The 72,089-nt window shown below is 39.1% G+C and overlaps 3 protein-coding genes across 3 annotated transcripts in view; 2 read left to right on the top strand and 1 right to left on the bottom strand.

Annotated features, from left to right (window-relative positions):
- Nucleotides 1-7,479: 7,479 nt before the first annotated feature.
- Nucleotides 7,480-22,618, top strand: cthrc1a (collagen triple helix repeat containing 1a). The gene is made up of 4 exons (XM_036565916.1): nucleotides 7,480-7,587; nucleotides 16,107-16,325; nucleotides 17,115-17,331; nucleotides 20,263-22,618. Exons 1-4 carry the CDS (start codon nucleotides 7,480-7,482, stop codon nucleotides 20,403-20,405), a joined length of 687 nt encoding a protein of 228 aa, XP_036421809.1. The 3' UTR covers nucleotides 20,406-22,618.
- Nucleotides 22,619-25,933: 3,315 nt separating this feature from the next.
- slc25a32a (solute carrier family 25 member 32a) lies at nucleotides 25,934-56,355 on the bottom strand. Its single transcript, XM_036565917.1, has 7 exons — nucleotides 55,923-56,355; nucleotides 49,040-49,190; nucleotides 43,150-43,235; nucleotides 38,766-38,920; nucleotides 37,092-37,205; nucleotides 31,017-31,162; nucleotides 25,934-28,605 (listed from the first exon to the last, which is right to left on the bottom strand). Exons 1-7 carry the CDS (start codon nucleotides 56,131-56,133, stop codon nucleotides 28,479-28,481), a joined length of 990 nt encoding a protein of 329 aa, XP_036421810.1. The 5' UTR covers nucleotides 56,134-56,355; the 3' UTR covers nucleotides 25,934-28,478.
- Nucleotides 56,356-67,817: 11,462 nt separating this feature from the next.
- The window catches only part of LOC118804841 (regulating synaptic membrane exocytosis protein 2-like), a 94,716-nt gene continuing 90,444 nt past the window's right edge, over nucleotides 67,818-72,089 (top strand). The window contains exon 1 of the mRNA XM_036565464.1: nucleotides 67,818-67,966. Within this exon, the coding sequence (XP_036421357.1) occupies nucleotides 67,818-67,966 (149 nt within the window). The remainder of the gene's footprint in view (nucleotides 67,967-72,089) is intronic.

The raw sequence follows: 72,089 nt of genomic DNA on the forward strand, positions 1-72,089 counted from the left end.
GACCGCGAGAGACTCTGTTCAGACAGCCAGCGGGAGTTCGTTCCACCACCTGGACTCCAGGACAGAGAAAAGTCTTGATGCTTGTCTTCCACGCATCTTGAAGGATGGCAGGTCAAGCGGAGCTGTACTCGAAGCTCAAAAGGCTCATGATACAGTTCAAGTTTTGACCATTGCCATTAGATAATGAGGGGCTGGTCCGTTTTTGGCTTTGTAGGCATTAGGGTTTTAAATCCGACGCAGCTTCAGGAAGCCAGTGAAGGGAGCACAGCAGTGGAGTGACGTGACTGAACTCAACAAGATTGAAGACGAGCCGTGGTGCTGCATTCTGGATGAGTTGCAGAGGCTTGATGGCCTGCATAGGAAGACCAGCCAAGAGCGAGTTGCAGTAGTCAAGCCTTGAGATGACAAGAGACTGAATGAGCACCTGGATGGCCTCTTGAGTGAGAAAGAGTCGAGTCCTCTGGATTTTGTACAGGAGAAACCTTAATAACAGAGTCAGGTTCACAATATGAGCTGAGAACAGTAACCGGCCATCCAGAATCACACCAAGACCTGCCACACAAACAGATCCACCAAAAAAGAGATCTTCCACAATGCACACGCTTCTCTGTCTGTCAGTCTGATGGACGAGTCTGGGTTTGGCGAATGCCAGGAGAACGTTACCTGCCTGACTGCACTGTGCCAGCTGTAGAGTTTGGTGGAGGAGGGATGGTGCTATGGGGTTGTTCTTCAGGGATTGGTCTAGAACCCTTAGTTCCAGTGAAGGGAAACCTTAATGCTTCAGCACCAAGACATTTTGGACAATTGTGTTCTTCCAACTTTGTGTGAACAGTTTGGGGAAGAACCTTTCCTGTTCCAGCATGACTGAACCCCAGTGCACAAAGCAGCTCCATAAAGGTCTGACTGGGTGAGTTTGGTGTGGAAGAACTTGACTGGCCCTCACAGAGCCCTGACCTCAACCCCATCACACACCTTTGTGATGAACTAGAATGGAGATTGTGAGCCAGACCCTCTTGTCCAACATCATTGTCTGACCTCACAAATGCTCTTCTGGATAGATGAGCAGAAATTCCCACACACTCTCCAACATCCTGTAGGAAGCTTCCCAGAAGAGTGGAAGCTGTTAGAGCTGTAAAGGGAGACCAGCTCTATATTAATGCCTCTGGATTTAGAATGGGATTTTATTAAAGCTCCTGTAGATGTGATGTGTAGGTGTCCCAAAACTTTTGACCTTTTAAACTTATTTTGTGTATTAATATTATCTGTTGTCCCACTAGTACATGTGCACCCATGTCCTTGTCTTAATGTTAAGACAGTAAACCTGAGTTTAATTGAATTTCAATCAATCAACCTTTATTTAAACTCATACACTGAGTGAGACCCTCATTTATATATAGCTGAGCCAGTACAGAAATCAGGGATTGAAAAAATTGAATTGTAAAAACATATCAAATGCTAAAAAAAAAATAAAATAATCATAAAAGTAAATTTAATAGTAAAAAATCTGTCAGATCAGAATAAACTATTAAAATTGCCGCAATATTATAACTTAACAAATAACAGATTAAATAGGGATACAAGAAATAAAAACACAGTTAACAAACAAAGGAATAAACGATGCAAAACAATAACTTGCAGCTAAGAAGTAAAAGCTGATAAAAAATAAACAAAAATGATAATAAAAGTGACAGAAAAACATACCAAAATCATATTAAAAGTCAACTAAAATCAAATAAAACAGTTGCAACAATTCAGTTTTTTAAATAATTTACTCTCTCAGTACTTTTACTTTTCCCCTGTAACAGTATTTTTGTGAGTAGAGTACTAGTACATAGTACTTTTACTTTCAGATACTTACTTTAGATATAATCTTATAAATAAAATACTTTTTCTCTGCCACTTTGCTTTTAATAACCATTAAAAAATTAACATAAATGTGCATTTCATCTCATAAACCAATTCAAAGAAAGCCTGATTAAATTAAACTGAATACCAGTCCAAACAGAGCAGCTCCCAAAAACATTTCAGCCCTGATGAGTTCAGAGGAGAAAGACAGAGGTGGACTTTACCAGCACCCAGGAGGAACACGCTTTATCCAAACGGCCATCGTTATTCAAATGAGCTGAAGAAAACTGCGTTATTATCAGGAGCCAAACACGCTTCCCGAAACCTGCTGACGTCTCCGCTTTTCACAGCTCATCCTCCACCCTGAGGGAGCGTACAAGCAGTGAGCTGCCAGGGTGTTTAACCCATGTGTGGTGTTTCATCCTCAGATTCTGGTCCTTTGCTCATTTTCTGTGAAGAACATATAAAATAACCCATTTTCAGTGTCTTCACTCTGTTCACCCCCCACACATTTATACTACACACGTGGTGTTGGGTGAACCTGCGGGGAGTAAAAGTGTGGAGGTGCTGTGTCCTTCACTCTGTTCTCCTCCTACATGGCCTGCTGTTAGTGTGTGTGTGTGTGTGAGAGGGTGGACAACATGGACAGGCTGCTGACTGGCTACAGCTGCTAAAGGAGAACCCTACACTGGACACTTGTGGTATTTTAAACATCTGGTACTATTATATAAATTGTTATGACTGTATTGATTTAAACAAACAATAACGTGGTGGGTCCACCAGACCACTGAGTAACAAACACACCAACACCACACAAGGGTTAGGCCCTATTCTTCCACTGAATATACTTCCAAGAACCCTTGAAGAACCATCTTTGTTCAGTGTGTACAGGAACAGTCACTGTCACTCTCCGTTTCTGTGGCCTTCAGTGCCTTTGGAACAGTGACTCATATTACACTGAGTCGAGTCACAGCAGGTAATGAAGTAAAACAACGACCAGTGAAGATTTAATAGCCACTTCACTGAGTTCCATGATTACTAAACTTCAACAAAATAACCTGCATAAAGACGTTTAGATGAATGATGTATTGCAGTAGAGAACATGTGCCTGTTGAGTAAAGCCTGTTTTCTGACCTTGGGCAGCTCTCTACAAGAAAAGAATGCTAAGATGAACATAAGAGTATGATATGTGTACATCCATCCATCCATCATCTAAACCGCTTATCCTTCTGGGTCACAGTGGGGTGCTGGAGCCTATCCCAGCTGTCATTGGGCAGAAGGCAGGATACACCCTGGACTGGTCGCCAGTCCATCGCAGGGCAGACAGACAGACATACACAGTCACACACTCACACCTAGGGGCAATTTAGCATGTCCAATTGGCCTGACTGCATGTCTTTGGATTGTGGGAGGAAACCGGAGTACCCGGAGGAAACCCACGCAGACACGGGGAGAACAGGCAAACTCCACACAGAAATGACCCTGGCCGCCCGGCTGGGAATTGAACCCAGGCCATTCTTGCTGTGAGGCAACAGCGCTACCCACTGCGCCACAGTGCCACCCGATATGTGTGCATTTACATAATATAAAACAAAGAATATTCAGTTCACAGTTTGCACTGAATGGACTACAGTCTGTGTGTGGCAGCTGCTCGGTGTAGAGATTTGCATGGTGATCATGTTTGTCGTGGAGTTTTTCTGCCCTCTGCTGTCCTCTTCCAGTCCGGCAAACCACAATCACTGAGCTTTACAGGGGAATTCATTCCACCAATATTTCAAATTTCCTGCATAATTCAGTGTGTGAGATGTAAACAGTCATTCAGAGTGGTTTGGTGTGAAATGGTTCAGATGTCTTTACAGTGGTGGTGATAGGAACCAGGGGTCGCCATGACTACAACACAAATATAGACATTTTATTTACTATCCAGAACCACCAGTGAACCTACACGAGTCTTCTGAGTTTATATGGAATGTTGATGATGGAAAATAGTGGAAAAAATGAATGGAAATGAGTGGAAAATGAAAATATAAGTATTCTTTGGGGACTATTTTGCCTGAAAACTCCCTGCATGTTGAAGGATTTTAAACTACATCAAAACCTTCTTAAAACTACCATAACACAATGTTTCCTCACTTTTTTAAGATAAAAAGGTTTGATGAGTATAAAGCTTCAAAATGTTCCATTCACTACCCATATAGTCCATACAGTCCATACAATCCATATAGTCCATACAATCCATACAGTCCATACAATCCATACAGTCCATACATGGAAGCTAAGCTGCAAAAACAGCCTATTTTGAATTCACTGTTTTTTGTGAGGTCACAAAAACACCACCTATTCAACCTACAGCAATTTAGCTCCACCCACTCATGCTGAAGCTATAAGGAGTGTTTCAGGCTTCAACTTGACAAAATAGCCAAGCAAATTACAAGAGATTGAACAATTTTAAATGAAAATTATCAACTAAAATGAAAATCAGCAACACAAAAAGATTTACAAAAAATATGTATTTAATTTTAATTTAATTACAAATAAAAAAACAGCATAACATATCAATAAAACATATAATAAAAACACATTAAAATGAAACAAAACAAGCAACTTAGATAATAAGTAATAAGAAAAAAAATCTAATTATTTACTAGAATAGAGCAGTAAAAGAATTGACATCAAATAAAACAGCTGCAAAAAAATAAGAATATAAAATAAATAAAAAATAATAATAACAATGAAGAATTCAAGAAAAGGAGAAAAAAAAGTTAAACTCAACTAAAACAGTTACAGTCTGTCTGAAGGTGGTTAGAGACTAAACGTGACACCAGCGAGCTGAGGAAAATGAGGAACAACACAGGGCAGCCAATCAGAACTGAGCTCATTTATGTATATTCGCTTTAAAGACAGAGTAACAAAAGCTGATGTTTAATTAAATAAGTTAATGTTTAATTAACCTCATCGAAGAAAAATCATGAAATAGAAGAAAAACAGATAGGCGGACTAAACTGCAGTGAGAATGGCTAATCACCACTGGAAATTCATTTTAGTCTTATCTTACCCAGATAGCAGAACGTTTTTGGCCGATTCTGTCTGTCCTATGTGAGTGTTGGTTGACTACGGGGTAGATGTTAGGCATGCGGGCCAGACCAGGGCCAGATCCAGGACAGCTTCATACCTTGTTTCTACATTTGTGGGACAATTCTGGTGTGAATATTATGGACCAACAGTGTAGTTGGGCCAAATTTGGGCCATGTCCTTTAGTTCTGCTCACTTTACAGTGTGCGGGCCCATCTGGGCCAAGGACCCAGCCGTATACTGGGCCAGAACAAACCAAGGATGTGGCCCGCAAGTGAGCCAGACAAATTTTGCTAACTGGGTAGGCTTCCTCTGGGTCTGGGAAAGCAGCCCAAAACAATCAATATCCGCACTTTTGCTCTCTTTCTCGATCAGCATATTTATATTTAGTCTTGGGTGATGCTCACTGGGCATTAAACAGATGCACAGTCGCAAAATGAAAAGGCTGAGTCAACAATTTCAGCACAAATATCCTCACAGGAGGCACCAGTACTAGACCCGCGCTGTTAGAACTAAAGGTCTTCGGATCCATGGTTCTAGGAAAAACCTTTGATTGGTATGTATAACCTTTAGGTTATAAATAATATATAACATATAAATAATAGAGAACATTTAGACATTACTTTAAAAAGGTTCTCCACACTCACTCATCTCCACACTGAAAAGAACCATCCACGGAAAGGTTCTTTAGTGAAAAGTGGCTCTTCTATGGCACCACTGTAAAGAACCCTTTCTGACGCCTTAATTTTAAAAGGGTGTGATGGAAATCCATAGGAGGGAAGTTCATCCACACTAGGAATGTTGATCATCTCCATAACTGTGAATGCAGCCTTTCACCAGGTTTGTTTGGGTTTATGGTGGTGAGAAGGTGGCGGACGGTGATGTTGATGGTGAAGAGCTTAACTTTGAGTCCAAATACAGCTTCAAAAGTCTCTCTACATACATCCAGCCTCTTCCCCCACAGGTCAGAAAGGTCAGACAGACCGCCAGCTGAGTCTCAATAGACTCTCTGTTCAGAGCGGAAAGCTCTCTTTACTGAGATTTATGAAGCTTTGCAAAATTAGCTTTTGCAAAGAAACATTTCTTTATGTTTTTTATGACGAATGCTGGGACTCAATGAAAAGGAAAAAAATTCCAATTATAAAGTCTAATTCGTTACCAAATCACAGTAAGGTTTAAAGATAAGTAAATAATAATTTTTCCCAACTTTCTTTTTTATAGTGTTTATACTGTTGTCGTACTTTAAGTATTTTAAAGTTAATTATTGAATTTAGTCCTTGTATATTTTATATAATATATTAATTTGCAATTTTATCTCATTGTTTCAACACGTTTACAGCCATTGAGTCTTTTTTTATACTTGTGCCACAAAACATTTTGTTGTTGTGGTTCACTTCCTTAGCCTTTGCAGGAAAAAACTGCAGATGCAACAGCCAAAATGAATGCAGTATATTTGAGTTTGCGTACGTTTATTAGCAGTACATTATTGTTTTGTATATATTAGTTGTATATCATTGTTTCTCTTTCTAGCTAGTTGTATGTTTGTTTGTTGCTTTGGTCTAGTCGTCTCCTGAGGTTGGGGCTCACTGCCCAATAGACATACAAACGAGTCAAACAGTACAGTTGTCTCACTTTGATTTTGTTTTACAGTTGGACCCTAGACCTGGCTGTAACATGGGTATATAGGCTGTATAGGCTGTGTTGGGTGTATAGGAGGCTGTGTTGGGTGTATAGGAGGCTGTGTTGGATGTATAGGAGGCTGTGTTGACCGTACAGGAGGCTGTGTTGGATGTATAGGAGGCTGTGTTGACCGTACAGGAGGCTGTGTTGGCTGTACAGGAGGATTGTGCTGGCTGTTTAGGAGGCTGTGTTGGGAGTATGAGCTGTGTTGAGTGTATAGGAGGCTGTGTTGAGTGTACAGGAGGCTGTGTTGAGTGTACAGAAGGCTGTGTTGGATGCAGAGAAGGCTGTGTTGGCTGTATAGGAGGCTGTGTTGGGTGTGTAGGAGGCCATGTTGAGTGTACAGAAGGCTGTGTTGGATGCAGAGAAGGCTGTGTTGGCTGTATAGGAGGCTGTGTTGGGTGTGTAGGAGGCGGTGTTGGATGCACAGGAGGCTGTGTCGGCTGTACAGGAGGCTGTGTTGGCTGTATAGAAGGCTGTGTTGGGTATATTGGCTGTGTTGGGTGTATTGGCTGTGTTGGGTGTGCTACCCTTGTGGGCTGTGAAGTCATAATCAGTAGTTTTACATCGATTTTCAGACATTAAAACATCAAAGCAGAGACACTCAGTGTTCACTCAGATGATTTCATGTTGTGCAGCCACAGAAAACCACAGAGCCGCTACGATTTTCTTTCTGTCCTTTTTTGTGGAGCCTGTCAGCAAAAAGTCAGACATAAAAAGCGTGGTGTCAGTCTGAATGTGTGAGCAGGCAGAACACTTTCTGCACTTTCTGAAACTCCCTCCACAGAACCGCTCTCCCTGCACCCCCCCTCCCCCGTCTGTCGCTCACTCTCTCCCCCACCTTCTGACTCTCTCTCTCTCTGTCTCTCATTCACAGTAAAGATGGCAGCTCTCCTGCTGCTGTGTGTGTGGATCTCTGTGCCGTTCTGTCTTTGTGAGAAGGCTAAGGAGAGGAGCGCGCGGCAGAGAGACGCAGAGTTCACAGACAAGGTGAGAGACACACTTTATTTCTGTTCTTTAGTCAGAATGAAAACTCTCAGTCAGACTCATTCAGAGGCGCATTAGACAAAACTCACATCACACACTGCATGACTGACCCTTACTGACTCTCACTGACTCTTACTGACTCTCACTGACTCTCTTCCTGACTATCACTGACTCTTGCTGACTCTCACTGACTCTTACTGACTCTCACTGACTCTTCCTGACTATCAATGACTCTTACTGACTCTCACTGACTCTTACTGACTCTCACTGACACTGACTGACTCTCACTGTCTCTCTTACTGACTATCACTGACTCTTACTGACTATCACTGACTCTTACTGACTCTCACTGACTCTCTTACTGACTATCACTGACTATCACTGACTCTTACTGACTCTCACTGACTCTCAACAAACTCTCACTGACACTGACTGACTCTTACTGTCCTTTACTAAATCTCATTGACTCTTACCACTATTACTGATATATTACTGACATGCTTTCTTTCTTTCTTTCTTTTTTCTTTCTTTCAGTCATTTTTTGTTCCCTGTACTTTACTTTTAATCTTTTTCTTTTTTCTTCTAATCTTTCTTTCTTTCTTTCTTTCTTTCTAATCAAATTCCTTTTTTCTTTCTTTCCTTGTTCCATTTTTTCTTCCCTTTTTTTTCACTGTTTAAAATAGTGTAAAATGTTTCTCCTTTCTTTTCTTTTTATCTTTTGTGTGAATCCTGTAATTTGATCTCAGTAGTCTGAGTGTAAATGTGAACACTGACTCTGAACTCATTCTGATTACACAGTCTGATGTATTTTAGCTGTACCACTGTGAGTGGATGATCTGCTTCACTTCTTACGGTTAAAGTTTTAGTCCAAAATCCAGTCACGCTGCAAAATTCCACATCAGAGTTTTCATTCCTTCCTCCTGTGGAGGAAAGGAGAGCGCTCAGAGAAAGGGACTATTGTCCTTCATCTCCTCCAACCATTCCAGACCAGCAAAACCACACTGTCCTTAATGTCCTGCAGTGCCCAGGAGCACCCCTGCTGGTCAGAGGGAAATATTACATGTGTAGAGAATTACAGCAGCTGCTGGTTATGGTCTGTGGACACACTGTTCTCTACAGGTCCACTCACCGGCCACTTTATCAGAAACACCTACCTTGTACTTCCACTAACTGGCCACTTTATTAGAAACACCTACCTTGGACTTCCACCACACAGTAGCCACTTTATTAGAAACACCTACCTTGTACTTCCACCACACAGTGGCCACTTTATTAGAAACACATACCTTGTACTTCCACTAACTAGCCACTTTATTAGAAACACTTCCTTATATAGGTGTACAGTTACAGACTGTTGTCCATCTGGTACTGCACAGTTTACCAGCCCCCTCTGCCCCATCCATCACTGGTCAATAGAGTGGTTTCTGATAAAGTGGCCAGAATTGTTTAAGGTGGTAAAGGTCTTTTGTTGTCACTGGAGCCTCTAACACTGAAGTGGCAATGTTTGACCTTTGCTTATAGGGTCACTTACCATGCACTCTGAAAAAACTATCCACTGCTTTTGCTTGTTTTTGATTTGTTTGTCCTTCAGTGACCTCAGTCATGTACTTTTGTCTTTTCCAATTTAAATCTTGATCTGACCAGTCAAGAATTTGCTCCCTCAACCTTCATAAAACTGTACAAACAAACCGCAGTGCATAAAGGCTCATGGGATTCTTTATGTGTGCACAATGTGTTTTTTTTTCACGGTGCTGACCATCACCCATTTGGTTTTGATTACACAAACGCCTGTGGATCAGCTGGTGGGTTCACCACGGTGGGCCACAGGAATGTTTTCTAAGGCAGATAAAAGTGTTGAAAGAGAAATAGTGAAAGATAGATGAATAATGAGAGAGAGGAAGTGTTAAAGAAACTGCTGAGTTTAGGTGCCACAGGATTTGACATTGTAATTGCTTTTAATTCATACAAAGAAGTGAGATTTAGAGTCCGTTATTCATTCAGCCTAATGAGAAACTGCAGAACAGACTCGGTTTATATCACAATACCTACATTTAGAGTCAGTTATTCATTCAGCCTAATGAGAAACTGCAGAACAGACTCAGTTTATATCACAATACCTACATTTAGAGTCGGTTATTCATTCAGCCTAATGAGAAACTGCAGAACAGACTCAGTTTATATCACAATACCTACATTTAGAGTCAGTTATTCATTCAGCCTAATGAAAAACTGCAGAACAGACTCAGTTTATATCACAATACCTACATTTAGAGTCGGTTATTCATTCAGCCTAATGAGAAACTGCAGAACAGACTCAGTTTATATCACAATACCTACATTTAGAGTCAGTTGTTCATTCAACCTAATGAGAAACTGCAGAACAGACTCAGTTTATATCACAATACCTACATTTAGAGTCAGTTATTCATTCAACCTAATGAGAAACTGTAGAACAGACTCAGTTTATATCACAATACCTACATTTAGAGTCAGTTATTCATTCAGCCTAATGAGAAACTGCAGAACAGACTCAGTTTATATCACAATACCTACATTTAGAGTCAGTTATTCATTCAGCCTAATAAGAAACTGTAGAACAGACTCGGTTTATATCACAATACCTACATTTAGAGTCAGTTATTCATTCAGCCTAATGAGAAACTGTAGCAAACAACCTTTTATTGGTGAAAATACCTACATTTAGAGTGTTGTTAGGTGTAAATGATATCTAATGTGTATACGTGTGAAAGGTGACAGTGATAGGATGGATGAGATGTAGCTTTTTTGTTATGTAATTAAGCTAAAAGTAATAATAATATTCATTGTTGGCAAATGTATTGTTGTTTTCAGCCTGTCTAGTTTTAATTAGTAACAACACCATCCACATCAGTAATATACACTCTTAAATAGGATGGCTCCTCAAAAGTTCTTTAGTAAAGATAATGTATCTATATAGAACCATACACACTCAAAGAACCATTGCTCTTAAAATCAATGGAGAATGTGTTTGAATATGATTCAATACAGAACCATTTTTAAAAAATGGTTCTGTAAAGCACTTAAAAGGGTTCTGCTATTGTTACAATGTCAAGCTTGTAACAGTAGAACAGTACATTAGGTTGAATGCGAATTTTGTCAGTAAACATTGTCCAGCCTTGCAACAGCAGCTATACTCTTAAAAATCATGGTTCTTCAAGGGTTCTTTAGTAAAGAAAATAGGCCTATGTAGGACCATGAACACTCAAAGAACCCTTTGCATGACTGAAAGGTTCTTTGCATCATCAAATGGTTCTTCAGATTGATGGAGAATGTGATGTATATGGTTGAATATAGCGTCAAAAAGAGTTCTGCTATTGTTACGATGTCAAGCTTGTAATAATAGAAGAACCCTTTTCGGTGCTCTATAGAACACTTTTCAAAAAGTCTCAATATAGGACCATCTACAGCACATTCTCCATCAATCTGAAGAACATTTCACCATGCAAAGAACACTTTTAAGCATGCAAATGGTTCTTTGAGTGTTCATGGTTCTATATAGAACCAATTACTTTACTAAAGAACCGAGAGAAAATACTCTCAACTTTTTTCCCTTATATGTTATTTTCTCATGGTCTTAACCATGTTTATTGTAGAGTTTTAGCAAATGGCCTTTTGCTGCAGAGAAGTGATAAATGTCACACTCTCACCTTGTCATCTCACTCCTTTGTTTGTTTTGACCCCTTCTTCTCACGACCTTAAGGTGATGACAATCACCCCCTTATCTCTACCCCCCTTATCTGTTATCTTCCTCCCTCACAGTTCTCAATGTACATAAGGTTCTACATGGCTCTCTGTATGTGTAAATAAACTCTAGTCAGCGCTGAAGCTCCAGTCTCCTGACTCTTCCAGCCAAATTTCTAACTTGAACCCTTGAAGAACCATCAATTTAAAGCGTGCACCAAAGAACACATTTGTGGGTGAAGCATGAAAAGATCGATTCCTCATTCTCGTAACTATATAACTTACATATTAGTTTCAAAGTTAATACTGAATAATTGATAGAAGATACTGAATAATTCATAGGAGATACTGAATAATTCATAGTAGATACTGAATAAATTGTAGTAGATACTGAATAATTCATAGTAGATACTGAAGAAATCATAGTAGATACTGAATAATTTGTAGAAGATACTGAATAATTCATAGTAGATACTGAATAATTCATAGTAGATACTGAATAATTCATAGTAGATACTGAATAATTTGCAGTAGATACTGAATAATTCATAGTAGATACTGAATAATTCATAATAGATACTGAATAATTTGTAGTAGATACTGAATAATTCATAATAGATACTGAATAATTTGTAGAAGATACTGAATAATTCTTAATAGATACTGAATAATTCGCAGTAGCTACTGAATAATTCATAGTGGATACGGAATAATTCATAGTAGATACTGAATAATTTGTAGTAGATACTGAATGATTCGCAGTGAATACTAAATAATTCTTAATAGAAGCTACTGAATAATTCATAGTAAATACTGAATAATTCATAGTAGATACTGAATAATTCATAGTAGATACTGAATAATTTGTAGTAGATACTGAATAATTCATAGTGGATACTAAATAATTCATAGTAGATACTGAATAATTTGTAGTAGATACTGAATAATTGGTAGTAGATACTGAATAATTTGTAGTAGATACTGAATAATTCATTGCAGATACTGAATAATTCGTAGTAGATACTTAATAATTCATAGTAGATACTGAATAATTGGTAGTAGATACTGAATAATTTGCAGTAGATACTGAATAATTTGTAGTAGATACTGAATAATTCATTGCAGATACTTAATAATTCGTAGTAGATACTAAATAATTCATAGTAGATACTGAATAATTGGTAGTAGATACTGAATAATTCATAGTAGATACTGAATAATTTGTAGTAGATACTGAATAATTCATTGCAGATACTTAATAATTCGTAGTAGATACTTAATGATTCATAGTAGATACTAAATAATTCATAGTGGATACTGAATAATTCCCCGTAGTTTCTGAATAATTCCCTGTAGTTTCTGAATAATTCCCTGTCGTTTCTGAATAATTCCCTGTAGTTTCTGAATAATTCCCTGTAGTTTCTGAATAATTCCCTGTCGTTTCTGAATAATTCCCTGTCGTTTCTGAATAATTCCCTGTAGTTTCTGAATAATTCCCTGTCGTTTCTGAATAATTCCCTGTCGTTTCTGAATAATTCCCTGTAGTTTCTGAATAATAAATGAGAATACTCATACTAAACATAATAAGGCTGCAGTTCAAAGGGTTAATCTAGGTTTGGTTATTGCATCAGCCTTTGCTTTCCACCCATTACAGTAACCCTAACACTGCATCTACATGCAGCTGAATGACTTCAGCAGGCACAGTGATCTGGCTGTGGTATTGAACTGGTAAAGTGAACAAGGTCTGTGAGGGTAATTTCAGACCCACAGCCGACAGGCGGGTCTGCCAGCGCGCTGCTGCATTACACACACTTTTCCATCTCTACTGTACTGAGAGAAACATATTGTCAGATACTTGGCCTGAACCAGCATACTTGCTTTCTGTCTCCAGTCACTCAGCAATGCCTAGACAAGTGTTCTTGGTGTGTATTTACATTGTATGTACTGTTTATATTTTTGAAATATTTTTGAACTGATGTTCCAGTTCTAGTGCATTTACCAGCTGCTGTTCCAGAGCAACTTGCAGTTGTTACATGTTACAGATGTCACAGATGAAGGTGAATGCAGGGTTAGGAGTCTTGCCCAAGGACTCTTATTGGTGTAGTGTGGTTTACTCAGTACATTATACCAACCACAGCATAGACTATAACCATATTTTTATGCAAGTATACTCTGACTGGATCCCTATTCCCTAAATAGTATTGTGCTATATTGTGCTGAACTATTTAGCTGTAAAAACGCAAGAATCAGTGAATTAATTCCGATACTTTCTCATTATCGGCTTGTGTCTCTGTTTACCAGTTACATTAGTTGCAAGGCTGAATTTGCCTTCTTATTCATAGCCATACACATGAGCGTGTTCAGAAAAGTGCAGGAGACAAGGAAGAAATAAAAACCTTGACTATGGTGCACAATTAATTCTTGATCCATGATTACAGTAACCACTGCATGGTGCGCAGCTTTAGGGTGTTTGTTTTTAGCTGTACTGGGCTGCTGTTTTGTTGTAGTGTTTCTCCAGAGAGTCGAGAGAGTCTGATAAGGTTTGTTTTCATTAATGTTGCTTAATAGCAACAGATTCGCAATGCACTTTGGTATATATTACACCAAGGTAGTGATCTATAGTGTTGACTACAAATTGCAAGTGCATTGTGGGATTTTGCAGTGCCCTCAAAATCACTTTCATTTTACTTTTCAAACACTAAGAGAAAAACGGCCAACATAATCAATAGTGCCCTAAAACTAATACTGGCTCTTATAAGTGACATAAGCAGCTGCTTAGGCCGTCAGGGGACCCCCTCACAACTGCTGAGTCACCATTGTGTTGTCTGAAATGCTCAAGTGAGAGGAAACAAGCAACGTGTCTCAAAAAAGAACATAAGCATCAAGAGCTGAGTTTTGCTTTTTTTTCCTTTGTGTTAATTTTTGGTCATTTGTTTCAACTTGTAGTTGGACAACAAGAAGTAGCTAATCTGGTGTCTGTCTAATGAAGCAGGTTCAGTTCAAACAGGCTTTCTGACTGAGATTTAGCTTCACAAAGATGAAGAAAAAGACACGGTTGACGAATTTTACAACTTTCGCTGTTAATCCAAGTTTAGATACTCAGGTTGTAATTAATCCATGTTTAGATATACATACATCATCTAAACCGCTTATCCTTCTGGGTCGCGGTGGGGTGCCGGAGCCTATCCCAGCTGTGATTAGGCGGAAGGCAGGATACACCCTGGACAGGTCGCCAGTCCATCACAGGGCAGACAGACAGACATGCACACACTCACTCACACCTAGGGGCAATTTAGCACGACTCAGCCTGACTGCATGTCTTTGGACTGTGGGAGGAAACCGGAGCACCCGGAGGAAACCCACGCAGACACGGGGAGAACAGGCAAACTCCACACAGAAACGACCCTGGTCATTCTTGCTGTGAGGCGACAGCGCTACCCACTGCGCCACCGTGCTGCCCCATGTTTAAATACTCAGACTGTAATTAAACCAGGTTTAGATACTCAGACTGTGATTAATCCAGGTTTAGATATTCAGTCAGTGATTAATCCAGGTTTAGATACTTAGTCTGTGATTAATCCAGGTTTAGATACTCAGTCAGTGATTAATCCAGGTTTAGATACTTAGTCTGTGATTAATCCAGGTTTAGATACTCAGTCAGTGATTAATCCAGGTTTAGATACTTAGTCTGTGATTAATCCAGGTTTAGATACTCAGTCTGTGATTCATCCAGGTTTAGATACTTAGTCTGTGATTAATCCAGGTTTAGATACTCAGTCAGTGATTAATCCAGGTTTAGATACTCAGTCTGTGATTAATCCAGGTTTAGATACTCAGTCAGTGATTAATCCAGGTTTAGATACTCAGTCTGTGATTAATCCAGGTTTAGATACTCAGTCAGTGATTAATCCAGGTTTAGATACTTAGTCTGTGATTAATTCAGGTTTAGATACTCAGACTGTGATAAATCTAGGTTTAAATACTTAGACTGTGATTAATCCAGGTTTAGATACTCAGTCAGTGATTAATCCAGGTTTAGATACTTAGTCTGTGATTAATCCAGGTTTAGATACTCAGACTGTGATTAATACAGGTTTAATAAAAAACAGGTTTAGAGTCGACCCTGTCTAACACAGAAATGGGGATCAGTTTCTTCGCTGTTGTTGGTATTTTTAAAAATCTCAAATCTTCAAAATTGTAACTTTGGTAACAAATGTTTTCAACTTTCATGTTAAAGAAATGTGGAAGCATTTCTGCCATTATGAACATTCAAACAATGGAAAGAGCAGCTGGCACGATAGTCTCCATAGAGAAAAAACCCAAATATCCTCATGATCCTGCTGAATCTCCGGAGGTCTGCACTGTGGTGGGCTGCTCTACCGGCTGTGGTGGGGGATTTTACTCCATATGATAAAACCAGCATTTTTGTGATGTCGTTATTCACCGTTTTTATCCAAACATGTAAATGACCACGAGCAGAGTGATGAAACACATCCTCCCACACGAGCTGACTCACTGTTATTCATGCTAACACGCAAAAATCTGTCAGCTACAGCCATTCAGTCAAAACATTATTACTGTGCATGAAGCATTATCTGATGCAACCCTGCTGCCATCATTGTTCACTTAGGAATAATATTTCTTTTTTTTTCTTGTTTCCTTTTTTATCTTCTTTTTTTCTTCATTTTTTCTTTTCTTCTTTTTTCAATTTTCTTTCTTCTCTTTTCCCTTTTTCCATTTCACTCCTATTTTCTATCCTTTTCTCCTTTTTCTCTTCTTCTTTTTTCTCCCCTTATCTCCAGTACAACTCATGTATGCAGGGTCCTCCTGGAATGCAGGGCAGGGATGGTAATCCGGGCGTTAACGGCATTCCGGGCACCCCAGGGATTCCAGGCCGGGACGGTATGAAGGGGGAGAAGGGCGAGTGTGTGACTGAGAGGTTTGAGGAGCCATGGAGACCGAATTTCAAACAGTGCGCCTGGAGCTCCCTCAACTACGGCATCGACCTCGGCAAAGTCGCGGTAAGATTCCTCCTCAAATACTGTGGGTGAAAAAAAACAGCTCTTTTAGTGTTTTTAACCCCTAAAGTTACAGATTATTATTATTATTATTATTCTGTAACTACTATGAATCTAATGTGTAAGTTTTGTAGTTATAAGAGTGTCCTACCATTCACTGGCCACTTTATTAGAAACACCCACCTTGTGGATCCACTCACTGGCCACTTTATTAGAAACACCTTCCCTGTGCTTCCACTCACTGGCCACTTTATTAGAAACACCTACTTTGTACTTCCACTCACTGGCCACTGTATTAGAAACACCCACCTTGTGGATCCACTCACTGGCCACTTTATTAGAAACACCTTCCCTGTGCTTCCACTAACTGGCCACTTTATTAGAAACACCTACTTTGTACTTCCACTCACTGGCCACTTTATTAGAAACATGTACCTTCTACTTCCACTCACTGGCCACTTTATTAGAAACACCTGCCTTGTACTTCCACTCACTGGCCACTTTATTAGAAACACCTACCTTGTACTTCCACTAACTGGCCACTTTATTAGAAACACCTACCTTGTACTTCCACTCACTGGCCACTTTATTAGAAACACCTACCTTATAGCTCAACTATGCAGGTGTACAGATTCAGACTGTAGTCCATCTGTTTCTGGACTGTTCATCAGACCCCTTTACCCCAATTATCATGGTCAGTTACAAAATAGAGGTTTCCAATAAAGTGGCCAGCTATAAGGGACAGGTTTCTGATAAACATACAGTGATGTTGTGTTGTTGGCTGTGTTGTAGGAGTGCACCTTCACTAAGCTGCGGTCAGACAGTGCTCTGCGAGTGCTCTTCAGCGGCTCTCTTAGGCTTAAGTGTAAGGCGGCGTGCTGCCAGCGCTGGTACTTCACCTTTAATGGGGCGGAGTGCACGGGACCTTTACCCATAGAGTCTATAATCTACCTGGACCAGGGCAGCCCCGAGCTCAACTCCTCCATCAATATACACAGGACATCTACAGGTACTGCTTATACACATACTAAATATTAATAATATACTTCATTTACATTGTGGTACATTATGACACTAAATGCATCATGAGATCTCAAATGGCATCATGATTCAGTTTGATTTGACCATTTTGACCTTGCTGGTGTTCAGTTAGAGAGTTTAGCTCAGCTGTTGATGCACAGTTTGTGTTCTCCATCCTCTAGTCCTTCATCAGCGGCCACTTTCTGACCACAGAGCCACTGCTGTCTCAACATTTTTGGGTGGCGGCCCAGGCTCTACCTAGCAGTGACACTGACAGAGTGTAAAAACCGGTCAAATGTTTTGTTGAGTAAAAAAGTTCACATCCTCTACACTGAACATGCTTCTGCACATTTTAATGCACAATTACTGTGAATTTAACAAAGTAAAACATAAAATTTGGCCACGGCAAAAGTTATGGCCCATTTTACATTTTGTGCTTTATTTTATATGTTAAACTCAGCAAATAAATAGAAATTATGCACTAAATTTAAAAAAAAAAAGTGTTTTTTCCATAGAAGATGTTATTTATACTTAAAAAATCAATAAAAGAGGGATCTGACCAGTCATATGCAAAAGTTCAAACTTTTCACCAATACAGTGGAGCTACAAAATAAATGGAGCTCATGATAAATAACAATATAATAAAATGGTGAGGTATAAGCTTTTATTACTTACTTGCTCCAGTACTAAAACTAAAGAAGCAGACATTCAAACTGACGTAGGAAAGTTTTGAAATGAAATAGAGATGAAATCGAAAGCATAAACATACAGGCATTGTGCACAGATGTGTAGAGACCATAAAGGCTGTTTGAAATCCTCAATTAAAGCTCCAGTCTATAGATTGCAGGCTTAAGCATATGCATCTCATAGATTTAAGCTTTCAGCCATAGAAAATAGCCCCTTGGCTTTATGTGTGAGCTACGAAGTCTGCAATTATGAAGCTCAGAGATGGATGTAGCTGCTAGATCTATTTGTGGCAGTGTGGTTGCGCTGCATGTGGCCTACAGTTCAACATATGCATAAAGGCTCTCAAACTCTCAGACTGCACAAGAAAATGATTCGAAAATATACTGCTTTGGAGAACATAAGCACCTGATACCCTTCAGCTGAAGGGGAATATGATTTTTTCACGTTATTTTATCATGTCAGACGATAGGCCCAACTGAATATTACAACAATTCCTGTCCATAATAGAAAAAAAATCAATGTGAAAAACATGAAAATACCAATATTTTCTATCCAAAAAAAAAACACACAGCTTTGCCATTATTGACAGAAAGTTGTAGGTATTTTTTTGCGTGTTTGTGCATCTTCATGGTGTTTTTCGGGTGCGTCCAGGCTGTAATTACACGGACACCAGGCGTAATTCTTTCTCCTTTTCTGGTCCTCCTCTGCATCACATCTCCACACTCCCTCAGCAATTAGCGGCCCACAGAGTTCATCACCACTGCGCAAATAAAAGACTGCAGAGCACAAGACAAACACAGCCACATGCACAGAGGCTGAGACGAAAGCTCTGGAGGAATAACGCTTCCAAAATGCAAGGCATGAGATTAGGTAAGATAGGATACAGTCAGAGGACAAGAATCAAATTCAAGTCAGGAAATTCAGCTCACAGGCAGATTTGTCTAAATTTGACATATAAACTCAGCTCATTTACTTAAAGCAAAAAACTCTGCTGGTTGAGATGTAAACAGAGCGGTTCAGAGTGGTTTGGAGTGAAACGCTCCGTTCTAGAGAAACTTACCGAGTCAGAACTGTTCACAGTGGTGGTGATAGGAACCAGACGTCCACCTCTAAAAGCTCCCTCACAGAAAGTTACTACATGAAATGGTTATGAATTCACTGCCTGATGACTGAGACACTGTTTTATGGTAGTTTTGAGAAGATTTTGGCCTAAAATGTGTTTACTTTTTAAATTCCAGGGTGTTGTGAGGTAAAACTTATTATTTCCCCAAACAAAACTTATTATGGTGGTTCTGGATAGTAAATAAAATGTCTATATTCGTGTTGTAGTCATGGCGACCCCTGGTTCCTATCACCACCACTGTAAAGTTTCTCTACAGTGAACCATTCTAATGTAACTGAGCATTCAAATAAAGTATGTTTGAAGTATATTTGGTAATGTCAGTTTTATTTTGCTGCACTGAACCACAGAAAATGTTGAAACACAAGCAGCTCATATTGCATCTCATGCTATGTAAAGTGGGCCCTTGTTTATTTGTAACAATATAATTAATAATAATTTAGAAAAAATTGGTAAAAAATAAAAAAATACAGAAATAAAGAATATCATTAGGTAGTTGTTTGGGGGGGACCCCCATACATAGCCTATGTGTGGGAAATACTGCAGTTTGTATAATCTCCATAGAAAAGCATTGACTAATAGAATGGGACACTCTGGCACAACTGGATATGAGCCTAAGGTCACCATGCCAAATGCCAAGTGTGGATTAGAGCCCCATTTCAGTACTTTTTAACCCCTCAAATGGTCAGAGCCCACCAGCAGGCCCAAACTTGTATTACACACTTCTATAACCTAAGAATATCTCAGCCAGTTTGCACAGAAGTCCCTGTAGTTGCTGAATAAAAAGCCTTAGTATGTAATAAGCCTGGGATTTTAAGGGGGTTAATGTGCCCTCAGCCACTTTGATTCGCCACTCAGCAGGTGCATCACACCTGTGTTGCACAAGTGGCCACTGACAGCAGAAGGTGAGGAGGGGACAGTACTCAAACAGAACCGCTAGGTGATCAAAGCCCATGAAGGCCTGACAAAAAGGCTTCAGGCCAGTTTTTCATGCACGTTGGGCCGCTTTGTGATTTTGTGATTGTGATTGTTTATGCAGTAGATTTGATTTCAGTACTGTACATGTATTTCCCTGTACACTGTATTGATTGGTGGTGTGTGTGTATCCTGCAGTGGAGGGATTGTGTGAGGGCATCACCGCCGGCCTGGTGGACGTGGGCATATGGGTGGGCACCTGTGCGGATTACCCTCGCGGCGACGCCTCCACAGGGTGGAACTCGGTGTCCAGAGTGATCATCGAGGAGCTTCCCAAATGAGCCGACCGTCTCCGTCGCCATGGCGACACAGAGGGAAACAGAAGCAGACCTGTGGAGTATTTCACAACGCAGGATGTTTCAGTAAAGCGGGACAACTTTAGGCCGCAGTGAGGATTTTTTCAGTAGGAATGTCCCTGGAATACTCTTATATTCAGTTTGGTCTTTAAAGGGACCATATTTTACATTTACGTATGTTGTATGTTTATGTACCAAAACAATTGTCATGTTTACAACACCGTCTTCCAACCCCTCTGTATCCCGGGTTGTTTTTGTTGCTGCGCCTTTAACACTTGTATATGTAAATGAGCCCTGTTATGATTGGCTGTGCCTCATTCCAAAGCAGTCCAGGCTGAAACACTACTTATAACTTCAGTGTGATGGGTGGAGCCGTACTTCTTTCAGGAAAATAGGCAGATTTATGAAAATGGACTGTTTTTTGTGACGTCACAATTTAAAATGGACTGTTTGTGCCGTGTATGGACTGTATGGACTGTGGAGTGATCGGTATGTTTTAAAATAAAATTACATCAAGTTACATTTTCCATGATATGGGCCTTTTAAAGGGATATTCCAACATTATTTCAACCTAATCTCTTTATGCCACATCTGTACTGTAGCCTCAGTCGCTACACACAACAATTTTGGTGCATTTTTCTGTACAGAGCACACTTGAAACATACTTATCACAGAAGTCAACAGGCGGCGGCTGAATCCTGAAAGTAAATGTTTATGTGAGACGTACTTTTGTAGACCGTGTTTATGAATACATCAGTCCAGGTTTGTGAATTGAGCTTTAAATCTGTTATTTTTGACATGGGACTGGATTCTTCCAGAGGGAAGGATTTATGGTAATTTGTCACCCGAGTAGTGATGCTTGATTGCCATAGATACCAGAACACCTCAAAGGAAAGCTAAAGTAACCACAACCAGAGCCGGTTTATGGGGAGCCTGGCCACATCCTGTTTCTCCCGTTATATCAAAACATGGCACCAGAGGGCGCCCACGAGTGAGTCCTCAGTGAATCGGGGTGAATGGAGCTAAATGTTAAATGTTAAAATGCTTTGTGCTGTTCGTGAATTCATTCTTCCATACGAAAATCTTTAAGCATTTTCAGACTCTGAATTTGCTCAAATGCTCCCATTTATTTTGGACTCGCACAGGAGCGCCCTCTAGCATCTGACTAGAGGTTGCACGACTTCAGATTTTTAAAAGTTGACGGTCATGTGATGAAGGTCGAATTGATGTCGGCTCATGAATAAAACCACAAGAGAAGAGAATGCCTTAACAAGCGACTTTAAAGATCTGTGACGAAGGGTTTACTATCTAATTATTAGCCATTAATAAACACATAAAAATAATAATTCACAACAACCAGTCATAATCTCATTTTAAACTATTCATAAACCATTATAAGGGTAGTGTTATTGTAAAGTGGCACTGGGGAATCTATAGAAGAGATATTCCATGGTAATTTATGGTACTGTATCAATACACATGAGGAATTCCAAAATGCAGGAGTATTGCTTTAAGTTATCTGGCTAAGTGAAAACATTCTGCTTTGTGAAATACTCCCCAGATGCCTTTTATTGGGGCCCAAAACCTCGATGGTCCATCACTGCTTCTTCAGTAAGCATCCCCACTCAGACTGAGCCAATCAAGGCTTTTAGCCTGTTCCAAATCAGTGGTTTTTAATCCCAGTTCATGCATGTTTTGTGAGTTTTCTTTGCTCTGATGTTGCTGATTCAGCCCCGTCGGTGGTTATCCAGCTCTTACTGAGATGTTTTAGAGCAGAGAAATGCAAAAACTTGCAACAATGTTGGTTTCTTATGACTAAGACTGAGAACCACTGCTTCAGCAGGTCGCTAATCTCTAGCACATTTAGCAATAACTCAGCCAAAATACTCATTTATCCACTTTCCCCTTTACTCTAAATGTAGTAGATGTTTGCTTTTTGGTTTTAACACTGAAGCTCTCAAGGCTAATATAACTTACAAGTAATGCAAGTGAATGCTCCACCAGTTAGCATGGCGCTAACACACATGACTCAAACTGTGTGAAGGTGTTCAGTGTCTCTAATAGACTTGATTATGAGGTTTCTGACCCTGTGTAACTCACTGTTATCTGGACTGAAGTACATTAGCATAGCTAAAAACAACAGCAAACCTGACTGAATTTTGTCTCTACTTGTGTCCATTTTTAGCACAATGCTAATTAGTTGGGCATTAGCTTCAATTACTTGTTAGCTACATTAGCCTCGTAGCTCCAGAGCTAAAACTAAAGAAGCAAACTTCAGACACCAAACATGTCTTGGCTGACAGACTACATTTGAGGTAAGTGGTAATGGCTTTAAACAGTTTGAGGTTCTGTGGATTGATTCATGTGCTAAAAGTGGAATTTTACCAGTTTTATTTTTAAATATTTCTGCATAATTAAGTGGTTAAGATGTAAACAGAGTCGTTCAGAGTGGTTTGGTGTGAAACGCTCTGTTCAAGTCAGAACTGTTCACAGTGGTGGTGATAGGAACCAGACGTCCACCTCTAAAAGCTCCCTCACAGAAAGTTACTACATGGTTATGAATAGATTGCCTGATGACTGAGACACTATTTTACGATAGTTTTCTGAAGTTTTTGGCCTTAAAATTTACTTTCTAAAATTCCATCCATGGTGGAAAGTTACATGCAGGGTGCTGTGAGGCAAAATAGTCCCCAAAGAAAACTTATTATATCAGATTTTCCACTATTTTCCATCATCAACATTCCATATAAACTCAGAAGACTCGTGTAGGTTCACTGGTGGTTCTGGATAGTAAATAAAATGTCTATATCTGTGTTGTAGTCATGGCGACCCCTGGTTCCTATCACCACCACTGTAAAGACATCTGAACCATTTCACTCCAAAATACTCTGAATCTCTCTGTTTACATCTCACACACTGAATTATGCAGCTAACAAATTTAGCATAATCAGTGGAAGTAGTGTTCAGTGTAAACAGACACTAAGGATTTATATTTTTAAAGCATTATATCAGTGTATTTTCCTCAAATATCATCATATCAGTACTGTTTTGGTGACTTGTTTGTAAGACTGTGGCTCTACCCCGATTATCTCTGACTACCTTTAAGCCGCTGTAGTATATTTATGTGTTCTCATTAAACCTACTACCTGTTTTTTTTCAGTTTAATAAATAAAACCATATTACCTTCACTGAACTGTCTTGGACTGGTGACTAAAACTTCCTGATGGTAAATCAGAGCCCATGAAGTGACCACATCATAAAGGAGGGTGCAGTCAGACGCTGCAGTGGAAAAAGTCCACCAGCCTGTGTGAGTAATGCTGGGAAAGTCTGGCCCAGTGAGTGGTTTCACAGCTGCTCTGTGTTCACTCTCACACACACACTCAGAGCAGGATAGACAGCAGCTTTTAAACCTACACACACACACACACACACACACACACACACACACACACACACAGATATTTAACACTATACCCACTCTCAGTCAACTACAGTATAGACCTCAGTGCTCTTATACTCTTCAAATCTGTTTATCTGGGCAGTATGTGTGTGTTACCCATAAAATGCCACACATCATGAATTACAAATAAACATAAATACAGTAAAAAAGTAACAAGAATTTCTTGTTTTCAGAAAAGTAGTTGATATCTTGAGAGCTGGTTAGAAGAACACAGGGTTTGATTCCCTACATCTACTGTGAATTATTCAGTATCTACTATGAATCATTTAGTATCTTCTATGTATTATTCAGGATAAACTAATTAAACTAATTAAACTAAACTAATTATTCAGTGTCTACTATGAATTATTTAGTATCAAGTATGCAATATTCAGTATTTATTATAATTTATTCAGTATCTACTATGAATTATTCAGTATCTATTATGAATTATTCAGTATCTACTATGAATTATTCAGTATCTACTGCAAATTATTCAGTATCTACTATGAATTATTCAGTATCTAATATGATTATTCAGTATCTACTATGAATTATTTAGTATCTGCTTTGAATTATTCAGTATCTATTATGAATTATTCGGTATCTACTGTGAAATATTTTGGTATTTACTATGAATTATTCAGTAGCTACTATGAATTATTCAGTATCTACTTTGAATTATTCATTATCCACTGTGAATTATTTAGTATCTACTATGAATTATTCAGTATCTACTGTGAATTATTCAGTATCTACTATGAATTATTCAGTATCTACTGTGAATTATTCAGTATCTACTACGAATTATCCAGTAACTTTTCCTTTTGCAGGAATGATCCATTTGCTTCCTGACAGCCAGGAACAGCACGATTTTTAATCAGTTAAACTGTGACATCACAACCATTAATTAATTCCAACCATGCTGTTTTTGCAGCTTAGTTTCTTTGTATGGACGGCATGGACTGAGGAGCGAATGGTGCATGTTTACACTTGCTGATATCAAGCTATTTTAAAGAAAAAAGCAAGATAATGTTGGTTTTACGTGATAAGAATGAGAATGTACTCTGGAGTCGACAGAAAGGTTCATAACAGCAATGCCTTTTCACTCTTTTATTAATCGTGTAAAAATTACATGTATATATTTCAGCTCTCCTGAGTTTGATTTTTGCATTGATCAAGACACAAAGTTTAATCTGACAAACTGATAGGAGCCAATATGGCTGGAAAACACCTACTTACACACACATAAGCCAACAGACTGAAACACACGCTGGATTAACATGGCGTATATAAGGAGCACACATCTATATATATGTAATGCCACTGAAGAAATAGCAGAGTGCGGTGAGGGGCGGGGCTTACATTGTCGGCCACTCAAAATAGCATTTTAAATGTTTTTTTATACAGATAAATCTCTGTCTCATCCCAACACAACTTATACGGTCAACTCTCAACCTGTTTTAACCCCTAGAAGTCTCAGTTATCAATATATATAAATTATTTAACATATTAGCCATTGAAACAAGTGGACAAGCTGTCTAGAAAGTTCAGATTCTAAACTTTCAACCCATAATCTCTTAAAAAAGTGGTCCTTTGAGGGGTTTTTAGTGAAGACAATGGTTCTATATGGAACCATGAACACCCAAAGTACCATATGCATGCTTAAATGGTTCTCTGCCTGGTGGAGTGGTTCTTCAGATTGATGGAGATTGTGCTGTAACCCCCAAAAAGGGCTCTGCTACTGTTGTCATGTCAAGCTTGTATAAAATAGCAGAACGTTTAAGTGCTATATAGAACTATTACCATATACAACACATTCGCCATCAATCTGAAGAACCATTTCACCAAGCAGAGAACCACTGGTTCTCTGAGTGTTCACGATTCTATGTAGAACCATAGTCTTTACCAAAGAACCATCTTTTTAAGAGTGTATCACATGCAGATCCTTTACATTTTTGCTGTTTTTGTCATTTTTTGACATTGAAACAGATGAAAAAAACTGTCGAGTGAAATAAAACCTGCTTCATTATAAATGTAATTACATAATTACCTTTAAAGAACATTTTCAGACTCAAAGCAGAATGTAAATTTAATGGAAATTTAATTGAATAAGTAATTATGTATTTATTAATGTAATCACACAACATTTATATAACGTCTCCAAATGACAATAATACCAAGTCTAAATAATAACTGTAGACTTTCTAAGGGCCAAAACTCCCTCTTTGTTTTCTTGTGCGTAATCCGGATACATTTGGTTTGTATAAAGTCTCTTCCTTCCCCTGCAGGGTCTCCATCCATTCCTCGCTGTCGTTTCCATTCCAGCTTTGTGCCAATCCACTGAGCGTGCTCAGTAAGCCAAACCATGGTCCAGCTTTGGAGTGGAAACTCACTCACAGTCATCTTCAAGGGGTCAACAATTCGGCCCTAGTTCACAAATACAGCACAGACAGTCCGTGATCTTCTCCTGCGGCTCACGCCTGACTTACTTCAGAATACATATCATCATGTGAGGCAAGACAGGAATACATAAATACAGACACCGCTCATATACAGGAATAGGGTGCTCATATAATCATGTGGTGACAGAAGCACTATTGGGACGGTAGTCGTTTTCTGTGAGGAGGTGGGGTGATGTAACTTCACCACAGGATGTTAGTCATGTTTGTGAACAATTCACACAGGATGAAATTTCAGAGATCAGAGCAGCTACTCGACTGCCTTCACACCGATACGTTCAGCTCTTACGAGCAGAAAACATGTCCGAACATTTAATCGAATCATAACCATCTGTCTGGCTGTTTTGAGTGAAACGGTGTGTCACTGGCTGGTGGATTTTCAGCCAACAGTCATCGGAGCATAAAAACTGCTATTATTTCACTCATTCTAAAACTTGGACTGGCATACTTGAGGTAGAGCAGAACATATCGGTTTGATTTTGGCCGCAGAGCACAAGTAAATTCTACTCCGACTGCCTCCATTCTTAGGAAAAAACGCAAACTTTCCATAGGATGTGATACAATATTTGCCAGGGATTAATACAACCTGGAGTTATTTTTACAGCTTATACACAACGGATATAACCTGGGACTATTTCTACAGTTCGTGTTATAGTATGGGATTAATGTAACCTGGCATTGTTTCTGCAGCTTGTTTTATAGAGCAGGATTAATTATTAGTCTTTCTATGGTTTGCAGAACAGGATTAATATAACCTGGGATTATTTCTGTGGCTCATTTTATAGCATGGGATTACCATACCGGGGATTATTTCTATGGTTTGTGTTATAGTGCGGGATTAATATAACCAGGGTTTATTTCTATAGTTAGTTTTACGGAGCGGGATTAACATGGGATTATTTATATGGCTCATTTTATAGCACGGGATTAACATAACCAGGGTTTATGTCTATTGGTTGTTTTATAGTGTGGGATTAACATAACCTGGGATTATTTCTGCAGCTCGTTTTATAGCACAGGATTACCATGACTGGGGTTTTTTCTATGGTTTGTTTTATATTGTGGGATTAACATAACCTGGGATTATTTCTGCAGCTCATTTTATAGCACAGGATTAACATAACCTGAGATTATTTCTGCAGTATGTTTTATAGCGCAGGATTACCATAACAGGGGTTTATTTCTATGGTTTGTGCGTGATTAACATGACCAGGGTTTATTTCTATAGCTAGCTTTACAGTTTTATTTCTATGGTTAGTTTAAAGGTGGTGGATTAACATGACCTGGGATTTTTTCGGTGGTTCATTTTATAGACTGGATTAACATAATCTGGTTGTATTTCTGTGGTGCTTTTTAAGGCATGAGTTTAATATAACCTAAGAACATTATTATGACCTGAGATGAATATTTTTACCATGTATTTTATAGCAATGGGATTAATATATCAGAGATTATTTCTATGGCGTCGTTTTATAGCTCAGGATTACTTTACTGATGCAGGAGCATGTGGTACAGAATATTTTGGCGGATCGGGACGGGATTAAAATCAGAATCATTAATAATTACATCACCCCATGTAAAACTAAACCTGTCCCAATAGTACTGAGAAACGTCCTGCACTGAATTTACTTGATTCAGATGAGTTTCATTTGCACACAAATAAAACATTTCATATTAAAAATAAAGTAAACTGAACGACGACTGAACCGTGTTTATGTAATATACTGTATTCACATGAAAACGATGCGCACATTTGAATCAAGCAAACTGAGTGTCGCTTCATGATATAATGGCTATAATTCTATTTTTTACCCAACCTGATCATTTAATTCCTCTCAGCACATGTTTATGTTTACACACTGTATTCTCTGCGCTAGTCTAATATCCACAAATGTGCAAGACAACACGGACACACTTCTCCGACCCGACTGTTGACCTGAATGTCCCTTTAGGTGAGAGTAAAGTTAAGCGCGATAGAAGATAAAAGCTACCCAGCCCTCTCCTCCAGTGCATGCACCTTATTTTGTGCGCACATGCTAAACACATTGGAGTTGTTGGGTTCTGTGACCGCTGCACCGTCCTGACTCTCCCTAACACACGCACATGTCCTGCGACGCTGTGTTGGGCTGTTTTTGGCTGAGCTGCTGCGTGTGAGGTTCAGTGGTACTGTCCCAGAAGAAGGCGCGAGACGTTCTCATAGACGAGGAAAGTGATGCAGCAGGCTGGAATGACTCGCACCAGGTTGGGCACCATGCCTTTATAAAAGCCCTCAACTCCCTCGTTCCTGTAAAACACATACAAAAGAGACACAAATTAAACTGCGGTTAACCCTGTTAAAGGTCTCGTCTGTAACCCATTAGCTTCTGTCTTTGTCTCCTTTAACACCTTAACAGGACACTTTCCCACCAGCAGGCACAGAGTTTAATTACACACTTCCATAACCTAAGAATAACTCACTGAAGTCCCTGTAGATACTGAATTATAAGCCTTAGCATGTGATAAACATGGGATTTTAAGTGGTTAACTGATTAAAATCTGTCCACATTGGTCAGTAAAATGGATCAGCGAGTGGAACTGGAGCTTTCTGTGCACTGTAAAAAATTCTAAGTCAGCTCAACTGAAAATTATAAGTGAACATATTACATATTGAGTTTATTCAACTTGAGGACACTTAACTGCAACCAATTCAAACTAATCAGCTTAGTCAAAAGTTATGGTAACTCATTTTTTTTTAAGTTGTGCATCTCAGTTAGGGAAACAACAGCACAGAAGTCTAAAGGCTCATGGATATTGAGATATTTTCACTTCTTTTCTCGAGACATCAAGTTGTTTATATCATCACAACACACCAAACGTTGAATCTTGATAAAAACTATGTTCATTATGTCGTGATAATGATATAAATACCTCCAGATCTCAAGGAAACAACATTTGTTTGCTGGGATTATGATTATGAGATAAATATTACAAGATCTCAAGAAAACAAATGATAGCTAGAGTGAAAAACGTGAATCCATGGCCCTTTAGGGGCAACAGCGAACACACACACACACACACACACACACACACACACATACATACATACATTCATCATGACATTTACACACAATGTAAAGGACAACAGGCATTTTCAAATAATGTCAACATTACAACAATGACAATGTGTCTATCCTCTTGGTTGTCAACATGCCAACGTCAGAGACCACAGTGATTGGTGGAGTGAGTTCATGCCGAGTCACAATATTATTAGCTATAAAATAATGCAGCATGTTTGCTGTCCTCTTGCCTCTTTTATACAGTGATAGAAAACACGATTTCACACAGAAAGCTCTGATTCTTCACACTGACATGTTTCACTGCGGCCACCGTGAACATGCATATTTAATGAAACAGATTTAATGAAGTTAAAGGGGACGTCACCAAATTCTCAAAACAGATCGCCAGCCAGACGCTCTGTGGTTTTAATACAGAACTCAACTGATGCACACAGTGAACTGTGTACGTATTATTTTAGGATTTAAAAAGACTCCACCAATCAGATATTAGAACCAGAAATATCCATTTGTGCTCAATTAGTAACCATCTGTGTCGTTCAAATGCACAATTATTTGACAGAGATAAAAAAAATGGATAGAAACTGGATGATGACACTATCAAACGCACCGCTGGATAATCAGTTTTGTTTTCTAAGCCATTTAAGGAACAGTCTGGCAAAACAATGTAATTTATACAATTCTCATTTGCCTCCTTAACTCAAATGTAGTCGATCAGCAAAGACATGTTTGGTGACTGAAGTTTGCTTTAGTTTTAGCTCTGGAGCTACGAAGCTAATGTAGCTAACAAGTAATGGAAGCTTGCTGCCCACCAATTAGCATGTTCAGTTATCTTTAATAGACTAGATTATGTCGCTGTATGACCGTTCTCTAAACACTGCAAAAAAAGATATCATAGCAAGCGAAAACGTCTTAAATGTAGTCAATATATCTGATATTTCTGTTTATGAGTTGAATATAATGATTATTCAACATATTTCTATGAATTTTTACTCGTTTTTAGTAACTGAATCCAGTGAAAGTGTCTTATTCCATTGGCAGATTGTTTTACATGTTTCGAGAAATAATGCATCAAAACAAGCGAAAGTATTTGCCAGTGGAATAAGACAATTTCAGAAAATGAAAGAACTTTAAACAAGTAAAAACTTCTAAAAATAGGTTGAATAACTTTCTAATTAGTCTCCTAACAAGAAATGTTAGATTTATTGACTAGATTTAAGACGTTTTCACTTGCTGAGACATCATTTTTAGCATAGCTAAGAACATCAGCAGTATTTTGAAGCCTTATATTGTTTGTTTTGGGTTTAATATTCCATTGCTTTAAGTTATCAAACTTGTCAGCAAACCTAAAGGGGGAATTTGTATACATTAGTTCTTTTCACAAAACTATGCCTTTAACTCTTAATCAGGGTTGAGATCAGTAAGTTAACTCAACTATGCTTTACAGTTATGAACTCTGCACATGTGCAGAGAGATTTCCCTACTTTTCAGAGACCAAAAGCTTTTAAGCTGCTCGCTCCGTTGCATCATCTGTAAACATGAAGGACTAAAGCGCTGGTGAAATTACAGCAGAGCTAATGATACTAAATGACTGTGTTTGGGATAAAGAGCTAAAAACTGTGCCAGATGTGCTGGTGTGTACCTCCACGTTCTCCTGATGACGTCCGCTATGCCGCTGTAATTGTTGTGCTGGTCCTGAAGTCGTGCTCGCACCACCTGGTACGGGTAGGTTGCTGCCACGGCAACTATTTTGGAGACGGCTGCCATGACAATATATTCCAGAGGAGACTGAAGGAGTGGAGAGAGAGAGAGAGAGAGAGAGAGAGAGAGAGAGAGAGAGAGAGAGAAAGAGAGAGAGAGAGAGAGAGACATTCATTACAGAAATAAAAACAAACAAATTCGGTGACTTTTAACCCTCAGAAAACAGACTATAATTTTTAATAAAGTATTTCTGACTCAGCTCATTCAAACAAATGCATGAATGCTGTGGAAAGTGCAGATTCTAATCTTTCAATTCACACTACATGTGTTTGTTAGTAGAAAAGGAGATATTTTATCATTATATGAATCATAAACGTTACTGTTTTGTGAACAGTCCTGTTTTGAGGAACCATCTTTTATATTTTTACTGTTTTTGTCATTTTTTGACATCGAAACAAGCAGAAAAAAGCCTGAAGTGCAGAATTGAACCTGCTTAGATTGTAACAAGGATGTAAACTTCATGAATTATATTAATTTGCTTAATTAATGCAAACAGCTACATATTAATAATTATGTGAAATTTAATGTAGAACATGCACCGCAAAAAAATAATATCTTTTCAAGTAAAATTATCTTCAATCTAGTCGATATATCCAATATTTCTCCTGTTGAGATTGTTGGAAGCTTATTTTAAGATTATCTAACTTATTTCCAAACATTGTTTACTTGTTTTAAGTGATTTTATGAAGTAAAATTATCTCACCATACTGGCAGATAATTTTGCTTGTTGTAAGAAATGAGCTTGAAACCAGCAAAATTATCTGCCAGAACAGTGAGATAATTTTAATTTACTTAATAAAATTACTTAGAACAGGTAGAAAATGTCTAAAAATAAGCTAAATAATCTTAAAACAAGTGCACAACCATCTCAAAATAAGGAATATTAGATATATTGACTAGAATTAAGATAATTTCACTTGACAGGAACTGTTCAAAAACTGTTCTGAATGTTCTGCTGCAGAAGTGTAAAGTTTTTATATACCGCCATATTTTTGTTAATACAGTACTGTAAGTTTTGAACACCTGTAAAAATAAAAAGCTATTTAGCTTTATTTCCTCACAAAAACACTAATATTGGAATACAAAATACAAATAATATTATTACAATACATAGTGTATTCATGTACGTGAATGTGTTTGTTTAACCATTTCCAAACCTCTCGTAGAAGAAGGCCAGTATTATTTGCAGTTATCATGTAATAAATGGTTTATTTAATAAATGGTTCATTAAACTGATGGAATTAAACAAACCTATGACTGGAGTTTAGAGAGAGTCAGGAACCTGTGTTCTAACTCTGCTCACTTCTGACTAGTTTATGTTACATTTTACTGTATTTATGTGTTTTTTTGTGTTTATTAATTCAAGTATCATCATGCTTTGCACCAGAGTTATTTATTTGTATTTATACTAATCTTATTTAGTGTTTTTACAGTAAAAACACACTTATTGCTGAGATAAACACTTTCACACAGGTCGCTTAGGTGCCTTAGACTTCTGCACAGTACTGTACATATTTAAAAGTGAAATTAGCCAATAGCGTGCATTCACTGAGTAAACAGACTGTGTGTCTGTTCAGCACTGTCCTTCAAACATCTGCTCAGAGGTTTCCTTTAACTTCCGCCACAGTCAGATCTCTGAGAGTTAAAGGAAAGCTCCGAGCGGATGTTTTAAGGGCAGTGCTGAACAGACACACGGTTTGGGTAATTCCACACCAGTGACCTAATCTGGAATTACCCAAACGGTGAGTGAAAACATGCTGTTTGTCCTTAAAGCAACAATATTATTCTCCTACATCTTTCCCACTCTTTCAGCCTTATAAACTACTCTACTACCACGGTCTACTACTGAAACACAGTCCACTACTGAAACACAGTCCACTACTGAAACAGTCTACTACTGAAACACAGTCCACTACTGAAACACAGTCTACTACTGAAACACAGTCCACTACTGAAACAGTCTACTACTGAAACACAGTCTAATACTGCAACACAGTCCACTACTGAAACAGTCTACTACTGAAACACAGTCTACTACTGAAACACAGTCCACTACTGAAACACAGTCCACTACTGAAACAGTCTACTACTGAAACACAGTCTACTACTGCAACACAGTCCACTACTGAAACAGTCTACTACTGAAACACAGTCCACTACTGAAACAGTCTACTACTGAAACACAGTCCACTACTGAAACACAGTCCACTACTGAAACAGTCTACTACTGAAACACAGTCCACTACTGAAACACAGTCCACTACTGAAACAGTCTACTACTGAAACACAGTCCACTACTGAAACAGTCTACTACTGAAACACAGTCTACTACTGCAACACAGTCCACTACTGAAACACAGTCTACTACTGAAACACAGTCTACTACTGCAACAGTCTACTACTGAAACACAGTCTACTACTGCAACACAGTCCACTACTGAAACACAGTCCACTACTGAAAAGTCTACTACTGAAACACAGTCTAATACTGCAACACAGTCCACTACTGAAACAGTCTACTACTGAAACACAGTCCACTACTGAAACACAGTCCACTACTGAAACAGTCTACTACTGAAACACAGTCTACTACTGAAACACAGTCTACTACTGAAACAGTCTACTACTGAAACACAGTCTACTACTGAAACAGTCTACTACTGAAACAGTCTACTACTGAAACACAGTCCACTACTGAAACAGTCTACTACTGAAACACAGTCCACTACTGAAACAGTCTTCTACTGAAACAGTCTACTACTGAAACACAGTCCACTACTGAAACAGTCCACTACTGAAACACAGTCTACTACTGAAACACAGTCTACTACTGAAACAGTCTACTACTGAAACACAGTCTACTACTGAAACAGTCTACTACTGAAACACAGTCTACTACTGAAACAGTCTACTACTAAAACACAGCCTACTACTGAAACAGCCTATTATTGCAACACAGTCCACTACTGAAACAGTCTACTACTGAAACACAGTCTACTACTGAAACAGTCTACTACTGAAACACAGCCTACTACTGAAACAGTCTACTACTGAAACACAGTCTACTACTGAAACAGCCTACTACTAAAACACAGCCTACTACTGAAACAGCCTACTACTGCAACACAGTCCACTACTGAAACAGTCTACTACTGAAACACAGTCTACTACTGAAACAGTCTACTACTGCAACACAGTCTACTACTGAAACAGTCTACTACTGAAACAGTCTACTACTGAAACAGTCTACTACTGCAACACAGTCTACTACTGAAACAGTCTACTACTGAAACAGTCTACTACTGAAACACAGTCTACTACTGAAACAGTCTACTACTGAAACAGTCTACTACTGCAACACAGTCTACTACTGAAACAGTCTACTACTGCAACACAGTCTACTACTGAAACAGTCTACTACTGAAACACAGTCTACTACTGAAACAGTCTACTACTGAAACAGTCTACTACTGAAACAGCCTACTACTAAAACACAGCCTACTACTGAAACAGCCTACTACTGAAACACAGTCCACTACTGAAACAGTCTACTACTGAAACACAGTCTACTACTGCAACACAGTCCACTACTGAAACAGCCTACTACTGCAACACAGTCTACTACTGAAACACAGTCCACTACTGAAACAGTCTACTACTGAAACACAGTCTAATACTGCAACACAGTCCACTACTGAAACAGTCTACTACTGAAACACAGTCTACTACTGAAACACAGTCCACTACTGAAACAGTCTACTACTGAAACACAGTCCACTACTGAAACAGTCTACTATTGAAACACAGTCTACTACTGAAACAGTCTACTACTGAAACACAGTCCACTACTGAAACAGTCTACTACTGAAACACAGTCCACTACTGAAACAGTCTACTACTGAAACAGTCTACTACTGAAACACAGTCCACTACTGAAACACAGTCTACTACTGAAACACAGTCCACTACTGAAACAGTCTACTACTGAAACACAGTCTACTACTGAAACAGTCTACTACTGAAACAGTCTACTACTGAAACACAGTCCACTACTGAAACAGTCTACTACTGAAACAGTCTACTACTGAAACAGCCTACTACTAAAACACAGCCTACTACTGAAACAGCCTACTACTGCAACACAGTCCACTACTGAAACAGTCTACTACTGAAACACAGCCTACTACTGAAACAGTCTACTACTGAAACACAGTCTACTACTGAAACAGCCTACTACTAAAACACAGCCTACTACTGAAACAGCCTACTACTGCAACACAGTCCACTACTGAAACAGTCTACTACTGAAACAGTCTACTACTGAAACACAGTCTACTACTGAAACAGTCTACTACTGAAACAGTCTACTACTGCAACACAGTCTACTACTGAAACAGTCTACTACTGAAACACAGTCTACTACTGAAACAGTCTACTACTGAAACAGCCTACTACTAAAACACAGCCTACTACTGAAACAGCCTACTACTGAAACACAGTCCACTACTGAAACAGTCTACTACTGAAACACAGTCTACTACTGCAACTCAGTCAACTACTGAAACACAGTCTACTACTGCAACTCAGTCAACTACTGAAACACAGTCTACTACTGAAACAGTCTACTACTGCAACAGTCTACTACTGAAACAGTCTACTACTGAAACACAGCCTACTACTGAAACACAGTCTACTACTGAAACACAGTCCACTACTGTGGTCTACTGGTCCACTACTATACAGTCTACTAGTGCAACACAGTCTACTACTGAAACAGTCCACTACTGCAGCACAGTCTACTACTGAAACACAGTCCACTACTGTGGTCTACTGGTCCACTACTATACAGTCTACTAGTGCAACACAGTCTACTACTGAAACAGTCCACTACTGCAGCACAGCCTACTACTGAAACAGCCTACTACTGAAACACAGTCCACTACTGAAACAGTCTACTACTGAAACACAGTCTACTACTGCAACTCAGTCAACTACTGAAACACAGTCTACTACTGCAACTCAGTCAACTACTGAAACACAGTCTACTACTGAAACAGTCTACTACTGCAACAGTCTACTACTGAAACAGTCTACTACTGAAACACAGCCTACTACTGAAACACAGTCTACTACTGAAACACAGTCCACTACTGTGGTCTACTGGTCCACTACTATACAGTCTACTAGTGCAACACAGTCTACTACTGAAACAGTCTACTACTGAAACAGTCTACTACTGCAGTCTAACATTGAAACACAGTCTACTACTGAAACAGTCTACTACTGAAACAGTCTACTACTGCAGTCTAACATTGAAACACAGTCTACTACTGCAGACCAGACTACAGGGTTGTTCACTGAAATTCATACTGTGCTGATTTGGACTGTTAAAACGTCTGTAATCAGTGTTTTCAATAACACTTTTGGGACAAACAATGTTGTTCACAAAATACCTGAACACTTGAAACATTGACTAAAACACCTAAAAGACATGTAGTTCTCTAATATATATCTATATTTAAAAATGCATTTCTATAATGAGTAAATAACAAACGGGTATAACTCAGAAATTGCATTAATGGTGTTAAAAAAAATGGGTGGGGCTAGTAATAATTTAATTATTAATGCTTTAAAACGTTAAATTATAATGAATGCTTTGACTGTGACAGCCCTAATTATATTTTATACGAACATCTAACAGTACACATTTTAATTGTGCTTTTATTCATAATCAAATTTGGATTTTAGATTGTTTTGTTAAAAAATCAGTAGTCCAGTAAGAACAAAAGAACTTTAGCCATTATTTTGACCATTTTCTCAAATTTTTGGATGCGGACGTTAAAGGGTTTGTATGACATCTGTATATTGTAGTGTACATCTGTTATAGAAACTTAACCAGATGTTGCATAACCAGGTTATATCTAATGCAAATGTGGAGAATGTGAAGCTCGCTCACCAGCAGGGCTTCTGAAGGCATCTCCTTATATCTGTTCTGTTCCCTCTTCAGACCTTCGTAAGTCATGAACTGCAGTGCAGCTTGAGTGGTTCCCACAAGTCCTGGCAAAAAGCCCTGAAGTGACAAATACAACAGAATGAGCTTCGTGCCTAAAACTGTACAAACCACAGCAGAAACTTGTCTGTTTACAAACCACAGCCACAGCAAAGCTATAAAGGTATTTCAGAAACATTTTTATGCAGGTATTGTACTAGTATTATAATAAAATCTGCTTATTTATAATCATATTTATAATAACTTTAATAATAAAGTTCAGACACTATTATTCTAGATAGATTTATACTCTGCTACTGACTCAACAGCATAGTATAGAGGAGTTAGCAAAGCTTTTACACCCAGTTGAAAACATATATGCAGTGTCATAAGAAAAGTGCACTGAAGCCCCCTAGTGGCGCAGTGGAGAAAATACAGCTTTACAAGGTAAAAGTCTGGAGGAACACACTAGAAAAGAACACCACCACCAGTATACTGCATATATGCATATATACTGCATATACTGTTTATCTGATATTGAATAATTATTACTCTCTAAAGCAGTGGTTCTGAGCTCCAGCCATGGAGAACCACTGCCCTGCACATGTTCATGCGTTCCTGGTACTAATACTGCTGATTAACCTATTCATGCTTGGCCCATTAATGTGTTCTTTTAAAGGTACTGTTGTAAAGTTGGACAAGCTTTACAGAACACTGGTAAAAATCCCATTTAACCTAAAGAAAAACTGTCCAATACACATTGTTTTCTCATTAGGCTGAATGAATAACTGGCTCTAAATGTAGGTATTGTGATATAAACTGAGTCTGTTCTACAGTTTCTCATTAGGTTGAATGAATAACTGACTCTAAATGTAGGTATTGTGATATAAACTGAGTCTGTTCTACAGTTTCTCATTAGGCTGAATGAATAACTGGCTCTAAATGTAGGTATTGTGATATAAACTGAGTCTGTTCTGCAGTTTCTCATTAGGCTGAATGAATAACTGACTCTAAATGTAGGTATTGTGATATAAACTGAGTCTGTTCTACAGTTTCTCATTAGGCTGAATGAATAACCGACTCTAAATGTAGGTATTGTGATATAAACCGAGTCTGTTCTACAGTTTCTCATTAGGCTGAATGAATAACTGACTCTAAATGTAGGTATTGTGATATAAACTGAGTCTGCTCTACAGTTTCTCATTAGGCTGAATGAATAACCGACTCTAAATGTAGGTATTGTGATATAAACTGAGTCTGTTCTACAGTTTCTCATTAGGTTGAATGAATAACTGACTCTAAATGTAGGTATTGTGATATAAACTGAGTCTGTTCTACAGTTTCTCATTAGGCTGAATGAATAACCGACTCTAAATGTAGGTACTGTGCTATAAACTGAGTCTGTTCTACAGTTTCTCATTAGGCTGAATGAATAACTGCCTCTAAATGTAGGTATTGTGATATAAACTGAGTCTGTTCTACAGTTTCTCATTAGGCTGAATGAATAACTGACTCTAAATGTAGGTATTGTGATATAAACAGCGCAATGGGCCCCCAGGACTGGAGTCTAGAACCACTGTTCTACATGTACAGACAGGACAGACAGAGTAGTGGAGGTTAGTTTGAAATCTGTAGATGTACCCTGTATAATCCCGGGATACCCTCGTGACGGTATATTTTCACGAGGGCGTCCAGCATTCCCTTGTACTGCTTCCCGTCCGGCTCTGCATTGTACTGCAGCACCAGCCGGGTCTTTGTCACCCAGACCGGGTTGGTCAGGCAAAGCGTCAGAATGCCTGGAAACGCAGGGGAACAGGGAACATGGAGTCCAACACATTGGGCACCTTACACACCAACACTCTGACAGAGCTCAGCATAAAGCCGCCTGACGCTGCGCTACGTGTGTGTGCGTGTGGTGGTGGTCAGTGGATCAACGCTTCAGGGCTGTCATGTTACTGAAGTGACCAATAAGAGTGAAATATCTAAACGAAACCATTTGGAAAATGATCATGTTTCATAAAGTGATGACATGGCCAAAAATCATATGTACACAGCTCTCCTCCTGACCCCAGGTGTAGCCGATCAGTCAAAACACGTTTAGTGTCTGAAGTGTGCTTGTTTAGTTTTAGCACTGGAGCTAAAAAGTAATGGAAGTTCACATTTGTGTGCAAAAGTTTGGTCAAATTCCATGTTGTTGGTGATTTTCTGAGTGTAAATAAGTGAAGACGTCCTCTACGGAGACACACTTCTGCACATTTGAATACACAATTACTGTTTATTTGCTGAATTTAACATACTGTATACACAATGAATACACTGGACACTTTTAAATCTGGGCTGAAAATCTTCCTATTTGAGCGGCTTTCAGCTCAGTTTAGAACACTGTAAGCTCTACTGCACTTTAGAAAACAAACAAAACAAAACAAAAATGGTCTGTGCAAAAGTTACGGTACATTTTATATTTTATTGTTTATGTTTTTGAAATGTGGTAAATTCAGCCACTAGGCCAGGGGTGTCAAACCCCACCACTAAAAGGGCCATATTAAAAAATCTCAACAAATCCGTGGGCCAGCTGTGTTTTTATTTCATTTATACTTAACATTTTGCCAAGAACCCAAAACCTGCAACAGCTAAATGGGCACTGAATACTTAAACTATTCACTGATATTTAAAAATAAAAACAAATTGTTTTATACACCGATCAGTGTATATGACTATTTGGGTGGTGGATCATTCTCAGCACTGCAGTAACACTGACATGGTGGTGGTGTGTTAGTGTGTGTTGTGCTGGTCTGAGTGGATCAGACACAGCAGTGCTGCTGGAGTTTTTAAACACCTCAGTGTCGCTGCTGGACTGAGAATAGTCCACCAACCAAAACTATCCAGCCAACAGCGTCCTGTGACCACTGATGAAGGACTAGAGGATGACCAACACAAACTGTGCAGCAGCAGATGAGCTATCGTCTCTGACTTTACATCTACAAGGTGGACTGACAAGGTAGGAGTGTCTAATAGAGTGGACAGTGAGTGGACACAGTGTTTAAAACTCCAGCAGCACTGCTGTGTCTGATCCACTCGTACCAGCGCAACACACACTAACACACCACCACCACGTCAGTGTTACTGCAGTGCTGAAAATGATCCACCACCCAAATAGTACCTGCTCTGTGAGGGTCCACGGGGGTCCTGACCACTGAAGAACAGGGTAAAAGGGGGCTAACAAAGTATCAGAGAAACAGATGGACTACAGTCTGTAACTGTAGAACTACAAAGTGCACCTATATAGTAAGTGGAGCTGATAAAATGGACAATGAGCGCAGAAACAAGGAGGTGGTCATAATGTTATGCCTGACCGGTGTATAAAACAATAGGCTGCATTATCTAGATAACTGTTAAACTTTTTTAATGTCCCCAGGTGGTAATTCTTTTTATAAATTGCTGGAACTCGACACCAGATATCTTTTATTTTTGCGTAACCACTGCTCCCACAGAAGGTAGCGCAGCTCCTGGTGAAACAGGCTAATATTAATGAAAATTAAAACACTTTCGCAGGCTGAACAGGATTGTGTCACAGGCCTGATTTGGCCTGCCTTGTGTTTGACACATGGGAACCAGGCAGTAACTGTGCATTAAAATGTTCTCTGTAGTGGATGTTAACTTGTTTACACTTAGAAAATCTACTTGCAGTCTGACCAGGGGTGTCAAAACGTTTCCATATGACTGTATGTTAGCGGTTAGCGTCATGCCCGAATCATCGCACACCTGCCTCATACAAAACCAGAGAAGTGGATACAAAATTCAAGCTGTTGTGTGATGCACATTCTGTCCATTTTTGGTGCGTCTGCAACTACCAGCAGTGTATTTTTGAATATATGTTCACATTTCTGGCATGAAGAGAACACTGTATTACTGTCCTCATACATTTTTACATGCAAAATTATTGCTAAATGTAATTTATGAAGCATATGTTGGGTCAAAATGCCAATTTTATTAATGTTTATTACCATTTTATTCATGTCTCACACTTGTTTTCAATCTTCAAATGCATAACAAGAAGTGAACTGTAATATGTTTTCAGTTAAAACTGCACAGTATAAATGTAAAATCAAAACATATTTAAATACTGTTATTGTCACTTTTGCCTTTTTTTTGGATAAATATGTCCATATCACATCTATTTGTCTGGATCAAATAACATAAAATACTTTTTTTTTCAAAACAAAACAATCCTACTTTGAATGGAAACCTAAGTCAGCCAAAGAGCCCCTAAGCAAAAGTGTGTGAAACCTAATCTAGGAGTCCCTGAATTCACAGGAAAGCAAAGCAAACATGATCTTTTTGTATTCAGTACCGTCTGCAAGTCCTTACTCTGCAGCTACTTTGCTAATGTGTTTTGAATTAGGCTTTTAAAATAATGTCATATCTATATTAAACTGAGGTATATTAGAAGTTATCTGCCAAAGCTAATGCAGGCCTAATAGACCAGAGCTCACAGTGTGTGTGACGTTAATACGTGAAGACGTACGGTACGGTGGGAAAAACTGCCGACCCGACGCCTCTGACTTTTAAACGATTATTTCAGGCTTTACAGGGCGACTCGCAGCAGCGCACACTCAGCATATTTTAGCCTGTTTATATTCTCCTCACTCAGTAATGAAGCTTCAGTTTTAACAAAATCATACATAGTGCACTTTAACAATCAGAATCAGAATCTATATTCAACAATTACACACGTTTTGAGGTAAGTGTGATGATTCAGGCATGCAATTAGCACTGCTAGCTCCAATGCTAAAACGAAAGGAAATTTTTATTTAATAGAAAGTACATGACGATTTTAACCTACCATCAAAAGACTCTTTTCACACTTCCTTACTCGGCACAGTGGAAGTCACTGTAGAAGGGAAAACATAAATACTAATAATTTCTTGTATAACTATGTTTTATCACCTGTCTGTAAAGCACTTTGAGCTGCCACTGGCATGAAAAGTGCTATATAAATAAAAATTATTATTATTATTATTATTACAGCAGTGGTAGTGTTTATAGGTGAGAATGTAGACAAACTTCTCTTTGATAATGTATCTGTATTTGGCTACGGTACAGTAAATTCCCCACTGTCTCTACTGCGTGTGCTTTACTGCCTGAGTAGAGTTTGTAGTATTTTCCGTACAGCGTAAGCGTCCCAGTGGCCGTGGTTTTGGAAACTGCTTGCAGTCTAAAGTTTCTCCAGCAAGAAGCGCTATTAGCACGCAAGTCACTGCAAATCTTCAGCAGAAGGAGTTTACGTTTACAGTAACATCTACTAAAACGACAGGTGAAGCAGTTTTCAAAAGATGTTCGATTATTCAGTCTTATATTATTTAATATGTGACTTTTTTAAAAGTTTACATTACAAGAGTTAATGTTAAAAAAATTAAAAATAGAATAGAAAGTAAGTCAATTGGTTATTGGTTGTGGGGGGGGGGCGGTCATCTAATCACTAATCATGATTTTTTAACTAGAAAATATCATAATTATTTTTAGATCTCGCCCCGGCCTACTCGCACATCCAGCGCTGAAGCAGCATCAGCAGCTACTTTTAACGCAGACCACATCAAGCTTGCTCCTCTATTAAAAATAAAACAAATTATTAAAAAACCTCCATTAAATTTACGTTTTTCGTGAAAGAATTAGGTTATTTCCTTAATAAGAATGTAAAAATAAGTCCTATCTGATCCATGATAAAAGAGAAGTTTCTCTACTTTCTCATTTGTAAGCGCCGCTGCTGCAATGTTTACATATGACGACTTCCACTGCGTCAAACACAGAAGTGTGAAAAGGGCCTGTTAGTTATGAAACGTATTGGACATAAAGTCACAGTGCCTTGTGGGTCCTGCTCCTGAGACAATAACAGAAATACAGCAGAAATAAGCCCTGACTGACCGTAAGAACAGCCTCTGACTGAGATTGACTGAGTGATGAGTTTGTTTTGGTGTGTTTAGTTGGTTTAGAGTCACAGGTGGACCCTGACCGGTCACTTACTGACCTGCTTCTGCCGCAGACACCAGGTGCTCCAGGGCACTCAGCTCAGCTTGACGTCCCTCCTGCGTGTACGCTTTAATCGCATTATAACTGCAGAACAGAGACACACACACATGAACCATTCACTCAAATCGGCAGATGTGAAGATGGAAATATAATATAACTAACAAGCAATGGAAGCTTACGTTAGCCTTGGGCTAACCCTGCTGAAAGAAAACACCTTAGACCAGCATGACTTCAACACTGGTCTAAGCTACACTCCTAAAAAAAGACAGTTCTTCAATGGTTCTTTAGTTAAGAAAACGGTTCTATAATGAACCATGAACACTCAATGAACGCTTTGCATGATTAAAGGTTCTTTGCATCATGAAATGTTTCTTCAGATTGATGGAGAATGTGTTGTAGATGGCTTTACACAGAACTTTGCTGAAAAGGGTTCTATATAGCAAGTAAAAGGGTTCTTCTATTGTCACAAGCTTGACATCTTAACAATTGAAGAACGCTTTTGGGTGCTATATAGAACCCTTTTCAAAAAAGGTTCTATATAGAACCATCTATAGCACATTCTGAAGAAAGCTTTCATGATTGAGTGTTCATGGTTCTTTATAGAACCAATTTCTTTACTAAAGAACCCTAAAAGGACCATCTTTTTTGCAGTGTAGTCTAAACTGGTCTATGCTGGTATATGCTTGTTCTGCTGGTCACTCAGCATGGTCATGCCGGTTGTCCAACACAGTAGCATCCAAAACACAACATGTCGCTGCCGTCGGATCAAAACCTCGTATCTCCAAAATGGTGACTTTACAGGAGAAGGGAAAACATACTTTACTTGTAATGTAAGTGAATGGAACCAGAATTTTTTCAAAGTAATTTTGGTCCATTATTTATGAAATTTACACACAATGTAAGGGCGAAAGGCATTTAAAATGATGTCAAAAACTGAAAAATGACAAATATATACAAAAAAAAAAAAAAATATATATATATATATATATATAGTGCAGGTGTATCAAACTCAACAACTGAAAGGGCCAAATTAAAAATTCTCCACAGATCTGTGGGCCAACTGTGTTTTTCATTTAATTTTAATTCATATTTTACCATGAACTGGCCATCTTCATAATCAAAATATGCCAAAACTACAAAGGAAAAAAACAGGCACTGAATACTGGAACGATTAAAAATCATTTTAAATAAAAACAAATTGTTTTATATTAAACAATAGACTACATTAACTACAGATCACTGTTAAACCTCTTTAAATGTCCCCAGCGTACAGTAGTTTTTTTAACTGCCCACTCCTGGCATCTGATCTTTTTTTGCAGTGCTGTCCCATAGACTGTTGTTGGGGAAAGGGTGGGAGCACACATTACGTTGCAGTGCATGCTGGGGACTGTAGTGCAGCTCATGCTGAAATGGGTTAATATTAATAGAAAATCAAAATAACTTTGCGGCCGAATAGGATTGTGCCACGGGCCTGACTCGGCCCGCCGGACTTGAGTTTGACACATGGGTACTAGTCTGTGCTGGTTTTTCTAGCAGGGGTACTGCATGTCTAACGATGGGACAGATGGAAGTGTCCCCACGTCTCCAGGGCTGTGCAGCCCCTTAGCTCTTCATATACAATATTAGACCTCAGCATGAAAGGGTTCCACGGTCATGTTTAGGATCCTGGGGTCTCCAGAGGTCATACAAGGAACAAGGAGGTGGATATTTTTGGTGGGCTTCTGGGGCAGTTGTGGGCTGGAGGTTAGGGAACCAGCCTTGTGACCGGAAATTCGCCAGTACAATCCCCTAAGCTGACAGTATGTGACTGAAGTGCCGTTGAGCAAAGCACCTAACCCCCGCTGTGGACAGGGCTGCCCACCGCTCCAGGCAAGTGTGCTCACTGCCCCTCGCGTGTGTGTTTACTAGTGTGTATGTGGTGTTTCACTGCACGGATGGGTTAAATGTGGAGGTGAAAATTCCCCGTTGTGGGACTAATAGGGGTCACTTAATTAATTAATTAATAGGGACACTCTTGCCTTCAGTTAGTCTAGCCTTAGTAAGCTAATAAGCTAGCTTTGAAAGACGTTTGGAAGTAGGTTTTTTTATTATTCACACCTACAAAAAGCGCTGGAAAAACAGACCCCTGGGAACATAGGAATGACCCCTATTAGGCTTGTTTACTTGGTACACTATATCTGTTATCTATAAACATGAACTAAAGTACATTTGCATAGCTAAAAATAGTAGCAGCAAACTGAAGCCTGAATCATAATCTTTTTCAGTGAATGTTTCGCTATGTGGACGGTGAGTCAGAAGCGATTTAGCTGACAGAATACTTTCAATTATGTTTACTTTTTGCTACTTCGTAAAATTGTGTTTGTACAGACTGTATTTCTTAACCAATGTTTTTTAAGTGTGTGATTTAGGCATGCAGTGAGCACCACGCTAACTGTTTGCCACTGCTGGTCCACCTGCACACCACCCAGATTACTGTCCTGCATACAAGCTCTAACTAGTTTTTAATCTCCTCAAACAGATTTTAAATGCACAGAGACTTTTATTTTAAAAAATGCACTTAAATATTACAAACAACTGAGAGACAAAAAACTAGGCCTGATATAAAATGATTTTACAGAAAGTGTTGTTGCTGAAACTGAGCTAGATTAAAATTATTTACTAAACTAATTTATAAAGTGTAACTAAAGAAAAGAAGGAAGGAAAAGTAAGTAGTTGGTCTGTGAGGGAAAAATGAGCGATGATAAGTGGAATTTTGTCTAATACTCTGCTTAACAGCCGGCGGGCCGCCCGTAAAATGCTGAGCAAAACGCCAGCGGACCACCAGCTTTGCCATGAGTGGGCCGACAGTGGTCCACTATCCTCTTGCTATCAGGGTTTCTACTATTTGCTAGCTACGTTAGCCTTGCAGCTCCAGTGTGAAGTTAAGGACACAATCTTTAGACCCCAAACATGCCAAAGCCAACTGCTCAAAACTATTTATCTGAGCAATGACTGGGCTTTTGCTCAGATAAGCACCATGTAGCATTAAAATAATGAATATTTTTGCTGACATACATAAAATCACTACTAACTGTATTACAGTTTGTAGCATTTATGGTGATACTAGTCTTTTTTCTGAGCACATAAACATAAATAGGTGTCTAAAACTGTTGGACTGGGATATTTGCATTTGGAAAACACTGGAATTGCTATTGCTGGTTCAAGATGTCAGAATTGCAAATGTGCAACATGACAACATAGAGACGCACACGGCCTTCCCATAAAGCCTGGTCAGCCGTCTGAATCACAGCCCTCTATTTATACTTCACTTCACTGGTAAAAATATCTCAGCTATTTTCATGCAGAACATGCAATTCTATTTCTGTCAACAACTCTCTGTGCTGCATATATTTCATATCTGTGCTGCTAAATATATCTTTAACAGTGAGCACTGGCACTCTGGCCATCATGGCCTACACATAGTCAAAGAGAGAATCAGGGCTGGAAATATAGACAATTACTGTGATATTAGTTGTGAAATTGGCCGAGATCGCCCTCATTAGTTATAAAACCAATTGATTTATCAGGACTAGGTTAAACCAGTGTGTGAACTACCCCCTGGTATTCGGAGGCCCCAGATGTCTGGCTGCTAACTCACTCTCCATAGCAGCGCTGATGCTTTAATGGCAACAAAATGTTTGTTGATCAGTTGTTCTTCTGTAAAGCCTCTGTTCCAGAGTGGTTCTGCGCTCTTCCTCACACTAACTGAGATCTTACTCATCTCCTCTTCTGTCTTCATTTACACTTACACTTCACTTACATCAAACTCTTGGGAAACTGAAATGGGAAACTTCGGAATTCCCACTCGGTAAAGTCTTCTGGGTTTCTCAAACGCTAGAGGGCGCTCCCGAGCAATCCAGAATGAATGCGTTAATATGGAGCATTTGAGCAAAATCATAGTTTATAAATGATTCAACATTTTTAATATAAACAAATTCATTCATTTCCTGAACGCAGAACTGCATAAAACATTTTGTACGTTCACGACGTCAGTGAGCACAAACAGCCAATGAACTGCTCCGCTCGCCAACCAATCAGCACTCAGTAGCAGTAATGCCCGCCTTCTGCTGCCTAAAACCCGTTTTTTTGTAGTAAAAAGGAAACATACAGGTGAGATTTCTTTGCTTTTTTAGTGAAATCCATCCTTCTACTTTCTAAAACTAAAGGAAAGTTCTGGTTCAGTGATTAGAAACTATTTTAACTTTTTGTTTTTAGCTGTTGAGCTCCATTCACTCCCATTCACTGAGGACTCACTCGTGGGCGCCCTCTGCTGTTTTGCAGTGATGTTCTTGATATAATGGGCGAAATAGGAAGTGACCAGACTCCTCATAAACCGGCTCTGGCAGCACATCGTAAAGTTTTTCAGAGGAATCCGGGCAGAGTTACAGTTTCTAGGCTATGAAGGACCAACTGGGTGAGCCAGTCTGCCACAGCGCCACCCTGAGGCAGAGCAGTGCTAAAGTTCACCAAAAGACAGAAGCTGATTGTGAGCGAAGCAGATAAACAATGAGCCTCACTGAACCCGGATTTGAGGGTCTGTTTTTCTCTAACAGACAGCATAACGTCATAATAAGTTTAGTTTCAGGGACCCCCAGAATTTTGATTTTGAGACTTACAGGGGGTCCAAGAGGTTAATTAGGGGGTCCTGGAACCTGACCTGTTGTATTTTGCACTTTGGGTTAAGCTTACTGTTTAAATTCAGTAATTCAGTCTGCTTACAGACTCTACACTCTTACAAAAAGGGTTCTACAGGTACCAAAAAGGTTCTGTGACTGTAACAACAGCGGAACCTCTTTTGACACTAAACAGAACCATTTTGAAGGTTCTTTAAAGAATAGCACACAACAGGTTTTCCATCATAAAGAAGAAGCATTTACCCATGCAAAGAGCCTTTAAAAAATGGTTCTATAAAAATAAAGAGGCCAGAAAGGGTTCTTTACGTGACGCCACAGAACAGCCATTTTTTTATCCTGAAAACATTTCAGTGGATGGTTCTGTAGAGAGAACCATTTCTGTAATTGATATGTGTGAGTGTAAGGAACCCTTTTTAAAGTTTAAAGAACCTCCACATCATGTAAAAGTTTTAGCAAGGACCTTAAATCGGTAAAGAACATTTACATTAAGGTTCTTTATAGCTCTCAAAGGTCACCCACACATCTCATTTACAAACATGGTTCTTTTGTATGGTATCACTCAAAGAACCCTTTGTGGCACCACCACCTTTGTGTTCTTAAAAATAAAAGCACCAAAAAGGGTTCTTTGAAATGATGTTTCAGAGTGTTTTTTGAATGAGGCACAGCCAATCAGAGCAGAGCTCGTTTACATATATCAGCCTTAAAGGCACAGTAACACAAAAACAGCCTGATTAATTCTAAGGGAGACAGATTTTGGAAAATGGTCATGTAAAAATGAATTATGACCATTTTTGGAACATAAAACACAAATATTGAAAGTGAACCTCAACAGAAAAAAGTAAAGCACAATAAAAATGTAGGACACAGGTCCTTTAAACAATTTTCACAGATGGCTTTTGCACAGAACTGTATACGCTCTTTTGCAAAGCATAAGAAAGGTTTACACTGCATTCGAATAAAAAATGCAAATATAAGCCTTTACAGACTGTAAATCTGACTGTTTATATGACTCTTCTGTGCTCAGCCTGGAGATTAACGCTCTGCAGCTCCTCTCCTCGGTGTGGCAGAGTTTAGTCTGTGTCCAGGCTTGTTTTGAAATTCTTGTGGCTTTAAATTTCGAAATCAAAAACATTCTGACACACAACTTTTAGGGAAGTGTCCAGAAAGCGGCAGATTTGGTGTCCCCGCCCCTTTTCGATGGCCTCGGCTACTTACAACAGGAAGTAAAGCCCCCAGGAGGCTCCGGCACCCCAGATGTTGGGGGTCACTCCCTGGTAGAGACCCCTGATCCCCTCCACCTGCCAGATACTCTTCATACAGTGCAGCATGCCTTCATACTGCGGCCTGACCTTCAGCCCATCACTGACTGCAGAGAGAGCGAGAGAGAGAGAGAGAGAGAGAGGGAGAGAGAGGGAGAGAGACAGAGAGAGAGAGACAGAGAGAGAGAGAGGGAGAGAGAGAGACTGTATTCAATCTGAACACCCTTAATCAAATTACAGATGATTTTCTAAGCATAAATAAGTGAACACGATCTCTACAGAGACACACTTCACAATTAATGCACAATTACTGTTTATTTGCTGAACTTAACATATTGAAAATAAACAAAACAAAAAATATAGAATGTGCCATAACTTCTGCATAATTTTATGTGTTTCCGAAGTGTTAAATTCAGTAAATAAACAGTAATTGTACATTAAAATGTGCAGATGTTTGTCTCTGTAGGGGGATGAGTTCACTTATCCTCAACAACAACATGGAATTGAACCAGGGGTGCACAAATGTTGCTTAAAACTGTATATCTGTATTGGTATTTGTGTGTGAATGCACAGATATTATTAGTAAAGACACAGAACACACAAAAAGTATTGTTGCTATGTATATTACCATTCAAAAGCTTGGAATTACATATTAAGTGACAAAGCCAACCTACTGTTCTTTGTTTTATTATTCTACATTTTTTGGTATCATTTTTTAGGGGTCAAAGTTGCCAAGCTGGAACCAAGAAACACTGCACACATACACACACATACACACACACACACACACACACACACACACACACACACACACACACATATGTATACACACACACACACACACACACTTTCTTTTATACACACACACACACACACTTTTACACACACACATTTATATATACATATCGCTGTTGTCGGATCAAAACTTCGTATCTCCAAAATAGTAACTTTACAGCAGAAAGAAAAAACAGATGTAACTTTTAATGTAAGTCAATGGAACCAGACGTTTTTCCAAGTCATTTTGGACCATTTCCTTTAGTCTGTTCATCATAATATTTATACACAATGTAAAGCACAACAGGCACTTCCAAATTACGTCAAAAACTGAAAAATGACAAAAAAAATGGAGATACGAGGTTTTGACCACCTGGAATACCTTAGAAATGGCCTGACAACATTATATTCAGTACTGTGTCTGTGTTGTGTGTGCATGTGATGTGATTGTATCTAGAACATTCTATTCTGCCTATTTCTGTCTGGCCCTGTTATGTCTGTCACACCTGTCACTTGTCATGTATAGGCTGGGCCTAATCTTGGCATCAGTCCAGCCTGTATAATTGTGACCATCCACTGTGTGGCTACATGCCAGGTACCTGCGCTCGAGAAACAAACAAACAAAAACAACTCCCCAGACAGAAGGCTGCTCGCTGGGTTGGCGGGTTTGGATTCTTCAAGCATAACATAGTTATGGCCTATCAGCACCTTAGCAACCACCTGGAACACCATAGCAATGGCCAAGAAACATCTTTAGCAACCACCTGGGATATCAAAGCAACGGCCTAGAAACCTCTTTAGTAACTACCTGGGATATCATAGCAACGGCCTAGAAACCTCTTTAGCAGCTACCTGGGATATCATAGCAACGGCCTAGAAACCTCTTTAGCAACTACCTGGGATATCATCGCAACAGTTTTATCAAGCCAACTTAAAGTTCGTTCACAAACTTCCACTACTAATAACTGTTAATATCTGTTATTCAATTCTAACTTAAAATACAGTCTAGACTGAGATGTTGTCACCACTTATTGACCATTAGAAGTCAGAAAAAAGCATGTTATAGTTATGATGGAGCTCTACAGCTCGAATTCACAATGCTAAGGCTCCAACAATCCAAATACGGGAAAATCTGGCTAGTAACATTGGTGAACTACTTAATGCATAAATGAGTAAAGGGTTTGAAAATGGTAAATTAGGATATAGAGCACTCACACTGTAATGCACACAAAGACAGGACGGCAGATTATTCTCTGTTTTCACTCTGTTAACTCCAGCAATAATTTTCTTGTGTTTGTTTTTTTTTTAAATGTGTCAGTAAAGGTACTCATGCATACAAGTGCATGTATCTGTGTAAATGGACGCATATATTACGCTAATGTAGATTTATACTGTAGATTTATGGTGTTTATCTTTTGTTTCTGTGTTAATTGTGATGTGTCGGTTTTCCAACCGGGGGTGGGTGGATGGGACGTTGGGGGTGGAGAGAGTTCAGGGGGGAAAGCGTTTATTTGTATCTGTGTTGTCATTGTACATTTTGTTTCTGTTTAGTTTTAAAATTAAAAATTGTTCACAAAAAAAAAGAAAAAAAGCATTTTTTATTAAATAATACCCCGTAATTATCCATTTATCGTAACTTCTTGTCAAATAGTTACTGTGAATAACTATTTATTCAGCGAGATTCAATCATTTTTTGAATTTGAGGCATTCTGGATATTCATTTTATTATAAGCTCATTCTCGATCTGTTCAGCTTTCTCAGAAGAGATGTATTTTTTGACATCATGCAAGATTATTTTTGTGGGGCTGCACGATGGTTGTTGAAAAAGTACAAAGCTTTTATTATTGATAATATTTTCCACTAAATCATACTGCACTGTTATTACAAGCCAAAACAGTGTAAGTGACACCGAGCTGTGACCAAAAGAGTCTTAGTACGTGGTGCACTTAGTGAAGCATTACCTTTAATTTGTTTCAACATTACATGATTATTATGTATTAACACTACAAAGTGTCCTCACATCATTCCTAATAATAATTTAGTTTGTTTTTATGTTTTAATATTGACATATAAAGCAGGAGACATTATGAGAATATGTTAACAGTGCATAATTAATTTATCTAGTTTTATTTGTGAAATCTGCAAAACGTATTTTATTGGTGATTCTTGCAAATAATAACACTGGTAATGATAATAGTAGTTGTAGTAGACATAGTAATAATAGTAATAATAATAATAGATAAAAACAAAGTGACCAGATTCAGGTAAAGCAGCATTTTTGAAGACAAAAAAGGGGAAAAAAATAATTAAGATATATTAAACTACATGAGGAGCCACATATGATGTGATTACACATTCAGATCAGTCTGAAGTCTCTAATTTTATACAGGTATCTCTAAAAGAAGTAGTCTAATACTATTTAAAACACTGATTCCATACTTTAAGATGGGCATATATGTTAACAAACACCTGTTATACATATATATATATACACATATATATATATATACATATACATATACATATATATATACATACTGAGTGGATCAGATACAGCAGTGCTGCTGGAGGTTTTTAAACACCTCAGTGTCACTGCTGGACTAAGAATAGTCCACCAACCAAAAATATCCAGCCAACAGCGTCCTGTGGGCAGCGTCCTGTGACCACTGATGAAGGACTAGAGGATGACCAACACAAACTGTGCAGCAGCAGATGAGCTATCAGCTACAGTGCTGAGAATGATCCACCACCCAAATAGTACCTGCTCTGTGAGGGTCCATGGGGGTCCTGACCACTGAAGAACAGGGTAAAAGGGGGCTAACAAAGTATCAGAGAAACAGATGGACTACAGTCTGTAAGTGTAGAACTACAAAGTGCACCTATATAGTAAGTGGAGCTGATAAAATGGACAATGAGCGTAGAAACAAGGATCGGTGCATATATATATTTATATATATAATAGTTATAGTATATACTAATACTTATACTAGTAATTGCTTTGACAACGCTGCATGTACAGCAGTCATGCCAAATAAACTGAAGCGAACTGAAGGAGCACCAGTAAGTCTTGTGTGATGTATTGAATGTATTTGATTTCAATATGTACATAATTTCCACATGAATGAAACATATTACACAAACACGTCTCTGTCCTTTCGCTCACTTACGTTTGGCAATAATCGTGTTGATGCAATTTGTCTTATTAATGTGGAATTAATGTATACAAATCTGAAAGTAAACTCAGCGCAGCTCCTTTATCAGCAGGGCAGGACGGCCTGCCAACTTGTACTGGTGACACGCCTAAAAAACAGTTCTAAACAAGCCTTATGTTGTACTTACGCTTTAATAACAAACGGGCACTAGACTCTAATCGTAAATAACACCAAACTTGGCAGTGCAGGCTGACTCAGGTATGAGCGCTGCGGAGAGCCAAGAGAAATGCTGCACGTTCCACAACTACAGGTCTAAAATACGGCCCAAGGCTTTGGTCCAAGATTCTAAGGCAAGAGTACAGTATAAGAATATGGCCTGAGACTATGGGCCAGGCCTAATGCCCACAACTACGATCCAAGGCTAAGACTGAAGACTACGGACCACATGTACGATCAAATTCTATGACTCAACAAAGACTATGACAACTATGACTAAGACTGTGGTCCAAGGTTCTAGAGTGAGACTATGTTCTAAAACTACAGCCTGACAATATGGTTTACGTATGACTCACAGCTGAGATACAAGACAATAATATAAGTTTATCTAAACCTATGTTATAAGACTAAATCCCAAGCCTGTGATCTAAGAATGCGGTCTAAGACTTTGGTCCAAGCCTAATTTCTAAGAGTTCTAGAGCGAGACTATGTTCTAAAACTACAGTCTGACGTTATGTTTTACTATGCTTCAAGGCTGAGATTTAGGACAATAATATAAGCTTATCTAAATCTATGTTATAAAACTAAATCCCAAACCCGTGATCTAAGACTTTGGTCCAAGCCTAGTGTCTAAGACTATAATCCAAGCCCAATGTCCACAGCTACAGTCTAATCCAACTGTCTGAGAATATGGTCCAAGATTCTGGACCAAGACTACAGTCCAACAATATGGTCCAAGATTATGATCCAAGGCTCTGGACCAAGACTATAATCTAGCAATATAATCCAAGATGACAGTCTAAGACTATGGTCCAAGGCCAATGTCCAAATCCACAGCTATAATCCAAGGCTAGGATTTAACCCTCTATTGCATGGTGTTGCCACATGGCAACAATTACTTTATCTCAATTTTACTAAAAAATCAGTAATCATAATTCTTGTTATGATGTTGTTTCCAATATTTGTGAATTTTGAAATACAAACTGGATTTGTTGAGTTTTGTTTTCAATAAAAGGAAGAAAAATTCGATTTCATGGTACTTTTTATTTAGATTTTATGGTGCTAAGGTACGATTGAGTATTGTTGCCATATGGCAACAATTTACCAAATATGCCACTTTAAAAAAATATATATAATTTTTAAAAAATATTTCCATTATTTCAGCAATTTTAAATAACAAAAACACAATAAAACATTTTTATCATGTTTAACTAATAATTCATGCCATAGAGTGTTAAGACAATGATGCAAGCTCAATATCCACACCTATGGTCTAAGCCTAGGGTCCAAGCTAGATCCAAGAGCATAATCTAAGATTCTGATCCAAGCTTAATACCCCATTCTAAGCCTATAGTCAAATTTATCTTCCAGAAGTATAGCCCAAGTCTACGGTCCAAGACTAATGTCCAAGCTTATGGTCCAAGTCCACAACTATCATCCAAAGCTAAGATTCCAGACAATGATACAAGCCTAATGCCCAGATCTGTGGTCTATATCTATGGTCCAAGCCTAATGTCTAGACCTATGGTCTAAGTCTAAGTTAGCGCTGGGAAATATGACAATATATATCATTATTGTGATAAATTATGTCACAATACAACATGAGAGAAAAAACTGGCCCAGTTTAACTGGATTTAGTGCCAAATGCTGAATCAAAATAATCGTGTTCACAGTTTTTGATAGTATTTCTTAAAAAGTAGCTCTACTGGCTCTTTTGTCTCTAATCCAACTGATCAGATGTCTGAACAAATAGATATTGCGACATATCAAGTATTGTGAAAATTTCTTGAAGTATCACAATTTTATATTTCTGCCATACCGCCCACCTCTACTGTAAGCATGAGGTCTAAGCCTAATGTTTAAGCTATGATTTAAGAGTTTGATCTAAGATTTTCATCCAAGACTAATGTCCAAGTCCAACACTATCATTCACACCTATAGTCTAAGTCTATGGTCCCATCCTAGTGTTCAAAACTATGGTCTATGACTATAGCTCAAGCCTAGGATTCAAATCTATGGTCCAAGCCTAAGGTTCAGTACTATGGGCCAAGTTTAATGTTCAGGACTATGGCCTATGACTATGGTCCAAGCCTAATGTTCAGAACTATGATCCAAATCTATGGTCCAAGCCTAATGTTCAGTACTATGGCCCAAGTCTAATGTTCAGGACTATGGCCTATGACTATGGTCCAAGCCTAATGTTCAGAACTATGATCCAAATCATTGGTCCAAGCCTAATGTTCAGTACTATGGTCTTTGACTATGGTCCAAGCCTAATGTTCAGGACTATGGCCTATGACTATGGTCCAAGCCTAATGTTCAGAACTATGATCCAAATCTATGGTCCACGTCTAATGTTCAGGAATATGATCCAAATCTATGGTCCAAGTCTAATGTTCAGGAATATGGCCTATGACTATGGTCCAAGCCTAATGTTCAGGACTATGTCTACACCTACGGTTCAAAACAATGTTCTGAAGCTATAATCCAAAACCATGGTGAAGGCCTAATGTCCACAGCTATCATCCAAGGCTGAGACTGAAGACATTATGTGTGCAGTGCCAGAAACCGTGATCCAGCGCTCTGGACCGAGCCTAAGCGTGTCCGTGTTAATATGACTCCCTTTGTGGACGTCTTTTCTCGCAGCTGTAAACACATAAGTAGGTCAGTGCTGCTGCCAGCGCCTCCCGAGCTTACCTGCAAAGCGGATCTTGACCAGATCGAGAGGGTGAAGCACCATGGTGGCTATGACGCCCCCGCTCAGCCCAGCGGCCAGGTTCTCGTACCTGATGTGCTTCAGGAGGCTCGCTGGAGCGGGGAAAGGCGCGCTGCTGGAGTCGGGAGGAGGGACGGGCAGCGCTGCTGCTGCTGCTGCCCCGTGGTGTCGCGGTCTGGAAACAGCACTCATGGTTGTTTACTCGCTGGTCTCTGTCCGTGCCAGAGGAAGATACTATAAAGATGTCATTTATGAGCGGCTGTGAGCGGCGATCATGTAACCATCCGCCTCGTAAAACCGCCACGCAGAGCTGGGGCTTCCCCGCATTACCTCCGCCGCATGGAGAACCACTTAGGCTGTGCTGAAGAACAAGAAGAAGAAGAAGGACGAAGAGCATTTGTTTTCCCACCCGTATTCAGGAAAGTCCCGCCCCCTGCGCTGGGATTGGCTAGTAGTTTTGTTTTTTCCAAGTCATCACATTTTTTAATAGATAGTTATTCATAACAATTACAACACACATCACTACTACACTCTTAAACAAGGGTTCTTTAGTCTACTTAGAACCATGAGTTCTATATAGAACCTTTTGAATGCTTAAATGGTTCTTTGTGTGGTGAAATGGTTCTTCAGATTGATGGAGAATGTGTTGTATATGGTTCTATATAGAACCTTTTTGAAAATGGTTCTACATAGCACCAAAAAGGGTTCTCCTCTTGTTACAGGCTTGACATCATAACCGTTTTTGGTGCTACAAAGAACCATACCTAACACATTCTCCATCAGTCTGAAGAACCCTATCACCATGCAAAGAACTGTTTCGGGTTCTATGGAGAATGTGTTGTGTATAGTTCAATGTAGAACCTTTTTGAAAATGGTTCTACGTAGCACCAAAAAGGGTTCTTCTATTGTGTACAAGCTTAACATCATAGCAATAACAGAACGCTTTCTGGTGCTACATAGAACCATATGCAACACATTCTCCATCAGTCTGACGAAGCAGTTCACCTCACTAAGAACCCATTTAAGGTTCTATATAGAACCCATAGTTCTAAGTAGACTAAAGAACCCTTGAAGAACCATCTTTTTAAGAGGGTACACTAAACGGCTAAATTAACAGCAGCAAAATAGTCTAAAATGACACAAAGTGAAATGAAATAAATAAATAAATAAATAAATAAATAAAAATATTAAAAATAAATCAGATCATAATGATAAACAGACATTTAGGGATTCAAAATATGTTCCAAATATTTGAGTGAATGTATTGTTTTTCTTATTAAGAGATTAATTTCTATTTTAAACACAAACTGGTTTGGAATCGAATTAGAAAATTTGTTTTAATGCATAAAATTAGTTGCATATAAAATAAAATATGATCTGTGTAGGATATCCTTCATAATAAAGCTGTGAAAATCTCTGATTTACAGGAGAAAAGCAGAAATAAACTCACTGTCCTCCTTACAGAACGTACACAGATCAAATCCCATATGGAATAAAAATACAGAGACATGTATTTTTATATATTTCACTTACAGCATCTAACAGGCGCTCTTACCCAGGTACTGCAGGTCTGGCTGGTGGTTCAACCTCAATAAGCAGCCTGGGAGCACGAAGGAGCAGCCAATCCCAGCGCAGCATCTGGGCCGCCCGAGCCAATCCCAGCGCAGGAGGGCGCGGCTTACACGAATGCGGGTGGGAAAAGAAAGGAAGGTGACGTCGAAGGAGGCGCGGCAGCATTAAAGCGACAGAAACTATTTTCCGCAAAAACATCAACACGAGCCAGAGCCGCAGAGACCCGGATGAAGGCCGAAGGGACGTGTGTTGTGAAGAGTTCATTGTTTCCCTGTTCGCTCATATTTGTCCACATTTGAACACTGAATAAGTGTGAAACAACCAAGACAGAGAAATGTTGACCAAAAGGCCACAGTAGTGGGATGATAGTGTCATACTAAACATATGAAATCAAAATTCAAATGTAAACAAGAATGCTTAAAGGGGAACTCCACTGATTTTTCCAAAATTCCTGCATAATTAGTCAGAACTGTTCACAGTGGTGGTGATAGGAACCAGACGTCCACCTCTAAAAGCTCCCTCACAGAAAGTTCCTACATGAAATGGTTATGAATTCACTGCCTGATGACTGAGACACTGTTTTATGCTAAAGTTTTGGCTTAAAATGTATTCCATTCATTTATTCTCATCCCCTCACAAGGGAGGGATACGTTTAGGTTGTTGTGAGGCAAAATAGTCCCTAATAAAAACTCCAGATTTATGACTATTTAACAACACACATGAATGCAGGCTTACAATTTGGCAAGCAGAAGGTCACTGTTGCCCTGTTTATTAATGCCTCTCACTTGCAATCTATTAATTAACAATAATAGACTAATTGTAAAACGTTTATAAATGTTTATATGGCTATGTTAAAAAAAAAGAAACGTCTCTGTTGTTGGTTTTAATCAGTTTTCTCTCATTGATTTTTCTTAACAAATGCATGTGAGTCACTGAAACTTGTGTTGCTTCAATGAAGTTGAGTCAGTTGTCAGATCTGCTTCATGTTTGTTTGGTCAGTGCAACCTTGGTGATATTTTTGAGTGTAGTCTTATTGTAAAGTGGCACACCGATAAACACATTGCAGCGTCACGCTGCTGGCTGGCGCCGACACCGAGAGACTCTGGAGGTGTGGCTTGGCAGAGGGCCACAGGTCAAGGCTCACGCTATGCATGCGCCCTCTGACAAAGGGACTCACTGTGTTGTTTTATGTTGATGTCTGTTAGTTATAGTTATGTGTAAATGTTTTATGGGCTGTTATGTGTCGGGGAGTGGGCTAATGTGTGGGTGTGTGTAGGTGTTGTGGGTGTGGGTGTCACCGTCAGGGTAAAGCCAGTGGTGAGAGGTGACCTCCCCCATAAGTTCAGTGTCCTATATGTGTCCGCTTTGCTGTATGTTCAATAACAAGCGCTTGTTTGCAGCAGATTAAGGCCTCTCCTGTGTTTCTCCTCCACCTTTTTAAGTGTTTGATCCACTTAAAAAAGTAAAAATACCTTTTTGCATCAGATCAAGTACATATCTAAAAAAAAGACGGTTCTTCAAGGGTTCTTTAGTAAAGAAAACGTACTTATATATAGACCCATGAGCACTCAAAGAACCTTTCACATGAGAAATGGTTTATTGCATGGTGAGATGGTTCTTCAGATTGATGGAGAATGTGCTGTGTAGGGTTCTATATAGCACCAAAATGCATTCTTCTATTGTAACAAACCTGACATGATAACAATAGAAGAACCCTTTTTGGTGCTATACAGGACCCTTTTCAAAAAGGTTCTACATAGAACCATCTACAACACATTCACAATCAATCTGTAGAGCCATTTCTCCATGCGAAGAATCCTTTAATCATGCAAAAGGTTCTTTGAGTGTTCATGGTTCTATATAGACGCGTTTTCTTTACTAAAGAACCCTTGAAGAACCATCTTTTTTAAATGTGTAAGACTGGCTTTTTATAAATTACACTCTTTAAAACTATGGTGCGTCAAGGCTTCTATAGTAAAGAAAATGATTCTATCTAGAACCATGAACACTCAAAGAACCCTGCATGATTAAAGGGTTCTTTGCTTGGTGAAATGGTTCTTCAGATTGATGGAGAATATTCTGTGTATGGTTCTATATAGAACCTTTTTGAAAATGACCCTATTTAGCACCAAAAAGCGTTCCTCTATTGTTACGATGTCAAGCTGGTACTTTCTGGGTCCTATATAGAACCCTTTTCAAAAAGACTTTAGAAAGAACCATTTATAGCACATTCATGCACATTTTCCTTCAATCACAGGAACCCTTTCAGGATGCAAAGAACCCTTTAATCATGTAATGGGTTCTTTGAGTGTTCATGGTTCTATATAGAACCATTTTCTTTACTAAAGAACCATTGAAGAACTATTTTTAAGTGTGTAAGACTAAACTTCTTCATTTTTTGTACATACAAAATAAATTCTGTGACTTAATTTTGCAAGTAAGTTTATTTAAGCTTATTTTTATGTATTACTTAAAACGAATTGTTGGTTCCGCACAGCTGGGTTCAGTAGATGTTCTACTGAGTAACATGTACCTAAAGAATTTATGTGAATCACAGCAGAAAAAGAAGACAAAGTTTACAGGTTTAACTCATCCGTACATAATTTCATGAAGTTGTTACTGCAATTCTGAGCTCTCACCGCATTACACTCAGCGGTCAGTAACTTCCACTTGCAGCCAACAGAATGGCCAGGCAGTAAACCGCGGAGTAAAAGAAAACATACACAGAGATGGAAAGATAGGCCGGGGGAAAGTAAACACGAACAGTGTGGGTAAGACATGTAAAAGAATGTGCAAATAGATGTTGCAATGGGAAAGAAGTTGAGCGTTACTCTCGAGATTGCACTGACCAAATAAACACTTCTGAGCACTCACTTAATTTCACTGAAAGAGCACAGCTACGTTTCTCTGACTTGCATGCATTTGTTAAGCAAAATCAATGAGAGAAAACTGATTAAAACCAACAACAGACCTATTCCCTTTTATAAGAGTACCATGCAGTGATACGGCACGTGACCCAGCCACTAACCCCAACATCCTCCTTGCACAGAGCACTTCCTCTTTTCTGTTTTTGCAGCGTTGCAGACTGACAGCTTGCATTCTTCTCATTCAGCCTGGTGACTCCAGGGTCCTACACTCTCCTCTCCAGGCTGTGAAAGTCCTAACTCACCTGCTGTGATTAATCTATGGGACTAATTTAACCCTTTAACATTCCAGGTTTGTTACACACTAAGGTTTGCTATTCAGTAACTACACGGACTTCAATGCCAACCAATAGAGCTTTTCTTAGATTATTGAAGTGTGTAACAAAACCGGCTTAGTATAGGTTAAAGGTCATTTCCACAAATCTTTCAAAATTTCTACACAATTAATTGGTTAAGATGTAAACAGAGCCGTTCAGAGTGGTTTGGTGTTGAAACACTCTGTTCTAGAGAAACTTACCGAGTCAGAACTGTTCACAGTGGTGGTGATAGGAACCAGACGTCCACCTCTAAAAGCTCCCTCACAGAAAGTTACTACATGAAATGGTTATGAATTCACTGCCTGATGACTGAGACACTGTTTTATGATAGTTTAGAGAAGATATTGGCCTTAAACTCCATTCATGGTGGAGGGATACATGCTGAGGCAAAATAGTCCCCAAAGAAAATTTCAGATTTTCCACTATTTTTCCATCATCAACATTCCATATAAACTCAGAAGACTCGTGTCGGTGCACTGGTGGTTTTGGATAGTAAATAAAATGTCTATATTTGTGTTGTAGTCATGGCGACCCCTGGTTCCTATCACCACCACTGTAAAGAAAGAAATAATGCAGGAATTTTGAAAACATGGTGGAATTCCCCTTTAATGCCAAACCGAGGAAACAAACAGAGCATGTTTTATAAATGCTTATGAACAAATACAGAACATGACTATCAAACACAGCCCAGAGTACCAATACAGTGTAGTCTAGTCTGTCCCACATAAACAAACAAATACAACAAAACAAATAATATCAAAGAAATAAAGCACAGGTTTTCAAATAGCCCTCAGTGACACTTTGCAAATGAATACAACCAGTTCTACAAATGCTAAACAAATTTAGAACAAACACGTTAAGCACCATTCAATTAAAATGTTTTTTTTTTTTTCCCCATAAATGGGCCTGTTTATGTCACTGACACTCTCCACCATCCTTCCTTCAGTGTTTTACATTTTACTCTGGCAGGATTTAAAATTCTGGTGGGTTTATATTTCAAAATCTAAAATATTTTGATGCATACAGTACAGTGCAAAACCGCCCTTCATATATTAAACTTCCAGTCAAAACAGACTTTAAATAGAAGTTATTTATTATTCAGGAGTTTTTAAGGAAATTAGATAATCCACTTGCATACGAAAGTTTCCAAATCTGGAGCTCAAAAACTGATTAAAAGCTACAGAGAAAACGGGGCTCCTAACAACCACCTGGAAGAGCTGGTAGACACCAAAACTGCCCCCATCAGATAAACAGCACTTAAAGCTTTCATCTCTGAGAGAGAGGAGAAAATCAAGCTGCTTCAGATCTGAAAACATCCACAGGTGTTTCTGTCCATCCTTCCACTGTGAGAAGACGACTCAGCGCTGTGGGTCTGAAAGGATGTGTAGCTGTCAAGAAGAACCTCACTGAGAAAAGGAGACGGACACATCAAACAAAGAAGCTGAACGATGGACTGACCACCCCAGAGTCCAGACCTCAACACCACTGAATGTGTTTGATTACTTCAGAAAATGATCAACCAGCTTCCAAGACTGAACTTTGGAGGTGTGTCTGCAGATTCTTTGAGGAGCTGAAAGTGAGGCTCCTGAGAAGAATGGAAGCTGGAATAAAGGTAAAGAGTGGACACAGGAAACACACTCGTATGCAAAAGTTTGCACAGGCCACATTTTACGTTTATGTTTTCTTAAATATGTTTAAGAAAATTCAGCAAATAAACAGTAATTGTGTATTAGAATGTGCAGAAGTGTGTTCTCTGCAGAGGATATGTTAACGTAATTACACTCACACTGACCAGAGGCGCCCAAACCTGCATAAGATTACACTTAAAAATGTGCCATTAAGTTTAGTTGTTGGGGCTTCTGTGTAATTTTCTGTTGTATGACTTTAGATGCTTTTTTCCTGATGCTGAAAATTTAATAACTTGTATTGAAACAGCTGAAAATGAAATAAAAGGAGGAGGGGGTCTTTGACTTTTGCATAGTACTGTAACTTTAAAACTTAGAGTTCTAGAGTTAATACAGCCCATTTACTATACTACTTAAGTGTTGTTACATAATTACACAGTTAACTCTCTATTGCACGATGTTGCCTCAGGGCAACAAACCTGTTTTCCTCACTTTGCAATAACATTTTAAAGACAATGGCAGCGTTAACAATAAAGGGAACAATAAAAAGCATGCTCCTGGTCATGCTATCTCTCAGTGGGCACATTTAAACTTCTGTTTTAACATTCAGTATTCATTTTTTTTTGTTATGAGAATTTGCAGAAATATGTTTGTTGTCTAGAAGCAACATTGTGCGACAGTGGAACGGATTAGACAGAATCAGAATTGTTCACAGTGGTGGTGATAGGAACCAGACGTCCACCTCTAAAAGCTCCCTCACAGAAAGTTATTAGATGAAATGGTTATGAATTCACTGCCTGATGACTGAGACACTGTTTTACGATAGTTTTGAGTTTGACTTTGAAATAAAAGTTATATTTTTTAATTAATTCATGGTGGAGGGATACATGCAGGGTGCTGTGAGGCAAAATAGCCCCCAAAGAAAACCTTTTTTCAGATTTATGACTATTTAACAACACAGATGAATGTGGGCTCACTATTTGGCAAGCAGCGGGTCACTGTTGCCCTGTTTATTAATGTGTTACAACACGGCTCTATATCATTTCTTCCCATTGCCACACAATGTTGCCTCAAGGCAACGTACCCCAAAATGATCCCTACACACATTATCTTAAAAAAAAGTTTTGATATTTAATAATCATGTCCGTTTTATGCAAGAAAAGTGAATCAAATATGTTTTTAGTTACTCTCATAACACGTGCAGAAGGGGGTTAATTAAATAGTTAATTACATACTGGATGGATAAATGACTGTTTCTTACAATTGGGCTAAGCAGTGTCTTCCTCCTCAACAGCAGGTGGCAGCATAGGTCCATTTACAGCCCTGTAGTCTCTCTGAGGAAGAAGTGTTCATAAAGCTGTGTGGGAAAGCACTGCAGCAGTCAGAGGAGCTGGAGCCTCTAGAATGGCAACGACACCAGCTCCATTCTTAAAAATAAGGGTTCCAAAAAGGGTTCTTTAGAGCGACGTCCCAGAAGAACCTTTGGTTTCCTAAAATTGATTCAATATATGGCTGTAATAGATGCTCCTATAATGTGTAGTACTACCTCTTACATCTACTGGGCCTCACAGAGTTAAACATATTCTCCCCCCATCTCCCACACACTACACTGTTAAAGGGGAATTCCACCTATTTTTCAAAATTTCTGCACAATTAATTGGTTAAGATGTAAAGAGGGTCGTTCAGAGTGGTTTGGTGTGAAACGCTCTGTTCTAGAGAAACTTACTGAGTCAGAACTGTTCACAGTGGTGGTGATAGGAACCAGACGTCCACCTCTAAAAGCTCCCTCACAGAAAGTTACTACATGAAATGGTTATGAATTCACTGCCTGATGACTGAGACACTGTTTTATGATAGTTTTGAGTTTGACTTTGAAATAAAAGTTATATCAAGACCATAATCCGTCCCTGGGTACCCAGAAAGTATTTTACAGATTTTAGGGTAACATCACCACATGTACTCCCAGAGAGCGTTCAACATGGAGGAGAAAGCCCATACAAATGTAAATTGACCCTCAGTCACTACAGAAACCAAAACTATGCTCTTGTCCAAGACTGTGGAAAGCTTTTGGCCCTGTTTACACCTGGTCACCTCCTGTGTCCTGTAACTGGATCGTATCCTGGTAAGATTTTAGCCTCATGCATTTTCACTTGGTAGTCAAATGTGTCTCCGGAATATGCAAATCCGCTCGTTATGCAGCAACCAAAGTTGTTTAAATATTTGTTCAAATGTTGCGCGGTTGCGAGTCTTGTGTGTTTTTTTTTTTGCGCAGCAGACTCTGTCCATATTGCTATTAAATGTTTTGTTTCATCTGGTCCCCAACCTTGCATGTCCTCCATGATTATCTTCCTTGCAGACACGGAACACAAGCCCAGTGATGTACTGCATGGGGAGGAGTTTTGTTTATGCTGGAAGGAGTTTTGGTTGTACTGGGAAGAGTTTCAGTTGTGCTGGGAAGAGTTTTAATTGTACTGGGGGGAGTTTTGGTTGTACTGGGAGGAGTTTTGGTTGTACTGGGAAGAGTTTTGGTTGTGCTGGGAAGTGTTTCAATTGTACTGGGAGGACTTTAGGTTGTACTGGGAGGAGTCTGTGTTGTACTGGGTGAATTTTGGTTGTACTGGCAGGGGTTTTGGTTTTACTTGGAGGAGTTTTGGTTGTACTTGGAGGAGTTTTGGTTGTACTGGGAGGAGATTCGATTGCACTGGGAGGGGTTTTGGTTGTACTGGGAGGAGATTCGGTTGTACTGGGAGGAAATTCAGTTGTACTGGGAGGGGTTTTGGTTATACCAGGAGGGGTTTTGGTTGTACCAGGAGGGGTTTTGGTTGTACTGGGAGGAGATTCGATTGTACTGGGAGGGGTTTTGGTTGTACTGGGAGGGGTTTTGGTTGTACTGGGAGGAAATTCAGTTGTACTGGGAGGGGTTTTGGTTGTACTGGGAGGAGATTCGGTTGTACTGGGAGGAAATTCAGTTGTACTGGGAGAATTTTGGTTGTACTGGCAGGGGTTTTGGTTATACCAGGAGGGGTTTTGGTTGTACTGGGAGGGGTTTTGGTTGTTGAATGTGTCTTGGAGAGACGGTTGTGTTTACGCTCCTATTACGTGTAGCTCAAGTGCGTCTCAGTCCACCTCCTGAAGTGAACAATCAGATTTGTATCTGTTTTAAATGCGTTTACACTGCATTTTTATGTGGTTTGGCCTCATCCAGATATAATCTTGGTACTCAAGACTTATGAAGTCACAACCTGTAAACAATATCTTTGACTTCTCTGGCTTTTGGTTAGAGGGGAGTGAGAGGGAGAGATGACTGCGCCTGAATACGGTCCAGATTATTCATTGAGAGTTATGCTGTGTCTTCAGTGGATTTGTTCTGCAGTCTTCACCTGGACATTGATGGTGTTCTTTGTTGCTCACAGGGCCTGGACGAACTGGTTGGATCGGCTGCTTCATGCCTTCCCTTCATTTCCGTACGTCCAGCAAACACTGCACTGAACTCAGAACTGACCACAAAATAGTGACTGACACGTCCCTCGATCTGAAACACAGTCATCTCTATAGGCCACCGCACACCCAACACTCCGCAGAGCAGATACAATACAGTGCACAGCTCTACAACATAGAGAGCATCTAAAAACATCAAGCTCAAACTAAACTAAATCTCTGTTTTCCATCTAAAGGGTATGAGGTGATAAACGACCAGGCTGGTAGTGCTAACTAAGCCAACAGACAATCAGCGTTTGTCTGTTTATGAGAATGGTGCTTAAGCAGTTTCCTGAGCCAGCAAGCTTAAAGTATAATTACCAACCACTGCGTTGGGCAAGATCTAAAATCTAGCCTCTGCTGTTAAACTGAAGATGTTTTTAAAAGGTAGGGAGTGGTACACAATGACTTTCTGCTCTAAAAATGAGTCTAGACTGAAACTCAACCATGATAAGGTGTACAGTGGATGTGCATAAACGAGTCAGGCCAGAAAGGCATCTTTAATGTTTGGTGTTAATATTGTATGTAATATTGTACTGTAATGTTGAATACTTGATGTAGAATTGAACCCCTCCCCATTCAAATGACATCATTTGTTGATTTTTTAAATGTAAATAAGTGAACACATTCTGTAGATTTTAATACACAATTATTGTTTAACTTAACTTTAGCTTTTATGGAGAATCTTACATATATATATATACATATATACATATATACATATATATATATATATATATATATATATATATATATATAAACGTAAGAAATACCTTGTATCTCCATTTTTGTCATTAAATTTTTGTCGTTTCATTAATGGTAAAGTAGGTTTTTTCCTTCTGTATATATGTGTATATATGTATATAAGGCTCTTCTATTATAACAAGCTTGACATAGTAGCGAGTTTTTGATGCTATATAGAACCCTTTTCAAAAAGGTGCTATATAGAACCATACACAACACTTTCTTCATCAGTCTGAAGAACCCTTTCATGATGCAGAGAACCCTTTAATCATGCATTTAATCATGAGTTTTCATAGTTCTATACAGAATCATTTTCTATATAGAGCCCTTTTTGGTGCTATATAGAACCATACACAACACATCCTCCTGAAGAACCATTTCACCATGCAAAGAAACCATTTAAGCATATATGACCTATGGTTCCATACAGAACCAACGCCTGCACCCAAGAACCCTTGGAGAACCACCTATTTTAAGCATGAAGATCCTCACTTGCCGGAAAACAGGTGGGAAACGAGAACTCCTCGGTGACTTCCGCTTTGCCCCCACCATCAGGGGGGCGTGGCTGATCTTTGTCCTACGTCAGAGCGTCGCTCCGCCCACCAGGGCTTTCGGACTGTTTCCCCTTTATTGCATCCATTTTTTTTTCCTGCATTGAAGAAATCTCCAAGAATTTTATCAGCCAGGAGAGGAGCAGTGGGGGGGCGGGGGGCTAGGTGGGCTCAAGAAAAAAATAATAAATAAAAAAATAATAAATAGTCATAATAAAAAAGCACCAAACGACGCGGAGAGAAGAGCCTTAAACAGAGGGAGCAGCTATGGGTTAGACTGGACTGACCATGATTGCGAGCTAAAAGGCAAGAAGGCTTGATTTCTTTGCCCGGGGATGATGTTTGTGGGGAAGGTGTGCACGAGGCGGGGAGGAAGGAGCTGCTCGTGCAGGACGGCGGAGCAAGTCAATGGGAATTAGCTGGTGGATGTTTATAGCGCGTTCTGAAGGCGGCGCAGGTGGCCAAACGTAGCTGGAGCAACGTTTAGCGCTAATAATATGGGATATGATGATATTGTCCATTCAGGATAGTCGCCTATAATGTCATGGTGCCTATATAGGGAGCCCTATTGCTGCATTGGCTCCTCTAGCTTTATGATAAGCCTGCTTTCTGTACTATGTATGCATATGTACATGTATATCTATCATTCTTTGCAGCAGCCTGAAGATGTCAGCTCCTCTCGGGCCCCGGGGCAGCCCGGCAGCCCCGCCGGACACGCCGGACCTGAGCCACCTCACCGAGGAGGAGCGAAAGATCATCCTCTCGGTCATGGATCGACAGAAGAAGGAAGAGGAGAAGGAGCAGTCCATGCTGAAGTAAGACACCTCCTCCTCCTCGTTTACCCCACTGCGGCTTCCCATTCGCCAGCTTGTTGTTCGAATTTCCCCGTTCCACCTTAAATGGTGCAGCAGTTACATTCTGGCGCCTGAGGCGCCAGAATGTAACTGCTGCACCATTTAAGGTGGAACGGGGAAATTCGAACAGGGAGCTGTCCTCAGCCTCGTCTAAACCCCCCCAAGTGCTGGTGCCTGGGGTGTCTTGTTGGGGGGCTCTGCTTTTCTACATTTAGGGTCTTTTGCTTGGGCTTTCGCTGCCACTGGCGCCGGTGTAGCAGCTTTTGCGTCCTCCTGGGTTGGGTTAGCTCTGGGCGCCATCTTCGGCGAAGAGAAAAGGAGGGAGGGGGGGAGAAAAATCCCACACTAGGCTGCTTTTTTTCTCTTTTTTGTGCCATTCACGTTTTCACGGCTCCTGCTGAATGAAGCGTTAGCTTGTCTCGTGCTGGACAGACTCTCCTCTCCCGTCTTAGCCTTTCAGCACCACGTCGCTGTCCACTCCTCTCGCCCCTTCCACCAAGCACGAACGAGCCCCCCTCCCTCGCTCCGCCGGCTTCTGGCTCCAACTCATCCGGTCCACCTTAAAAATGGCGCAGCAGTTCCATTCCGGCGCCCACAGCCTGCAGCGAACTGCTGCACCATTTAAGGTGGAACGGGGAATTTGTGGAAGAAGCTGGCGGGTACTGAGCTGTGATGGGTGATGGCAGCGCTCAGGGAGAGAATAAGGGCTGCTGCCTTTGCACTCAGCCTTAACTCGAGTCATAAAGACGTGTCACCTCTGTTTATCACCCCCTTAGTGTTTTATTGAGACTCGAAGCTTTGCGTGCATTTTTTCCACGAGTGTGTTTTTATTGACACGTGGTGCTTTGCAGCTCTGCGGAAGTCTCGTTTGGGGTGATGATTTCAGTTTAAGCTGGGGTTCAGGTCAGGCTTTTTCTCTGAACCTGTTAAACTCCAAGGGTCTGTATGAGGGTCCGCACTTCAGTTCCTCACTCTTATCACTGCAGAACGGTGGTTTCACAGCAGGTGATGAATCATTCATAGTAGATTCTAAACAGTTCATAGTAGATACTGAATCATTCATAGTAGATACTGAATCATTCATAGTAGATTCTAAACAGTTCATAGTAGATACTGAATCATTCATAGTAGATACTGAATCATTCATAGTAGATTCTAAACAGTTCATAGCAGATACTGAATCATTCATAGTAGATACTGAATAATTCATAGTAGATTCTAAACAATTCATAGCAGATACTGAATCATTCATAGTAGATACTGCATCATTCATAGTAGATTCTAAACAGTTCATAGTAGATACTGAATCATTCATAGTAGATTCTAAACAGTTCATAGTAGATACTGAATCATTCATAGTAGATACTGAATCATTCATAGTAGATTCTAAACAGTACATAGTAGATACTGAATCATTCATAGTAGATTCTAAACAGTTCATAGCAGATACTGAATCATTCATAGTAGATACTGAATAATTCATAGTAGATTCTAAACAATTCATAGCAGATACTGAATCATTCATAGTAGATACTGCATCATTCATAGTAGATTCTAAACAGTTCATAGTAGATACTGAATCATTCATAGTAGATTCTAAACAGTTCATAGTAGATACTGAATCATTCATAGTAGATACTGAATCATTCATAGTAGATTCTAAACAGTACATAGTAGATACTGAATCATTCATAGTAGATTCTAAACAGTTCATAGTAGATACTGAATCATTCATAGTAGATACTGAATCATTCATAGTAGATTCTAAACAGTTCATAGTAGATACTGAATCATTCATAGTAGATTCTAAACAGTTCATAGCAGATACTGAATCATTCATAGTAGATACTGAATCATTCATAGTAGATTCTAAACAGTTCATAGCAGATACTGAATCATTCATAGTAGATTCTAAACAGTTCATAGTAGATACTGAATAATTCATAGTGGATATCAAATAATTTGTAAGAGATGTCAAACAATTCATATTAAATACTGAATAATTCATAGTAGATATTAAATAATTCATAGTGGATACTGTATAATTCATATTAAATACAGAATAATTTATGGTATATACTGAATAATTCATAGTGGATACTGTATAATTCATATTAAATACAGAATAATTTATGGTATATACTGAATAATTCATAGTTGACACTGAATAATTCTTAGTGGATATCAAATAATTCATAGTAGATACTGCATAATTCATATTAAATACTGAATAAGTTATAGTAGACACTGAATGATTCACAATGGATGCTAAATAATTTATAATAGATATCGAATAATTCATAGTAGATGCTAAATAATTCGTAGTGGACACTGAATAATTCATAGTAGATATTGTATAATTCATATTAAATACTGAATAATTTACAGTATATACTGAATTAATCATAGTAGACACTGAATGATTTATAATGGATACTAAATCATTTATAATAGATATCAAATAATTTTTAGTAGATGCTAAATAATTCATAGTGGACACTGAGTAATTCATAATTAATATCAAATAACTTATAGTGGATACTGAATAACTCATAGTGGATACAGGATAATTCATAGTAGATATCAAATAATGCGTAGTGGATACTGAATAATTCATAGCAGTTCTGAATTGTAAGTCTTAAGATGTATAACTGAACAATTAGTCTGTTTGTTAAAGCAACAGGTCCACAAAAATCCAGCTGACCCAAAAAATCCCTGGCTTTACCCCAAAATGTGGTTTGAGCGCCGAGACGTGTTTGGTTTCATAAATTTGCTTCCTTATTTTTAGCACCGGAGCCACGAGGCTATTGTTGCTAACAAATAATGGAAGCTAATACCTCACCAAGTAGCATAGTGCTAACTGCATACTCGATTATGTGTTTTCCGCTGTGGTGTGAGGCGAGTGTGTGAGGATTTAGATGTGCAGTTAGCACCTTGCTGATTGGTGTGTGTAAGCTTCCAGTATGTGCACAAAACTCATATCTGAGGAAGAACTCAAGCGGTACACCAACCACTACTACTCTGAAGATAAAAATGTCCATTTCGGTTGACTTTACACGTGATCGTTCACACAGTGCAGCTTATTATTTTGCGTCAGGACAATGTAGCGTTAGCTGCAAAGTAAAGATAGCTAGGAAGCAAGATCAGTCAATGTACCTTCTTTAGGCGGGTGCTTTAATAGTTTCATAAAATGAACAAAAAAGACAATAAAACCATTTTATGACAATTAATCATCAGCTAAAATGTGATGATCGTGACAGGCCTAGTTCAGTTCTGAAGCTACACAGAAAAATGGTCTCACTTTATTTGGAGAGTCCATTATAGTCCCCTATAGATTATCTACAGATGTTCAAACTGTTAACAAACTATCTGTTGAAACTCAGTTGAATCTAAACAGTGATGGGATTAGGGTTAGGATTTGGACCAGGGTTAGAGCTTGGACCGGGCTGAGGGTTGGATTTAGGTGTTGGGTTGAGGTTAGGGTGAGGGTTAGGTTTAGAGCAGGTCTAGAGTTAAAAAAAATGATGGTCAATTCAGTAAATATTGATTTACTTTCATTGTAACTTGAAAGTGGACGCAGTGGGTTGCAGCTCCTCCTACAGCAAGGAGGGCCTGGGTTCGGTTCCCCAGCCGGGCGACCAGGGTCCTTTCTGTGTGAAGTTTGCATGTTAGAAGGTGTGTGTGTGTGTAACTTGAAAGTAAATTAAATACCTACAAAGCATCTACAGTGGACTATCCAAATAAAGTGTTACCAGAAACTGTATGCATTCTGTGCCCACTACGCACTTCTGGACCTTCTGGGTCTTCTGTACAGAGCCAGCGAACCTGTCCTGCTGTGTCTGAAGCCCACCTGACCCTCAGAGTACTAGTATGTGTTGTATAAGGGCCAGATTGTCGACTGCCTGATGCAGTGTGGTGTGGACGTGTGACATTTCTATGCAAACTGACGTTACGTTTTGTGTGGCATCGCTAACCTTTCATTGTGGCAGGTCCAAAACGCTTCCCCATTTATCACACTCAGGCTTTTTTGCCACCTTTTGTGTGAAAAATGTCCTCTCTGCACGAGCTGCGCTTGACTCATCCT

The sequence above is a fragment of the Colossoma macropomum genome, unplaced genomic scaffold, assembly GCF_904425465.1.
Source record: "Colossoma macropomum unplaced genomic scaffold, Colossoma_macropomum, whole genome shotgun sequence".
Taxonomy (NCBI): domain Eukaryota; kingdom Metazoa; phylum Chordata; class Actinopteri; order Characiformes; family Serrasalmidae; genus Colossoma; species Colossoma macropomum.

Coding starts and splice junctions, on each gene's coding strand:
- cthrc1a (XM_036565916.1), top strand. CDS start 7,480: ATGGCAGCTCTCCTGCTGCTGTGTGTGTGGATCTCTGTGCCGTTCTGT. Junction 7,588..16,106: donor ACGCAGAGTTCACAGACAAG/GTGAGAGACACA, acceptor CCTTATCTCCAG/TACAACTCATGTATGCAGGG. Junction 16,326..17,114: donor TCGACCTCGGCAAAGTCGCG/GTAAGATTCCTC, acceptor GCTGTGTTGTAG/GAGTGCACCTTCACTAAGCT.
- slc25a32a (XM_036565917.1), bottom strand. CDS start 56,133: ATGAGTGCTGTTTCCAGACCGCGACACCACGGGGCAGCAGCAGCAGCA. Junction 37,206..38,765: donor GTATCCCGGGATTATACAGG/GTACATCTACAG, acceptor TTGTCACTTCAG/GGCTTTTTGCCAGGACTTGT. Junction 31,163..37,091: donor TGCCTTCAGAAGCCCTGCTG/GTGAGCGAGCTT, acceptor CCACTCCTTCAG/TCTCCTCTGGAATATATTGT.